The 72089-nt window shown below is 38.5% G+C and overlaps 2 protein-coding genes and 1 pseudogene across 2 annotated transcripts; 1 reads left to right on the top strand and 2 right to left on the bottom strand.

Moving 5' to 3' along the window:
- Positions 1-32587: 32587 nt before the first annotated feature.
- LOC130876380 (receptor-binding cancer antigen expressed on SiSo cells-like) lies at positions 32588-33217 on the top strand (annotated as a pseudogene).
- A 6451-nt stretch (positions 33218-39668) lies between these two features.
- LOC130876379 (submaxillary gland androgen-regulated protein 3B-like) lies at positions 39669-44035 on the bottom strand. Its single transcript, XM_057772892.1, has 2 exons — positions 43982-44035; positions 39669-40067 (listed from the first exon to the last, which is right to left on the bottom strand). The coding sequence occupies exons 1-2, from the start codon at positions 44033-44035 to the stop codon at positions 39669-39671; spliced, it is 453 nt and encodes a 150-aa protein (XP_057628875.1).
- A 15079-nt stretch (positions 44036-59114) lies between these two features.
- Positions 59115-60293, bottom strand: Cabs1 (calcium binding protein, spermatid associated 1). The gene has a single exon (XM_057771054.1). The coding sequence runs from the start codon at positions 60291-60293 to the stop codon at positions 59115-59117; it is 1179 nt and encodes a 392-aa protein (XP_057627037.1).
- Between the last annotated feature and the right edge of the window lie 11796 nt (positions 60294-72089).

The raw sequence follows: 72089 nt of genomic DNA, 5'->3' as shown, positions 1-72089 counted from the left end.
GAGTGATAAACTTTTAGATTTGTATGCTATTAATAATAAGCATATCTACCCAATAGTTGATTTTGGTTAATGACTCCTCTGTCTGTCTCTCTCTTTATTGAATATTCTACTAATATAAGTCGTAACTTTGGGGAGAATTATTTATACTGGGTCTTTCGGAGTACAAGAATATTGGTGATAACTCCATTATCCTCAGTGTATGATTTTAAAGGTTTCCATGGAAATCATCAGCAGAACACCGTGCAGGGAAGCCATGGGAGGACGTAGAGGTTTATGGCTCCCACAAGTGTCACAGTTTTCTCACTCCACTGGCTATTTTGGAACATGACCACATGTCACTGCAAGAAAGAAGGAAATCGGCTTTTTTCTGACAACACGGCTTTATATTATTATTTTTTGACCAACATTTCCCTCACTTTAGGAATTTACTAAGGTTTTGGAAGTTATTTTAAAATTACTGTAGGGTGAAAAGGGTTAAGGAAAAACACCCTGAGCCTGACTTGACCCCAGGACCATTGCTTAAAATTGTGCAAATCCCTGAGCTTGCCCAAGAATCAGGCTGCCTAATTCCACCAATCCCTGAGCAAACAATCCTATTAATTCCCGAGGTTTCTGAGCTGGAAATGCCACCAATCCATGGGCAAGAAATCCCATTAAATTCCTGAGCTTGTCCCAGAATCTGACTACAAAAACCCACCAATTTTAAGTCACCCTGGAAATGAACCCCAAAGAAACTCTGTATAAACTCTGTACCTGTTCAATTTGCTGCTCTCCCTCCCTCCCTCCCCCTCCTCCCCCTCCTCCTCCTCCTCCTCCTCTTCTTTCTTTCTTTCTTTCTTTCTTTCTTTCTTTCTTTCTTTCTTTCTTTCTTTCTTCCTTCCTTCCTTCCTTCCTTCCTTCCTTCCTTCCTTCCTTCCTTCCTTCCTTCCTTCCTTTCTTTCTTTCTTTCTTTCTTTCTTTCTTTCTTTTTGAGACAGGGTTTCCCTATAGCTTTGGAGCCTGTCCTGAAACTAGTTCTTTTAGACCAGGCTGGCATCGAACTCACAGAGATCCACTCGCCTCTCCCTCCTGAGTGCTGGGATTTAAGGCTTGTGCCACCACTGCCCGGCCAATTTGCTGCTGTTTCTCACCTGAGGCAACCACCTTCCTGGATACTTCTTTCCTAATAAATCTGAATGAGGTTTGTTGGTTGCTGTGACATTTTTACGGAAGGGAGCATAGCTTTACCAGCTTTCATTGGATCAGCAGAGAAGGACAGGACTGTAATACTTCTGCTGGGGAATTTTTTCCCTAGATGAGCAGAGTTGTTCTACTCCAGGGAACCTTAGCAGAGTGGTAAACACTTCTCCAGAGAAGAGCCAAGCAGAGCTGTAACAACTTCTCTGGGAAACCCTCCTTTGCCAGAGCAGAGTTGTTACACTTGCACTGGGGAACCCTCTCCCTGGAGCAGTGCTATAAGCTGCTTCATTTATGTTGACTTTGTGGTATTCCATGGCTCCCAACTGCGAGGATACCTTTCTATCCAAGGTGCAACACTTACTATTTTTAGTAAATATTTCTTTAAGTATTTCTTTAATATATATTTGCAAATAATTTTCTGGACAGTTAAAGATTTCATAAGCACACTATCAAATGCAGTTGTGATCATTGGTCACATGAGAGACATCTTGCTAGCTGTTACTACATCTGTAACTGGTGGTGATGGCTGACATCACAGTAGACACAGCCTCAATGCTGCCATGGTGAAGTGAGAATTACAAAGCAGCAATGAAATCAGGAAACTAGAAAAGTCTAAGAGAAACGTAGTTGAGATTAGTCTTCATTTTTGAAAAGACTCAGCAAAGTCCTGTGTGCTTGGGTGATGTAATGAGACACTGAAATGGGCAAACATGATTTGCTCTTCATCCTGAAATTTCATTCCATCTCACAGTAAAGTTTTATTTTTATTTTCACATATTTATTTAATTTGTTCTCTTAAGATAATGATTGTTTTATAATTTTTTTTCTGAGTATCCCGTGACACGGAGAATGGAATCTTCACTATAGGAGATGGCAGTGATGAACAGTCCATGGGCTTGCAGATACTGAGTTCTTCCTCAGTAGTGTTTGTCCACTTGGGCTGGGGACAGAAGGACGTAGATAGTTGGAGTTTCTTGTACTATGAAAATTAATTTGAGTATGCTACACATTTTAGACTTTGTGCAAAGAATTCCAGTACCAAATTTGGATCAGCTTGAGTGAAGTTGTAAGCCTGTTTTTAATGAGGTGCTCATACTTAAGTTACTTCGTTCCATTTAGCCTCACTTAAGAAAAAAAATATATGTATTGTAAAATGGTTGATGCATCTAATGGATTCATATCTGTCTAGAAATCTATGTATTCTGTTTTTATTTTTTACTTTTTGCATTTTTGTTTTCTGATCACCTTCAAACATAGAACAGGCTTCCAGTAGTTGGTAGTTACTGTTATCAAATGCCACATTCAATTTGTGAATTTAGTGTCACTTAGTATTTACTAAGTGCTGTCTTTAGTGCATATTTCTGAGCACTTAGCTTATAGGCAGAAAATTGAAGCAAGTAATCTACAATTAGTAATGAGTAAATCAAGAGCACAGGATTAAGTAAGGTTAAAGGGGGTGTTTAATAATGGGATCAGGAGGACAATTTAGAAAGATAGAGAAGAGGGTTCTAAAGTCCCAGATTTGACATGAAAGATGTTTAAAGGCTGGCTATTTGCAAATACTGGAGCAGTGTAGAGGATCACGATAAAGTAGTCCCATGCTTGCTCAGAATTGAGTATAATAAAGGGTTCTTTATTTAGGGATAGACTCACATATCAACAGTCCTCTGCATGAGTGGGGAATAGGAACTAAATCCAGCAGGAGAGAGAGAGAGAGAGAGAGAGAGAGAGAGAGAGAGAGAGAGAGAGAGAGAGAGAACACTTCTACATCTGTTTTTATAGTACCCAAGACCATGCTAAAAGTGGTACAGCATCTCAAAGTCCATTGACCGAAAGAGTTCCCCTATCACCTCCCCCTTTTGTTTAAATAAGAGAGTTTTAAACCCGATACAAAACTATATATACAATAAGAATTAGAATATACAATAAAAATTAAAATTACAATCAGCATAAACAATATCAAGCTAGAAACATATGCCAAATGTTTTAATAATTATTCTATCCTAAGGAGTCTAACTCTTATATTAAAAATGGCTAAGTCATAAGAGGAAAGCAACTATGCCTATCTAGTCTTCAACCCCATTGAAGACCTGCGAAGGGAAATAATATTGCTTGAGTAAATAGTAAGTGCAACCAAGCAACTTCCAAATGTGCAATAAATGACAGAGACAATTGACTACCTGGGAAATCACTCGAAGTCTCATTTGCAGTGTTGGAACAACCAACATTGGTTAAGACCTGGAGTAACTGACAGACCATTTTCAGGGGCAGGAAAATTTTCAAAACCATCTTGCCCTCTCTTGGCAAGGTTTGGCAGTCTTTTTACTTGTATCCTGCTCGTCCTGTCCAGACATCATGCATTTTGTCAGTGGTCAAGGCATGGACAGTTCTTTGCCCAAAGGCCAGTTTTGCCAAGGAGAAAACAAGCTCCAAGTGGAGTGTCTTTGGTGCTCAGCATTCTCTGGGGAATAGATTGGTGTTGCTAGGAGTAATCATGTTTCATGTCAACAAAACCCTAAGTTATTTAAATGCCATATTTTACAGCTCTTTGAAGTGGTTGAAGATTACATATCTATGCGGAATACATTCTCAACGTATCTAAAAGAATGTAATTAGTCTAACTATAAGTATGACAAACATGAATGACTATAATTCTTAGTACCTATATAGCTTAAAGAGTAAGGCTTCATATTAGAATAGTAAACAATACTTAAACAACTGTGCAGTAAATGAGCACAATGACCTCAATATGTAAACAATGTATAAGTATCTTGAGCAGTCATAGAAATGTATATTGCAAGATGAAAACTATATCCTAAAATTCTATTAATATGCAAAATATCTTAAGCAGAGGTAGAAGCATGCATGTGTGCAATATGACAAATAACTGCCTAGGTATACAAATATTGTAGATGAAAATTATAACATATTCAATATGATTTGAGTTTGTGTCAATATACAAGAATCTATACTAATGTAAATTGCTTATAAATAATAGCTCACAAGTATTCACTCTATTACTTACTATTATTATTAGTGTGAGTAAGCTCACACTAATTTATTGTCCCACCCAATTTCCCTTTTGTTTCAAAGGATCCTAGTGCCTATATAATTTCTTCCAACCCCCTACCGTATACCAATTATAATCAACCCCTAAATTATGTCCCTAACCCTGAGGACAAACTTTGTTGGGAGAGGGGATATTGTCTTCTAGAATTACTTCCAGCTGTCATGGGGGCAATGTTCTTTCTATGGGATCCTGTGAAAGTAAAATGATGGTTAAGTTCTGGTATAATTGCAAATAGTCTCCGAGTGTTTGGTAGGGTTTTTTGAGGTTCCTATTTGAAGTTCTGGCCAGAACGTTATAAAAATTTGCACTATTTTAGCTAGCCATGTTGGAGCCTTCTTGAGCAGCTGGTACCCCAAAAGCAGGTCTTATAGTAGCACTATCAGCATCATGATGTCATATCAACCAGGTGGAGTCATTTTTGTGGGGCCCCATCTTTTTCCTGGAAACTTTAAAGATTACTGCAGGAAAATTTATTATTATTTATTATTATTATTATAGAAAATATAAACATTATACAGACATATATTCAATAGAGATCAAAATAGGTATGAAGAAGACAAGTAAATTTTTTTTTCTAAATTCTTTCTTCTTTCTGTCCCATACCATGGCTTCTGACATAAGACAGAAACTCTAAATTTTTATTTTAACAACATGCTTGGATTTAGAGAAGGACAGAGCCATTGTCCAACTCCAAAGCCAGCTTTGATTTTTAAGTGAATCATGACTATTATTCTAGCTAGTATTCAATATTCTCACCCTCAGATGACTTGTTCTCACGAGTGATAATTCTCTGCTTGGTATCCTATCTGGATAATTATCTTTTTCTCTCTAGGCATCTAGATGTCCACGATCTCTTGACTTTCTGAAGATGAGTATTTTCCTGCAAAGACAAAGACAAGAACAGAACCTTACCCCAACCCTTATGAGTTTTTTTTTATTTTTTTAACCACCTGTATGGTTGTCACCTCTGTGCATGAGCCATTATTTCTCTTTCTCAAGAGACTTTTCTTTTTTCAACCAAACCTTTCTTAATTTTGATGGTATCCATAACTTTTCTTCTACTGTTGAAACAAGAGCAAAACCCCTTTCCCAACACAGCACATTTCCTAGTTTCCATTGTGAGGTCAACACATCCTTGAAATACACTGGCTGATTTAATTCGGAAGATTTTTCTATTAGCCAATGTCTCTCTGCTGTTGTTGTTCCTTTCTCATTAGTGTTAATAAAATTCAAGGTTAATAAAGCATTATGTAATCTAATTCAGGGGGTATTTTCCATCCCATTCTGTTTGTTTAACATATTCCTATATGGTTCGATTTGATCTTTCTACAACTGTGTCACCTGTAGGGTTGTTTGGTATACCTGTAATATGCTTATATTTATTTGCATCAGTATAGAATGTTTGGGCTCCAGTTATTGGTGTGTCTCGTACAATGTGGGGAAGGATCTGAGTCGTTCTGTTTATAAGGTTAATTCAGTCACTTATAGGGTAATTGCTATTACTCTCTCCTAAAAAATTAGCACAAGCTTTTGCCAAGGTTCATTGTCTCTCAGTATTTGAATATGAGTATTTTCCTGCAAAGACAAGAACAGTACTTTGCCCCAAACTTTATGAGGTTTCCTTACTATCTGTATGATTGTCCCCTCTGTGGTTGAGCTGTCATTTCTCTTTCTCAAGAAGTTTCTCTTTTTCAAACAGAATCTTTATTAATTTTGATGGTATCTATAGCTCTTCTTCCCTTGTGGAAACAAGAGTGAAACCCCTTTCCCAACGTAGCACATCTGGTTTCCATTCTGAGATTAAGACATCCTTGAAATACACCAGCTGATTTAATTCAGAAGTTTTTTTTTTTTCTTATTATCCAATGTCTCCTCTCGGTATGCTGTGAATATGTTTTATTTCATTGGTCAATGAAGAATCTGTTTTCAGTTAATGGTTTAACAGAGTAAAAGCAGGTGGGAAATCTGAACAGAGATTGAGAGAGAGAGAGAGAGAGAGTAGGCAGAGTCAAGGAAACACCATGTAGCTGCTGAAGGAGACAGATGACTAGAACCTTACTAGTAATCCACAAGCCTTGTGGTAAAATACAACATAATAGGAATGGGTTAATTTAAGGAATAAGCATTATCCAGGAATATGTCTGTCTTTGGCCAAGCAGTGTTGTAATTAATATATTTTCTGTGTGATTACTTCAAGTCTGGGAGACTGTGAAATGAACAAGCAGTCTGCCTACAGTGCAGCCATACAGTGTGGCTGGTTCCAGTCATGCTGAAGGTGATACAACTCTGAAACTGGGGATTAGGGGTAAAACATGGGAGCTGACACAGAGGATGTGATTGGAGCAGATGCAGGAAGAGGACAAGGGGAAGTTGCTGATAAGGAGAACTTGTTCTAGATGGTGATTGTGACTTAGGTGAGGAAATAAAAGTGCTAAATTATCATTAAAGAAGAATTATCAAATGACAACAAAACCAGACTCCAGATTTTGCTTAAGAAAACAAGCAAAATATCCCAGACACTCAATGAATTGGATACCAAATAATTAAAAAATATCTATCACTATTATTTTAATTGACACATAGTAATTATATTTGCCTTCCTTGTTGCCTCTAAATTTGTAACTTTTAGTGACTTCTACATCACTGAAAATGATCTATACAATGCCATTACTTCTTAGTACTTCTGCTTTTCTTACTTTTAATATATGGACTTAAAATCCAACATTATTTTGTTATCAAAAATACTCCCAATAACAATCCCTTAGATATTGTTATTTCCAACAACTACATTGCCACATGGTGTCAACTTGAAATATTAAACTCTGATTATTCCAGCCTATTTTATTATTAAATCACTAGAAATTGAATATCTCAGAAACTGGTAAATTTCTTTAGATACAGTCAGAGACGTAGCTGAAGTCTTGATCAGATGTGTAGGAGAGACAAATGGGATTCAAAATGATAATGTCCTGCAGCTTCCAGAGAGGAAGAAACACAACACTTCCTTTATCTTGATTTCAGCATTGGGAACATAAACAGAACCATTGTGTGATATGGCAGAGACATATGACCTATAGAATTATGAGATATAGCAAGTCTCGTAAGGGGCTGAGTTTGTGATAATATAGTATGATATTGTATGAAAAATGACACAGAAATTAAATGGGGATTTCAACCTTAACACATTCAAATGTAGACTTTAAAATATTATGAAATCTTATGCCCTGAGCCTTATTGGGCCTTTCCCTGCTCACTAAATGATAGCCGAGATGGGGAAGGATAGAGAGGGAGAAAAAGGAAAGATTGATGGAGCTAGCAGGAGACCTGGCACTAGGGAAATTCCCAGCAATCCACAAGGGTGACCCTAGTTAAAACCCTAAGCAATAGTGGAGAGGGTACCAGAATTGGCCTTCCCCTGTAATCAGATTGATGGATATTTTGATTTTAATCAAGAACCTTCATCCAGCAACTAATGGAAGCAGGTGCAGAGATCCACAGTTAAGGACTGGGGAAAGCTCTTAGAGTCCAGTTGAAGAGAGGGAGGACAATAATATGAGCAAAGCCAACAAGACCATGGTGGGGATACCGCAGAAACACCTGTCCTGACCTATGGGGAGCTCACTGACTCTGGGATGACACTGGGGGAACCTGCATAGGATCAAACTAGGCCCTCTGAATATTGGTGACAAATGGGTGGCTGGGGCAGTTTGTGGGGCCACTGACATTGGGACCAGGACTTATTTTCTTGAACTGGCTTTTTGAAGCCCATTCTCTTTGGAGGGATACCTTGTTCAGCCAAGATATAGGAGGAAGGCCTTGGTTCTAACTAAAAATGATATGCCAGAATTTGTTGACTTCCTGTGGGAGGCCTTACCTTCTCTGAGGAGTGAATGGGCATGAAATGGGGTGAAGGCAAGGGGAGCAGGATGAGGGGAGGGAGTGGGAGCTAGGATTGGTATGTAAAATGAGAAAAGATTGTTTGCTCTCCTCATAATTAATGCTAAAAATCACATCCCTTAATGATCCCCACCTCTGTACCAAATATCTGCAGTCTTAGGATTCTACTGCTTACAAAATTTCTACTGTTTTAGATTTTCATGTATGAACCCTTGAGTTGTCCTTCTATAAGAAGCAATATTCTTGCTAATATTCTTTAGTTCTTCAAGCTCTTAAAAATGGAGAGGTTGTCAGTGATTGTCTTGTATACACACCCAGTCACCATAACTGGATCTCTTATTTCACCTTGTAATTATTATTACTATTTTTCAGGAATGACTCAATCCTTAATATTTCTTTAGTTGAATCTGGGACATTCGAAGTCACTGTTCTCATGAATATTGAGCTCTGACTTCATTAGGACAGGTATAGCTGTCATTATGTATCTCTTAGCTACAAGAACAGCCCATGCAGACATCATGGTAAATTCTCAAACAGCTGTCTGTGGAATTAGAGAATATGGAGCTCATATAGAGAATTTTTGATTCTTACGTGTTTGGTTTTATGGCAATGTGAGGTCAGTTTTCTACGTTCTGTTCTTTAGTCAAGAATTTTCATGCTGCAATGAATCCATTTGCTTTGTACTTATAAAAAATTCTTTTCCTTAAAATTTCAAATAATGGAAACAATAGAAAGTGGAACATTTCTCAACCATTATTTTATTACTAGTGTCTGAAGTCATCTATCATCACTTTATTTTGTTGGAAATTACTTTGTAACATAAATTTCCAATATATGCTTCCTAACTCATTTTGATTTTCTTAGAAGATGCTTCTTCTTCAGAACTGAAAGTTTATGGGAAAGTTTGTTATAAGTACAATCATCTCCTGGTGACCTTGTGGGAATGGTTCTAGGGCCTTCGTGCATGCAGTCGTTTGTGGATGTTCAAGTACTCCATTTAAAATGATGTACAGTTTGCATTTAACTTATATAGTCTTCTTCCACACATTGAATCATCTCCAGATAATTTTTATTATAATATGAATGCTCTATGAATATAGTTGGTATGGGTTATTCAAGGAATAATGGCAGAAAAGAACATGATCTCTACTATACACACACACACACTCACACACACATATTACTATTTTCCTCGCAAGTTTGGTTGAATCCATTGATGCAGAATCCACCTGGGGTTAAATATAATGATGACAAGTACCCATGAATTTGTAAGAACATGCTGTGTGGAGTAATACTTTTAATGCATACTAACATGTTCTGTGATTTGTAATTATTTGACAATGACACTCAAGAGGACATCTAATTTATTCATCTTTCTGTAGTAAGAGCTGTGGGCTGTGTTCCCGCCGCCCCAGCTCATGGTTGCCTGGCTAGCTTATGCCCCAAAATAATGACACACAAACTCTATTCTTTTAAACACTGCTTGGCCCATTTCTATTCATTTGTGTAGCACCCCAAGGTGTGCTTACCGGGAAGATTCTAGCCTACGTCCATCCTGGGTCGGAGCTTTATTGTGTCTGCCGGGGAGAGGGGAGCATGGCATCTGCTCCAGAGAGCAGAGCTGTCGAGTCTGAGCTCACTTCCTCTTCCTCCCAGCATTCTGTTCTGTTTACTCCACCCACCTATGTTTTAACCTATGAGGGCCAAGCAGTTTCTTTATTACTTAACCAATGAAATCAACAGATTGATATATGACACTCCCACATCATCTTTCTTCACGATTCTATGTTACAAACTCAAGTATTTAACTTCCCCTAATATCACTTTGCCTCATGGTACAAGGTTAGATTTCTGGAATGATTCCCTTTATTCAAGTAACACAGTAGATGGCATGGTAATCACTTGTGTTGGTGGAGGTTTCTGTCCTGCCCAGTCCCATAATAAATACACAGAAACTATATTATTTGCAATACTGTTTGTCCAATAAGATAATCATACTTCCTGCTTCCTCCTATATCCTAAACTAACACATCTCCATTAATCTGTGTATCGCTACGTGACTGTGGCTTACTGGCAAGGTTCTGTCACGTCTGTCTCTGGCAGTGGCTATGTGGTTTCTCTTTGACTCCACCTTCTTTCTCCCAGCATTCTAACTCTGCCTAGCTCTATTCTGCTAAGCTACTGGATGAAACTTCAACCAATAAAAGTAACACATATACAGAAGGACTTCCCACATCATACTCTGATGACAATAGATGCTTTGTAATGTTGCTCAGCTGGTGTGGAAAGTCCTTCTGTGTATGTGTTGCTTTTATTGATTAACAAATAAAAAGTCTTTTGGCCAGTGGATTAACAGAGTAAAGCCAGGTGGGAAATCCAGAGATGTAGAGAGAGAGTAGGCAGAGTTGAGCAGAAGCCATGTAGCCACCAGAGGAGAAAGACGCAAGCTGCCAGCTGGAACCTGCTGTTAGGCCATGAACCTCGTAGTAAAATATAAAATAATAGAAATGTTAATTAGAGATGTGAGAGCTAGAAAGAAGCTAGAGCTAATAGACCAAGCAGTGATTTAACTAATACAGTTTCTGTGTGGTATTTTCGGGAATCTGGGCAGCTGGGAATGAATGAACGAACAGCCTCTGATAACACTCAGCTGGGAATGAATGAACGAACAGCCTCCGATAACACTCAGCTGGGAATGAATGAATGAACAGCCTCCGATAACACTCAGCTCTTTATTTTCATTTTGTATAATGCTTGGGAAGGGGTTGTTTCTTAAGCCTTAAAGATTATTTATTCCAGAATTTCACAGTTCTGTGGAATATTTTTTCATCCTGACTGAAAAATGGAAAGAAATCTTTGCCACAAATCCCAGAAATCATTAATGGGATCTGGGACAGAAGCAGTAGTTGAGATATCGGCACTGGGTGTTGTACTTGCTTGTGTTGTCGAAGGAGGTGATGTGGAGCTACTGCCAGTGGGTGTTGTACTTGCTTGTGTTGTCGGAGGAGGTGATGTGGAGCTACTGCCAGTGGGTGTTGTACTTGCTTGTGTTGTCGTCGGAGGTGATGTGGAGCTACTGCCAGTGGGTGTTGTACTTGCTTGTGTTGTTGGAGGAGGTGATGTGGAGCTACCGCCAGTGGGTGTTGTATTTGCTTGTGTTGTCGGAGGAGGTGAAGTGGAGCTACTGGCAGTGGGTGTTGTACTTGCTTGTGTTGTCGGAGGAGGTGAAGTGGAGCTACTGCCACTGGGTGTTGTTGTAATTGCTTCTGTTGGTGTTGGAGGTGGAGTGGGAGGAGGATTGGTTGGAGGTTGTGGAGGTCTTGGTTTGGGAGGTGGATTTGGACCAAAGGGGGGAGGAGGGCGTGGGTGAAAAACTGGAAAATAAGGGCCAAATCCTGGACCATGAGGAGGATGGGGACGTTTATGAAATCCTGGACCATAGGGAGAAGAGAATGGTCCCCGATATCTTGAACCATAGAAAGGTGGAGGAGGTGGTGGTTGTCCTCTTGGACCATGTCCTCCTCTGTGGCCTCTGTGACATTCAGTAGACTGTGGGAGAAAGAAAGTAAACAATATTAAATTAGATATTTCAAAGACAATTATCAACACATACACTTTCTGGGCTAAATAGAATTTTAAGATGGCCCCTAAAAATTCCACTCTCCAAAGACATTTTCTGGCATGATTTTATCAGATATCTTCTCCTAAAATGAGTTCTGTAATTCCAGAGGTAGAAGAGACTAGACATTTCATGCTTTAGCACACAGCCTATTAAAGTATAATAATGATTCCCTGTATTGGAGAGTATCATATGGCAATTAGTCTATATTAGATCAGATTGTTCTCCAGTTAATGGCCAGCAAGAAAGCAGGGATTGATCTAATGGTATTTTCTAGTATCCAGGTATTTAGCCATATTTACCCTGAACTCAATATACATATTTAAGAGTTAGAGGCTAGGATTTGAGAGAGAATACATGATATTTGTTTTTCTGAGCATGGGTAACTATTTTCTACAGTTTCTAGTTGGTGTGGGAAGTCCTTCTGTATATGTGTTGTTATGTGTTGCTTTTATTGGTTAATAAATAAAGAATCTGTCTTGGCCTGTGATAGGGTAGAGTAGAGCTAGAAAGGGAAAACTAAACTGAATGCTGGGAGTAAGAAGGTGGATTCAAGGAGACGCCATGTAGCTGCCAGAGGGGAAAGATGTGAGCTGTCAGCTGGAACCTTGCTGGTAGGCCATGAACCTCATGGTAAAATATAAAATAATAGAAATGGGTTAATTATAAATGTAAGAGCTAGCTAGCAATACGTGTAAGTGATTGACAAAGAAGTGATTTAATTAATATAGTTTCTGAGTATTTATTTCGGGGCTGAGCAGCCAGGAACAAACAAGCTGCCTCCTACAACATCTAGTTCCACCCATTTTCCTGAAATTTTCACATTTTATTTTCCTTTTAAGTTGGAAAATAAGCATTAAGGGAGAATGTTGGGGATCTAATAGAATAAAGAAGAAGGGATACTACTGCTAAAAAGGGTCCAGTGTGAGAAAGGGGCAACAGGGACCTGGGTAGTGGGAAATACCACATGGACACCAGTTCCTTTATGTTAAATAAAAATATTAATACACAAAGTTGAGGCCAATCATTATTTCCACAAAGGGATGAAAATATGTGAAGTATGAAAAGCATGACCTTGAGATGAAGAATGGAGTGTAAATTCAGGGTTCTTCTTCTGTCTTGTGTGACACTTGAGAATACAAAGCCAAGTGTAAACTATGTTATGAAGAACAGGCTTTTAAAGTCCTTGTTTGTGGTTATTTATTATGGCAATAGAGAACTGTTACCTGTTCCCAATAAAAAGTCCTGAAAGTTAATCAAAGGAAATGTTTTCCTCTTTGTTCTGATCATACAGGTCCTTGAAGAAAGCTTAGATGGTACTGAATGGAAAGAAAATATCATGAACAAAAATCTTAAGCTTGGCTGTTAGTATTAAAGTATTGACCTGGTCACTGAAATAAGTCCCAAATGGAAGTAGTTCCCCTATAGGATTGGGAAATTTCTGTCTCATTCATGAGCTTAGGGTCACTCTGGTTTTAATTCCAATAAATTGCAAAACGTTGAGTGTTTAGTTTTTGACATATGTTGATGTAGTAGTGGTGGGAGGTACAGATATGTTTAGTAACTCTATAGAATGGGTAGCTATAATACAAGGTGTCAAAAAAACCCCAAACAAACAGAAGAAGACTAGTAGTCTCTGTAGTGTAACGGTTGTGGTTGGAGTCCTGCCTCTGTCATGTACAAACTGTGTGACTCCATAGGACATTTGAAACCACTCTGTTTCCACTTTTTGAAAATGACATTTATATATGTTTTCACATCCTTGCATTTGCCAAATTAGTTGTGAGATTTTTTTATTCAGTCCTAAGGCCCTTTTTGTAAAGTCATTTACTACGAATGATTTAATATTGCCTAGAATGTCTAGGCAGTACTTTTCTTGCTATAACACTGGTTTAATACTAAGTATTATTATTTGTTATATCAACACCCAGTTCAGTAACTTTTCTAAGGACATGGATATGTAGAAAGTCAGCTGTAAGGTCAGGTCATAAAGAGCTGCCTGTAAGCTGCCACGTTCAGAACGGAACCCTGGTCTACCCAAAGAAAAACATATAAGCATCCTCCTGAATATTAACCTTCATCAGGCGATGAAAGAAGACAGAGGCAGAGACCAACATTGGAGCACTTGACTGAAGTCTCACGATCCAAAGGAGGAGCAGAAGGAGAGAGAGCATGAGCAAGGAACTCAGGACCGCGAGGGGTGCACCCACACACTGAGGCAATGGGGATGTTCTATCGGGAACTCACCAAGGCCAGCTGGCCGGGGTCTGAAAAAGCATGGGACAAAACCGGACTCGCTGAACATAGCGGACAATGAGGACTACTGAGAACTGAAGAACAATGGCAATGGGTTTTTGATCCTATTGCACATAATGGCATTGTGGGAGCCTAGATAGTTTGGATGCTCACCTTAATAGACCTGGATGGAGGTGGGTGGTCCTTGGACCTCCCACAGGGCAGGGAAACCTGATTGCTCTTTGGGCTGAGGAGGGAGGAAGACTTGATTGGGGGGGGGGGAAATGGGAGGTGGTGGCGGGGAAGAGGCAGAAATCTTTAATAATTAAATAAATAATAAAATAAAATAAAATGTTAAACCACAAAAAAATAAATAAAGAGCTGCCTGTGCAGTTGCTGGAGTGTGCGAAGAGATTGAATTTATCTGCATAAAAATATCTGCAGAAGGTCTGATAATTGAGTAGGGCAATCATCAGCTTTCTGTAACTACTAAATTAAACCAGGATTTCAAAGTGGAATTTAAAGTATTAGAGTGGCATTTCATCAGTAATTTTCAGCTTCTACATATTTGTAAATGTAACTAAATAATATTAAGTTTGAAGTAAAAGTTAATAAGAGAATATAGCGGTAGGGTTTAGTGATACTTACTAGGAAACATCCGCCAAGAATCCAAAGGCCCAAGACCAAATACATTGGTTTCATCTTTTGGTAGCTTCTGCAAATAAGCACAATGACTGATTAGCGTTACTTTTAAAAATGAAATGATATTTTTTATGACTTGTCTTAACACATATATGTAGTGCAGTGTATCTTTAAATAACATTCTTATCCTTATCTTAGACTTAGTATTTGTGCAGTCATATGGTCAGCTCCTAGCGTCTGACTGCATAACGATGGAGCTAGTTTTCACATGTGACTTGTGAGCCGATGCTGGAGAGAATCCAGATAATTGTCCATGAAGACTTTGGGTAACAGAAGCTTTCAAAAGTAAAGCTTTTGGCTTTGCAGTAATCATCTCGAAATGAACATTTATTCCATGTACATTTTGTTCTATATAACAGTCCTCTGTAGACTCGTGTTTGATATTACTCCCACTTATACTTGGTCATAAGCATTAAACTTAAGTTTTCATGACACCCAGAAGATAAGTAAAAAGTCTTCCTATTAGATGCAATCGAAGGGCAAAGCATCTTTTAGTATATATATATATATATATATATATATATATATATATATATATCTTACATATAACATTAATGTAAGTCATGTTAGTCCACAATAAATGCTCACAAATCCGGTTTCTAACATTCAACTACGTTTCACCAACAACTGGGACAGAATAGAATATTGTTCTTTAGCTTTATTTTCTTTTCAGTTTCTTAAGATTTGTGATAAATTTCCGGGGTCAGATTGCCTGAGTTCTTCCTTCATACCACTGTGCACAGTGGCCTGTCAGCTCCCACAATCAACTCTGGTAATAGTGTAAATGTGGCAGCCGTACAGTGCAAACCCTGAAAGAATCTCAGGAAGAATTATTCACTGGCTTTTATGAGTGTATGTGACATATTGTTTTTCCTAGGATTTATTTTTTTGTGAAGCCTAAAACACAAGAAAAATGAATTGTAAATGTACATGTTAAAATAATTCTCTTCCAGAGTCCATCTGAGAGTAGCTCATCATTATGAATGTTTTAAAACCATAAGGTACAAGGAGAAGAAAGGAAATTGTGGACTTTGGTGGACTCATTGTCCCATGTGATCAATATACATACTTTACTGTTATTTGTAAAATTCAAAACGTAATACTTTTTATGACTTATGGTTTCTTGTAGGCACTTATTCTTGCAGTGGTAAGAGAAGAATATCTACAAACAGCCCATTAAAATGCTCTCTGTAGCCAGGCAAAATTTAATGTCAAGGTAAAAGACTCTGTATTTCCAAGAGCTTACCTTGGAGAAGCTTCTTCTTAGCTGATTAGTCTTCTGTCCACGAGGTTATTTCTGAGTGGTAGAAGATGAAGGACAAGTTCCCAGAACTCTCAGCTCTTATATATGTTGTAGTGTAATTTCATTGGCAGTAAAAGAAACTCAAGTAGGAAGATGAAACAACTTTGGTTGATGCTTTACAGACAGGAAGCATCCGTGCCAATTTGGCAGTGTATTTCTGTCTTCTTTTCATTTCCAAATGTTCTCAGTCTCTCAGTGTGTGTGTATTCTTCAGGAATCTGTGCAGTGAGTCACATGTGCGTTTGTATCAGGAAAGAAAGTGGGACCTGTGGTGCACACTCTCTTCTTATTTTGAAGAAAAAAAAGCACGGGTCTAGGAAATTGCCTTTACAAAAGAGATAAAAGGTATGTGTAGTGGGGGATGGGGAGCATGGAGCCAAACCAAACCAAAATCAAACAACCCAAAGAAGACAAAACATTCTAATTATTTTAGTAGGTCAGCTTTTATTATGTGTTAGTCTCATATTTTCTACTTCATCTTAAAAATAAATGTTATGTGATAAGTACAAATACATAAAAATGAATTCTCATGTTATCTTGAGAGAATGAGAATTAAAAATCACTGTTGAATAGATGTTTTGCCAACTAGTAGGTACACACATATGTACACACATACACATGCACACACAAACACATTTTCACAGCATATCATGCTAATAACATCAGTACCTTCTAAAATAAATGACTGGTCTGCTTAGATAATCTGTGTTTCATGGTTAAGCTTTAATCTGAAATAATGAAGTTATATTATAATTTTGAACTTGCAAGTTTCTACACTTCTGGTCTCATTCATTTTATCTCACACTTACACATAATTAACTTAGAAGAATTTTCATTTAGTGCCGGGGAATGTTCCTAGGACATTGTATTTGGCACTGGACTTAATGCTTTTTGTTTGTTTATTGTTGTTTTGTTTTTTACAGTTAAGGCTGAACATCCTCTATAGTCTTGGTGCTCCTTGAACTAACAATGCCTTCTGAATGCGCATGATGTATGTTTATGCCACCAAACCAAGTTGGGCAAAGTATTTTGAAGAATTTAAAAACAAACTAACAAGCAAAAATTAAAATGCAATTGATAAGCACACATTAATGGCTGTAACAACCACCTGTGATCTGTAGAGTGAAACCTATAGACCTTTCTACCTAAAGAAATGAGTTAAACAGTATTCAAATTGGCAATTCATCTATAGGAGAACTATTATAAAGGTTCTTTTGATTCAGTTTTTATAGACTGCAGTGTCACATAAGGAACAAAGACAGAGAGAAGCCTCCTTTCATGGTGAGTTAGTAGCTCATATTATCCTATTCAAGTTGATATTTTAAAGTTTGAAATGTTCTAAATTGTACCATATTGGAAAGGATTGTAAGGATCAGTCATAAACGCACAAGAGTAGAATATACTTCAGGAATATACAGAGGTGGTGGGTGCCCACAAATCTGTGCTGCAACCAGTCTCTAGGCTTATGAAGGACCTACCTTACCCACACCAAACTCACAGGCCTCTCCTATGCCACATCCAATCTCTCCTCCAAGCCGGATTTGAACTAGGAGACACATCCTGTATTTCTGGCCCACTTCCACTGTCTACCTGATTTCAGCCTAAGCCATTCCTAACCTCTAGGCAAAACCCACTTGTCTATTATCTCTTCTACTCCAACATCTCTTTCTGTATGACATTTAGAATGAACAAAAAGTCCACATGCCCAGATATCCGGGCAAAAATGCAAGCATAAGAAAATCAAGCCATCATCTTCACTGTAAAAGCTATCAGTCTTGTAGAAATGCATGCCAATGATGATTACTTAAAAGAACTCTAGGGCACAGAATTTATATGGAGAATCATAAGCTTCATCAAAGGTTTCAAGGTGTTTAAAAAGATACAAAGGAACCCATAGAAGCCCAAGATATCACAAATGTAAGACTGATGAAAAGGACAAAGACAATTCAGTATGCCCAAGAATATTATAGGTATGTCTTGAGGTAGATTGATTCCTATTTTTTTCTTTTAGGGATTGCTGTATTAATTTCCATAGTGACTGCAGGTGAGGAAATAGAAGTGATAAATGATCATTAAAGAAGAATTATCAAATGACAACAAAACCAGGCTCTAGATGTGACTTAAGAGAGCAAGCAAAATATCTTAGGATAACAAATAATTAAAAAATATCTTTTGCTATTTTAAATCACATATAGTAAAAATATATGCCTTCCTTTTTGCCTCTACATTTGTCACTTTTCATCACTTCCACATCACTGAAAATGATCTATACAATGCGATTGCTCTTAGTACCTTTGTTTGTCTTACTTTCGGCATATGGACTTAGAATCCAACATTGATTTCTTATCAGAAATATTCCTATAGCAATCTCTTAGATATTTTCATTTCCAACAACTGCAGGCTTCAAGGTGTCAACTTGAAATATTAAACTCTTTTACACTAGTCTTTTTTTAAAATTAAGTTTCTAAAAATTGAAAATCTCAAAATCTGGTAAATTTGTATGACTACAGTCAGAGGTGTGGCTGAAGTTTTGATCAGATGTGTAGGAGAGACAAATGTGCTTCAATATGATGATGCCCTACAGCTTCCAGATAGAAAAGAACAGGAAATTACCCTTATCTTGATTTCAGTCTTGGGAACTCAAGCAGAAACAATGTATACTTTGGAAGAGATATCTGACCTATAGAATTACGAGAAAGAGCAAAACTTGTGATGGGCTAAGATTGTGACAATATACTATGATAGTATATGAAAATAACACAGAAATTAAAAGGGGATTTCAAACTAGCATATCCAAATACAGAATTTAGAATACTCAGAATCCTTGTTCCCTGAGGATTATTGGATCTTTCCCTGCTCAATAAAGAAAATGATTGTTTACATGGTTGCTTAAGAAAGTATTTTCAGTTGATTCTAGTTTCTTATTTTCATATCCCAGACTTAGCACTTAGTTTAACAGTTTTTGTTTTCTTGGGGGGGGATATGAGACTATGCCCTATATATAACCACTTCTCTCTTTGCCTCTTGATCATATTAAAGACAAAAGCAACTGTCTCCCACCCTGAGTCTTGATAGAATTTACACTTCTCTTTCTTGAGACAGGGTCTTCCTATGTTTTTGACGAGCCTTAAATGTGTGATCTTTCTGACTTATCTTCCCCCAAACATGGATTATATGCATGTTGTACCATGCCTGCCTAACCTCTACTCTTGCTATTATTATTCAATTCCAAAAAGCAAATCCCTTATATATTCTCCACCACATACCAATATCAGCATTCTTAGGATTCTACTGCATACAAAAGTTCTTACTGTTTCAGAGCTTAAAGATCCCTTGCTTTCAACCATATTTCTATTAAAAAAAATGACATCCTTGCTAACAATCTTTAGTTCTTCCCCAAAATGTATAGTAATTGTTGTTGTAATAAGAGCGGCAGGGCTTGCGTCCCCGGCACCCAGCCGCCCGCATGGCTAGCTTATGCCCCGAAATAATTATACGGAAACTGTATTCTTTTAATCACTGCCTGGCCCATTAGTTTTAGCCTCTTATTGGCTAGCTCTTACATATTGATCTAACCCATTTTTAATATCTTGTGTAGTACCACGAGCTGGCTTACCAGGAAAGATCTTAACCTGCGTCTGTCTGGAGTGGGAGAATCATGGCGACTCCCGCCTTCGCCGCCACAAGTAATGGAGAGGTTGTCAGTGATTACCTTGTGCACACACCCAGTTACCATAACTGGATCTCTTCCTGCACCTTATTTTGTTTTCAGGAATGACTCAATGCTTAGGTTCATTTATGTGTATCTGGGGCATTCAAAGTCATTCGTCTCATGAAGATTAAGCTCTGGCTTCATTAGTGCAGGTGTAACTGTCATTAGCTGTCTCTTAGCTACTAGAACAGCCAATGAAGACATCATGGTAAATTATCAAACAGCTGTCTGTGGAATTAGTGTACGGAGCTTATGTAGAGAATTTTTGATTCTTATATGTTTGGTTTTATGGCAATGTGAGGTCACTTTCTTAAGTCAAAAATACTTTAGTCAAAAACAAAAATTCATGTTGCAATGAATTCATTTGCTTTGTAGTCTTAATAAAGTATTTTTCTTTACATTTTCAAATAATAGAGACAACAGAAAGTAGAAAATTTCCTAGGCCTTCCTTTATTATTAGTGTCTGAAACCATCTCTCATCACTTTATTACTTTGAAACATAAAATTCAAATATATGCTTCCTGTCCCATTTTGATTTTCTTATTTTGTTTCTTCTTCAGAATTGAATGTTTATGTGAAAGTTTGATTATAAGTACACTTGTCTCCTGGTAACCTCTAGAGAATGATGCTAATACTTTTGTGCATGCTGCAATTTGTGGATGTTCATGTACTCCATTTGAAATGATTCACGGATTGCATTTAATTTATGTAGTCTTCCTCCACACATTAAATCATCTCCAGCTTGACTATAATTTGCATGATAATGTTAATACTGTGTGAATATAGTTGGCATGGGTTATTGAAGGAATAAGGGCAGTAAGGAACACACTCAATACACATAGAATGTGGTTTTTTTTTGAGTATTTTCCATGCAAGGTTTTTTGACCACATGGATGTAGAATTAACGTGGGGTCAAATATAATGATGGCAAATACTCATGAATTTTCAGGAACATACTGTGTGGAGGAATACTTTTAATATATACTTATATTTCTCTGATTTGTAATTATTTGACAATGACACTCAAGTGGACATCGTATCTATCCATTTAGCATCACGTTTCTATGTTACAAGATCAAGAATTGTATTCCCCCAATGATCACTTTGCTTCCTGGTACAAGGTTGGGTTTCTGGATGGATTACTTTTATTCAAGTGGTACTGTAGATGGCATGATAATCACTCTGATGACAATAGTAGATGCTTTGTAATGTTCTTTATTTTCATTCCATAAAATGCTTGGGAAGGGGTTGTTTCTTAAGTCTTTAAAGATTATTTATCCCAAAATTTTGCAGTTCTCTGGAATATAACATCCTGACTCCCAAAGAGAATTTAATCTTTGCCACCAACTCAGAAAATCATCAGTGGAATTTGATGCAATATACAGAGATATTAGCACTGATGTTGTATTGGGTGTTGGGGGTTCCTGGTCTGAGTTAATGAAGATGACTGACTAGGTCTCTTCCTCTTCATGTGGTAGCCTTTAGCCAGCCAGCTGGACCTTTTTCTATGCATGTACTAAATTATCCAGGTTTCCAGAGGATCTAACTGGTTGTTTCCAGTCTCACCAATGAATTAGAAACTCAAGCAAACAGTCAACTTTGTCTATCAGGGAGAAAACCTCAGTTCAAAAGAGGGAAACTATTACAGACATCAAGAGGTGGATAGGAATAGTGAGGGCTGCATTCTAGGTGATAGGAAAAGTTTGGTCAGCATGGCACATAGCGACAACAACAAAATTACAAATATGTGAGACACTGTCTTTAGCTGCCTTCTTTACAACTCTGAAACCTGGACAATGAAATGCTCCTCAAAATAGTGGTTGAAAATGTCTGAGATGGCATGTCTCAGGAGGATTCGAGGCATCACACGAAGAGAAAGACTGTGCAACAATGACATTAAGAAACATCTCCAACTATAGAAGAAAGTAAACTATAGGATACGGCAATGGTGCTTGAGATACTTCGGCCATGTTATGAGAATGAATGATAACAGATACCTGAAGACAGCACTGCTTGGAGGAATGCATGGGATAAGGCAAACAGGAAGGCCCAAAACATGCTGGATAGACAGCATAAAGGAAGACTGTGGAACCCTGGGTATGACAATAATGCAAGCATCTAGGACTGCCTGGGATAGGAACAACTGGAGAACCGCCATAAACGGAATGCCCATGCATGCTTACGTATTGCCAGGGCATTGATGATGATGATGATGATGATGATGTATTAGGGCAGGAGGTGGAGTGGGAGGAGGATTGGTTGGAGTTCAGGTTTGTGGAGGTCTTAGTTTGGAAGGTATAATTACTGTAAGTGGAGGAGGCTCTATGATTATTTCTTTTGGAACAGAGGGATTATGGGGAGCAGTATCAATTTCTTAACCTCTGGCAAATCCTGGACCAAAGATAGGGAAAAGAGAAAGCAGAGCTCTTCGAGTTTCATGTTGTCTTCTGGGGCCTCTGTGATACTCACCAGACTGTGGGATAAATTAAATAAACAATTTTAAATTAGATATTTCAAAGAAAATTATCAGATCATAAACTTTCTAGCCTAGGTAGAATTTTCAGATGGTTGCTAAAAGTCCCACTCTTCAAAGATATTTGCTGGTTTGGTTTTATCAGATATCTTCTTCTAAAATAAGTTCTATAATTATGGAGGCAGAAGGGGCTAAAGTTTAATGCAGCAGCAAATAGACTATTGGCTTATAAAAAAGATTCTTGATATTGGAGAGAATCATATGGGAATTAGGCTATATTAGATCAGAGTGACCTCAGGCTCATGGCCAGCAGGAAAGCATAGAATCATCTCATGGCCATTTTCTAGTGCCCTGGTCTTTATAAATATATACCCTGAACTCAGAGCACATATTTAACAGTGAGATGCTAGGATTTTAGAGAGAACACATGGTATTTGTTTTCTTGGGCACAGTGAATGTGCTTACTGTATTTTCTACTCCACACATTTTTTTAAAATTTTTAATATTTTATTTTCCTTTTAAGTTGTAAAATAAGTTTTAATGGAGAATTTTGTGAATATAATAGAGTAAAGAAGAAGGAATAATACGGATTAAAAAGGGTGCAATTTGGAAAAGGGATAACTGGGACCTGGGTATTTTGAAAAAGACATCTCACTGGAACATAAAAAACCCACTTGGAAACTTGTTACTTTATGTGAATTGAGAATATTACTAAACAAATTTGAGTTCATGCAATACTTCAATAAAGGGATGGACATCTTTGAACTGTTAAAGGATGACCTTGAGATGATGGGGTGTCCTTCAGGGCTCCTCTTCTGCCTGTGCTGCACTTGAGAAGAGAACGTAACTAAGCAAGTACAGACTGTACTATAATAAACAAACTTTAAAGTCCTAGTTTCTGGCTAGTTACTATGCTGCTATAGAGAACTGTTACATGTTTCTAAGTCAAAAATCCTGAAAGTCAATAAAGAAAATATATTTTTCTTTGTTCTGAGCATACAGGTCCTTGATGAAAGATTAGATGTTAATGAAGGGAAAGAAAATACCATGAACAAAAAAATTTTTTTTCTTTCTGGGCATGGTTTTACTGTAGCTTTGCAGTCTTTCCTGGAACTCGCTCTGTAGACTGGACTGGCCTTAAACTCACAAAGATCCATCTGCCTCTGCCTCCTGAGTACTGGGATTAAAAGCATGTACCACTTCGCTGTTAGTAGACATGGTCACTGAAATCAATCCAAATGGAAGCAGTTACCCTCAGGAGTGGGAAGTGTCTGTCAATTCAAGAACATAGGGTCGTTCTAGGGTTTAATTCCAGTAAATTACAAAACCTGTTATAGAGTATTTAGTTTGTGACATATGTTAGTGTGAAAGCAGTGGGAGGTATACACATGTTTATTGTGACCATAGAATATTGTGACTACCATGCAAAGAGGTCAAAGGGAAGAAGACTAGTAGTCTCTGTAGTGTAAAGTCTGTGGCTGGCCTACCACCTCTGTCATGTACAGACCATGTAACTTTACAGTGTCATTGAAACAATTCTGTTTTCACCCTTGGAAAATGACATTCATATATATTTCCAGATCCTGGCATCTGCCAGATTAATTGTGAGATATTGTTAGCCATGCCTAAGGACTGTTTCCATAAAGTCATTTATTATGATTTAATGTTGCCTAGAATGTCTAGGTAGTGTTTGCCTTGGTACAGTCATTGTTAAATAGTAAATACTACTATTGGCTATGCTAAAGGACAGTTTATTGACTTTTCTAAGGACAAGAATATGTTGATCATCAGCTTTAAGTTAGCTCAAGAAGAGTTACCTGTGTAGTTTCTGGAGTATTGGAGCAGAAGGGATTTATCTGTTTAATAAAATCTGCATAAGGTCTGAGATTCTAATATGGCAATCATAGACTTTCTGTGACCATTAAATTAAACCACAATTTCAAAGTAGAATTTAAAGTACTAGAGTGGCGTTTCATCAGTAATTTGTAGTTCCTATACATTAGGAAAGGCAGATAAGTAATATTAATCCGAAGTAAACATTAACAAGAGAATATAGCAGTAGTGTTTATTGAGACTTACTAGAAAACATCTTCCAAGAACCCAAAGGACCAAGAACAAATACAGTTGTTTCATCTTTTATTCACTCCTGAAAGTAAGTACAATGACCAGCTACCATTCCCTTTAAAAATGAAATGGTTTGTTTGAAACTTGTCTCAACACATGGTGTATATGTATAGCAGTGTAACTTAAAATAATTTTCCTACCCTTATCTTGGACTCAGTATTAGAGCAGTCATATGGTCAACTCCTAACATTTGACTGTATAATGATGGAGCTAGTCTTAACATTTGACTTGTGTGTTGTGGAATTCTCCTCTGTGTGCTGTGATTACCATTAATGAATAAAGAAACTGCTTTGGACCTATAGCAGGGCAGAACTTAATTAGGCAGGGAAAAACTAAACCTAATGCTGGGAGAAAGGAGGCAGAGTCAGGGAGAAGCCATGGAACCACTGCTGGAGACAGGTTGAAACCTTGCAGGTAGTCCACGAGCCTCGTGGTAAAGTATAAAATAATGAAGATGGGCTAATTCTAGATGTAGTAATTTAATTAATACAGTTTTTGTGTGGTTATTTTGAAAGCCTGGGCAGCCGGGAAATGAACAGCAGCCTCCTTACTACACTTGTAAGCTGATGCTGGAGAGAATCCAGATATTTGTCCATGAAGACTCTGAACAACAGAAGCTTTCCAAAGTAAAGCTTTGATTTAATGGTAATCATCTTGAAGTGGACATTTATTCCACGTACATTTTGTTCTATAATAACAGCCTCTGTATATATGGTCATATGACACTGAGAAGATAAGAAGTCTTCCTATTAGATGCAATTGAAGGGCAAAGTATCCTTTAGCATACAGCTTGTGTTTAACATTGAACTAAATGGTGCTAGTCCACAAGTGTCCACAAATCTGTTTTCTAATATCCAGCTATGCTCCATCAATTACTAGGACAGAGGACAACAGCATTGTTTAGCTTTATTTTATTTTGAGTGCCATAAAGTTTGTGATCAATTTCCAGGGTCAGATTGCCTGGGTTCTTCCTTCATACCACTGCACTCAGTAGCCTGTCAGCTCCCAGTCAACTCTGGAATAGTGTAAATGTGGCAGCCAAACAGTGCAAACCCTGAAAGAATCTCAGGAACAATTATTCACTGGATTTTATGAGCATATGTGACTTATTGTTTTTTTCTAAGATATATTTTATGTTAAGCTTAAAAATAAGAAAAATAACTGTAAATATATATGTTAGAATAATTCTCTTCCAGAGTCCCTCTGAGAGTAGCCCATCATTATAAATGTTAAGGAACCACAAGGTACAAGGAACAGAAAGGGAATTGTGGACTTTGATGCACTCATTGTCCCAAGTGATCAAGTAAATACCTTACCGATATTTGTGAAAATTTCCAAAAGGTGATAGATTTCATGACTTTTGATTTCTTGTAGGCATGTTCTCTTGCAGTGATGAAAATTAATATCCTATAAACAGTCCATTAAAATGCTCTCTCTAAAACAAGGCAAAATTTAATGTCAGGTTAAAGGGCTTCGTATTTTCAGGTGCCTACCTTGGAGAAGCTTCTTCTTAGCTGATTAGTCCAGGAGGACTCTGACCAGTTATTTCTGTGGAAGATGAAGGACAAAGGCCCAGAACTCTCAGTTCTTATATAATGTTGCAGTATAATTTTATTGGCAGTAAAAAAAACTCAAGTAGGAAGATGAAGCAACTTTGGTTGAAACTTAATAGACAGGAAGCATCCGGGCCAGTTTGGCAGTGTGATACTACCTTCTTTTCATTTTCAAATCCACTGTGTCTTTCAGTGTGAGCAGCTTCCTCAGTAAGCTGTGCAATGAATCACATTGTGCTTTCTTTTCAAGACAAGAAAGTAGGACCTGTGGTGCCCACTGTCTAATTATTTGGGGAGAAAAAAGCACGAATTGTTTGTTAAGATATATTTTCTTTTAAATTTACAAGTTTTTTTTCTGTTTAATTCAAAAGTTTTATATAGGTTTACTTTAAAAAAATAAAAAAAATTAAATGAATGAAACAAAGACACCTTGTCAAAGTTCAGGTCTTCCTCAACAGCCAAATGGAAGCACTCTTCAGTTGTGCGTACCCATTGATAGAGTAAGGAAAAATATGAATAGGAGCCATGAAGTTTCATAAAACAAGTTTATATAAGTGAAGGATTCTTTCTGGGTCTAGTAAATTGTCTTTACAAAAATGAAAGAAAGAAAAAAGGTGAACAAAATTTAGAACAAAGCAAAAAGCAAAACTAAACTGTTGCAAGGGAGAGGGCCTTCTTGTTCTTCCTGGCCACCCGGCTAACTTAGCCCAAAAATAACCACACAGGAATTGTATTAATTAAAGCACTGCTTGGCCCTTTATCTCTAGTCTCTTATTGGCTAACTCTCATATCTTGATTTAACCCATTTCTTCTAATCTGTATATTGCCACGTGGCAGTGGCTTACTGGCAAATATTCAACATGTCTGATTCTGGGAGCTCCATGGCAGCTCTCTCTTTCTCTGCCTTTCTTCCTCCCAGCATTCAGTTCTGTCTTCCCTGCCTACCTAAGTTCTGCCTCTATCAGGCCAAGGCAGTTTCTTTATTCATCAACCAATCTAAGCAACACATAGAAGGATCTCCTACACCACTAAACAATCAAAAGAGTGTTGTAGGAGACTGCTTGTTTGTTTTCAGGCTGTTTAACTCTGAAATAACCACACAGAATCTGTACTAATTAAATCACTGCTGGGCCTATTGGCTCTAGTTTCTTATCAGCTAGCTCTTACGTCTTAATTTAACCCATTTCTATTAATCTTTGTATCACCATGTGGCTGTGGCTTACAGGATAAAGTTCCGTCTGGCATCCTGCATCTCTCTCAGGTAGAGCTAGATGGCTTCTCCTGACTCCATCTTCTTTTTTTTTTTTTTTGCCATAAAACATTTATTGAGGGAGAGAGGGAGAGAGGGAGGGAGAGAGAGAGAGAGAGAGAGAGAGAGAGAGAGAGAGAGAGAGAGAGAAATGAGGAGAGAGGCAAAGCCCCGTGTGTACACCGGGAGAGAACAGAAGGAGAGAGAGAGAGAGATGGCGGCGGAGGTCAGAGGTAAAAAAAGGAGTGGGCGTGGCTAGAGCGGGACCGAAAGAATAACATTTCCACATCTTGTTTTTAATAAAAAAAGCAAATTAGACTGACTCCACCTTCTTTCTCCCAGCATTCAGTTTAGTTTCCCCACCTAGCTCTGTTCTGCCCTGCTATAGGTCCAAAGTAGTTTCTTTATTAATAAATAGTAATCACAGCATGCAGAGGGGAATCCCACATCAAAAGAGGACAAAAATTATTATTATTCTTTTAGGTCATCTCACATGTGGTGCTTCATCTTCAAAAATGCTATTTGGGAAGTACAAATATTTAAAAAAATGAATTCTCAAGTTATCCTGTGAGAATTTAGTAACAAAAATGAGAATGAAAATTAAAAATCACAGTTGAATTGAGTTTGCCAAAATACACACACACACACACACACACACACACACACACACACACACACACACAGAGTAGCATGTTAATAGCATCTATACTTTCTGAAAGAAATGATTTCTTATCTTATATAATTTGTATTGCATTTTTAACTTTTAAATTGAAATAATGAAGTTGTACTAGAATTTTGAACTTGTAAGTTTCTACACATCTGGTGACATGCATTTTATCTCAAAATTTTATAACATTGACTTGATAGAACAATTTTTGATTAGTGCTGGGAAATGATTCCAGAACATTGTATTTGGCTTTGGACTTAATGCTTTTTGTTTGTTGTTGTCTTAATTTTTTTTCAGTTCTTGAACTAAAAATACTTTCTGAGTGACCATGATTGTAGGTTTGCGCCACCAAACCAAGATGAACAAAGGATTTTCAGGGTTTTAAAAACAAACGACAAACAAAAAATTATAATGCACCTAATAAGCACACATTAAAATGCTGGAACTAGTAAAAAGTATTCAAATGAGCAATTTATCCATAAGAGAACTATTATGGAGGTTCTTTTGCTCATTTTTCATAGGCAGTGGTGACACATAAGGGGCAATGGCATAGGGAAGCCTCCTTTCAGGCTGAGTTTGCTGTCATTGTAGCTCATATTATCATGTTCATGTTAGCATTTCAGAAAATTTGAAATGTTTTAAATTTTACCACATTGGAAAGAATAATAAAGATCAATTTTTCATCAGTTATGAACTTCTAAGAGTAGACTTTAGGAATATACATGAATGGTGGGGTGCCCACAAATCTCTGCTGCAACCAATCTCTAGGCTTCTGCAAGGACCTACCTTACCTACATCATCTCATAGGCCCATCCTAGGCCATATTCAACCTGTCTTCCAAACCAGATTTGAACGGGGACACACATCGTTTATTTCCAGCATACTCACCATGTCTACTGTCTTTCAGCCTAAGCCATTCCTAACCTCTAGGCCAAACTTGATGTACATCATCTCTTCTACCCCAACATGCTCTTTCCACATGACATTTAAAATTCACGAAATAGTGAATTTTGCCCAGATCTCATGGTAAAAAATGCAAACATTATGAAAAACCAAGCCAGTATCTCCTCTGTCAAACCTATCAATCTTATAGAAATGTATGGCAATGATAATTATCTAGATGAACTCCAGGACACAGAATTTAAGTGTAGGGTCATAAACATCATCAAAGGTTTCAAAGATACCTTTGTTTAAAACGATACAAAGGGACAGCTCAGTGAAATAAAGAACAAAGAACTTAAAGAGAGAAAAGCTCAGAGAAGCCCAAGCATTCACAAACGTAAGGCTGATGAAAAGGACAAAGACAATTCAGTACTTGAGGGAAGCATTCAATAAAGTGATAGAGACATTGAAGAGGACTCAAGCTGAAATGAAGATGGAACTGAAAAACCCAACAATCCAATGAAAGAACTCAAGCTCTACACCAAATAAACAAAGAATACACACACACACACACTTTTTTTTTAATCACAGAAAAGGAATATATCAGAAATGTATGACACCATTAAAAGAGCAAACTTCAGAATTGTAGGCAGAAACATGGGAGAAGAATCCCATAATATTTTCATAGACCATATCTTCAGCCAGATCAAAGAAGAAAACTTCCCCAAACTAAAGAAAGTCACACCCATACAGAGTACTTACTTGCCTGACTCCTCGCCGAGGAACTATGGACAGCTGGTAGGTTTTAGGGATTGAAAGTCTTTTTCTTTAAGGACATAGCCTCTGGTAGATTGGCCATGATACAGGGAAAAAGCCCAAACTATGGAGTATAGAGGCAGTACAAAAAAGATGTAGTAGGTTCTTTAAAAAAGAAAAAGAGGATATGAATTTCTGGAGATAGAAAGGAGAGGGTGAGTTTAGAAGTGTTTATGGAGACTGGTGGGAAATGAACCTTGTCATCACTGACAGTACAGACCAGGGGCATCACCACAGCCTCTTCCACAGCACAGGCCACAGACATCAACATGGCTTCAGGTAGCCAGCACAAAACATGGACAACTGCATGGATTTCCATGGCAATATGGGCCACGGACATCAACATGGCCTCTGGCTGCAGCAGGATGCAGGACCCAGACATGATTCTGGTGGAAGCACAAGGCAGAGATATATACATGGCAGTAGACCATTTACATTGACAAGGATTCCAGGTGTAACTCAGGCTTTGGACAGTGACATCGTTCAGTTTCTCTCCGCTCTGTTCCTCCATCCTTCCCATGCCTCCATCAAATATCCTTTGGTCGCAGTGGCATTGGAAACTGTAGCATGTCACTCAGTGTATTTTTTTTGCCTGCATAGCTCTACATGCAAATACATACTGTCACACAAGCAATTTGTTTGGCTCAAGTCCTCTTGTTTCTGAAAAACTATAAATACCAGATTTCTTCTATTGCAGCCATATTTCAGGTTTTTATCTTCCTTGCTGATGACATGCTCCTAGATCTGGTTCTGCAGCACTGGCTTCTTTTTGTGACCCAGGAGCTTGTAGATGGAGTAGGTGTTGGGTTGACCTACTGTAGAGTTAAAAGTGCCAAGGAAAAATACCTGATCCTGACATGACCCCAGGCCTAGGGCTTGAAATCCCACCAATCCCTGAGCATGAAATCCCATCAATCCCTTGAGCTTGCCCCAGAATCAGACCATAATCACCCCTCCCCCAATTTCAACCACCCAGGAAAGTTCCAAGGCTTTCACCCCCAAACCCTAGATAAGCTCTGTATTCTGTTCAGCTTGTTGCTGCTTCTCACCTGAGCAGAGGTGACAGCCACCCTCCTGGATTTTTTCTTCCCAATAAATCTCTTGAGTGAGGTTCCTAGTACCATGAGATACTTTCACTGGAGAGGAGTCCAGCTGGAACAACTTTCATTGTAGGCAGAGCGGAGCCTCTCGACTTTTAGAGTACCTTTCCATCTGGCCAACAATGCTAACACCTACTCAGCACTGAACTGGGCTGGGTTGACAGCCTACTTGTCAGGTGATCTCGCCAGCATGCTCTTCTGAGCAGGTGTTGGTTATAGTTTTACTATCTTTTCTTAAATGATTTGAACATCTTTAAACCATTTTCCTTATAAACTTTAAGGAGAAGTTTTTTATCCTACCTGGGGCAATTGTTCTCCTATTTGTTTGATCTATTTGTGTTTCTCTAGGTGTGTTTCCCTCATAAGTAAACTTTTATCTGTCGTTCTCTTTTTTTCCTGATGTTTTTCTCTCTCTAGTTCTGCTTTCCTCTCTTTCCCATTCTTTTCTTCTGTTTTCTCCTTTGCTTTAGAAATTGTTTTACAGAGGACACTTGTTCAACTATGTTTATAAGACATTATTCATACTGGCCAGAACCTTGAAACAATCTAGACGCCCTTTAACTAAGGAATGGGTAAGCAAAATGTGGTATATTACACAATGGAGTATTACCCAGCTGTAAAAAAAAAAAACAAAAAAAACCAATGGCCTAATGAAATCTGCCAGCAAATAAATGGAACTAGAAAACATCATGAATTAGGTAACTCAGACCCAGAAAGACAACTATGGTATGTAATCACTATTGATATGAGTAGTAAAATATAGGATAACCAACTGACAATCCACTGCCCCAGAGAGGATAGATAACCAAGAGAGCCCAAAGAGGGATGAATGGATTTCCCTGGGAAGGAGAAATAGAGAAGTTCTCTAGGGTAAACTGTGGGTGGTGGTGGTGGGGAGGCAACGGGGAATGAGAACTTGAGGGACCTGGATGAACAGTATGGTTGAAGGAGGAAGGTTGGGGTCAGAATAGAGGGGGAGGGTAAGGAAAGAGATATTTTGATGGGGGCACCATTTTACCTTTAGGGAGAAACCTTGGTGACAGGGAAATCCCAAGAAATCCACAAGGATGACCCCAGCTAAACCTCCTAGCAATAGAGGAGAGGGTACTTGACCTGGGCATCTACTGTAATCATATTGGTGACTACCATAATTGTCATCAGAAAGCCTTCATCCAGTAACTGATGGAAGCAGATGCAGAGATCCACAGCCAGGAACTGATCATAATTCCAGGAGTCCTGTTAAAGAAAGGGGAAGGGACCGTCTGAGCCAGTGGGGTCAAACTCATAATGGGGGAACCCAAACAGACAGCTGGTCTGAGCTATGGACCTGGACCAACATATAAGGAGCCTCCAGAACCAACCTAAGACCTCTGCCTGTGTGTTGTATATCTTAGTTGTATAGCTTAGTCTGTTTGTAAGACTCATAGCAGTGAGATCAGGAACTGTGTCTGGCTTTTGGGAACCTGTTCCCCATGTTGAATTACCTGGTACACCTTTGATGCAGGAGGAGGAGCTTGGTCCTTCCTCAACTTGTGCCAAGTTTTGTTCAAGCCTCTGAGAGGCCTGCCCCTTTCTAATGAAGCTGGAGGAGTGGATGGGATGGGGAGTAGATTAGAGGCAGAGGTGGGGAGGGCAGACTGCAGGAGAAGGAGGTAGGGGAAACTGTGTTTGATATGTAAAATAAATGAAAAAAATTTTAATTAAATAAAAGAAGAGATTGTTTTACACATAGGCATACAGGAGAGCTTATGTTGCAAAGACAACTATGCTCTGAGTGTTTGTAATGATGAAGACAATGTTACTTGTGTTAATATTGAATAAAAAAATCTCAGGATTAAAAAAAACCACAATTCCTTAAAAACTACAGGAGAAGAGAGAAGGGGTGGCCATGGTAGCTGCACCACAGCAAAGGTGGCTATGACAGAGCCTGTTCCCTGGCTTTGAGTGAGCAAAGCCAGGACTGAGCTGCTCTAGAGTGAGCTGAAGGCAGCAGCAACAGTGTGAGCATGGGCCTCCTGGAGCCCCTGCCAGGCAGGCAGGGAGGGGGAGGGAAGGGTTTTGTTCTTACCGTGGCCATCACTCAGACTTAGCTATGTAATGTTTGCACCTGCCTAGCAACCATGTTCTCATTCCTAAAGAGATTAACATGCAGATCCAACAGAGGAAAAAATATTAAGTGGATACCAAATGACTTTGCCCACCACAGCTGATTATTCATCCGTCCATGGAGGAGTGGACCTCCTGAGATGAAGACACACCCACAAGTGTAAAGAATGAAGGAGGCAATGGGCATGTAAAAAACTCTTTGGAACAACTGGAACCTCTTTCAGCGACAGGACACCAACTCTAAGGACAGCTCAGAAAACTGTCATTAAGAAGAGAGAACCTTGAAGTTAGGTATCCTGAATGGTAGTACAGGTTTTTCCAGTAGATAGAGGCTACACAGGATATGCTTTTCATCATCAATCTTCAGGATTAGGTGACTTAGATTCCTGCAAGCAATCATCAATACATGGGAAGAGGAAGAAGGTGAAGCCTGGCAAGCAGAAGTTCTGAGGCAGCAGAATATTGCAGACAGAGACAAGAGAGCAGCAGAACAGGAAAGACAGAACAGGAGGAGGAAACTCAGTGTCTGATGAAGAAGGGAAAGAAAATCTGTGTGAAATTCCTAACACAAGCTTGCCTGCCACATCCCAGAGCAGTAGGAGAAGTCTTGGCCCACAGTCTACACAATAAGCATTTGTATTGCTTGGAGATAATATTCAGAATATAAACACAGTGCTTGATATTAAGGTGTTTCCTGAGCCATCCAGGACACCAGGGTTCTCCCACAATACCGTGAACTGTTAGCAATCCAGGCTCAAGACATAAGAATAATTAAACAATTATTTTCTTCAGCATGTAACAAATATAATACCACTGTTTTCTGTGAGGAAATTATTTCAAGTATAATATACCAGACCAGTCCCTTTCAAGCTAGTGTTTCTAGCTGAATAAATTGGGTGGAAAACAAAAACAAAGACTGCATATCTCCATGGGGAAGAATGCAAGCATTCATATTCATCACTCTGTACAAAACTCAAGTCCAAGTGGATCAAAGACTTCAACACAAAACCAGATACACTGAGTCTGATAGAGGAGAATGCAGGGACTAGCCTTGAATGCTTTGGCAGAGGAGACAACTTCATAAACAGAACAAAAATAGCTTAGGCATTGAGAGGGACAATTAATAATGGTACCTCTTGAAACTGAAAGGCTTTTTCTGTAAGCAAAGGACATTGTCTTTCACACTTTTTCATATATTAATATGGCCTTTTTTTAAAAAAAATTTACCCTGTTAACTCTTTCTTATCCCTCCCCCTCTTCCACTGTTCCCTTTATTCTTCCTAGATAGTCTCTTCTCTATTTCATGTCTCTTTTTTCCTAGAGTCTTAAAACGTTTAATTAGGGATTCTTATAGGAACATGGGTGGGAGGCATGAACAACTTGTCAGTGACTGTATCACTGAAGGAAATAATTCTCCATCTCTATCAACCATTAAGTTCTTATAGATCTTAAGGAAGAGGTGGCACCTACTAAGTTCCTCCTTCTTCTGTGACAGAATGTTTTTAGGCCCAAGTTTTCCTGTCTCTTTCAGGTAATATGTTCTGAGAATTCAAGAATGCACAACCACATAATTAAGAAATATTAATTTTTATCACATTGATTAAAAATATTTTGATGATGTGCCTCCTGGAATTGACCACAACAGCTTTCTCATAAGTCTTTGCACCTAATGAACTATCTTTGGCTTTCTTTGCTCAATATTGCTTCGAGTTTTACATGTTTACCTATAATTTTCTTTTTTAAAGACAAATTTAGAAATTTATTTTGTATACCCAATAAATCTTATTATTTTTAAAAATTCACATTATATGTTATTCAGAAACTTAACTTGAGCAATTAGCATAAGTTATTATACTGTTTGGGGTTTATGTGCATTTAGTATTATTAAAATGAAAAGAACTAAAACCAAATAATAGACCAATGTAAATTGTTTTTTTAAAAGCTGGATTCACACGCTGTTCTTGTTTCGTAAGCACTCTGTGAGAATAGTTAATTTTTGATGAATTAAGAAGGTTAAGGGCATAGGCATATAGCCAGGTAGAGAATCAATTAGTAAGAAAACCCAGGAGGTTATACATTTCTCAAAAGGGACCTTAAGATAATTGAGTATCAACTGTAAGTAGGGAGAGATAGTGTAGACATTTAACACTTCTTATTTTTCCTAATGTTTAATTTGATTGGCACTCCAGTCTGTCCTCTAATTGTTTATTGACAATGAAGTTAAAATTGCTATTGATATAATTTTCTTTTTAAAGTTACTTGTAGTCATCTTGAGTTAATTGTATTTTTCTGTCTATGTTAATTGAACTGCTGATGAATACAGAATGACTAATGTATCCCTATTCCTCTATTTCTCATTCTTAGAACTGAAGGAATTTTGTTAAATCATTTGAGTAAATATTTTGGAAGTACAGGGAATTAGAACCTATGGCCTTGCATATGCTTGGGAAGTGTTTTATCATTGATTGATGGAGGAAGGTCATTGGTTAAAAAATAAAGAAACTGCTTGGCCCTCATAGGTTAGAACATAGGTGGGTGGGGTAAACAGAACAGAATGCTGGGAGGAAGAGGAAGTGAGCTCAGACTCAATAGCTCTCCTCTCTGGGGCAGATGTGATGAAGCTCCAACCCAGGATGGATGTAGGCTAGAATCTTCCCAGTAAGCGCACCTTGGGGTGTTACATAGATTATTAGAAATGGGATAAATTAATATGTGAAAATTAGTCAAGAAGAGGCTAGATATAATGGGCCAGGCAGTGTTTTAAAAGAATACAGTTTGTGTGTTGTTATTTCGGGGCATAAGCTAGCTAGATGGCCGGGAGCTGGGTGGCAGGAACGCAGCCCGCAGCTCCCCACAACAATTGATTCCATACACAACATTATTAAATACATATTGATTGCTCTAAAATACCTTCAGATAAAATGACCCATAAATGAAATATTGCAAAGTTTTATTTAAGTAGTCCTTTGAAAACATCACTTTAGGTGAAATAATAGTGTTTGAGATAGTCATATCCTATGACTTTTAGGCCATAGGCCCTTTTAGATTATAAAATCTTTGGGGGCAAGACCTATTTATATTTCCTCATTGTAGCTATTACCATAATGATAATTTTATATACAACCAACTCTCCACATCTGCAGATTCTGTCTCCACAGGGTCTGCAGTTGTGGAGTGTAAGTATTTAGACAAAGACTTTCTTGTCTTTATCTTCTGCAGAACAGCACAGGAATGCTCACAGTTCATATTCTGTGTTCCATTTAAAGAATGATGTAACCCGAGAGCTTCCCCCCTGGGAACTAGCTTTCATATTATCACAGGATGCCATGAAAGCAAACAACAGTCTTATCCAACTGTGATGTTTATGAACTGCAAAAATGATTACCATGGCGTTGAAACTCTAAGGGTGCAATAGTGCTACACATACCTTGTTAACCAAGAGCTGTCTAGTTGAACGTAAGGCCCACTCAACAAGAGGGCAATCATGCCTGGAATTAGAAACCTAGTCAACTACCCAAGGCTAGAGAAGTCAGAATCTTGGAGGAGAACCTATAACCACATTAGTAAACCACAGTATTTCCAAATTGCATTCTTAATATTTATTTTTCTACCCACAGAAAAGTACAGTTCTTACTCCTCATTGAAGAAATTTTCATTTCAAATGATGGAGAGTATTACAGGAAATCAAAACAAATCCAAATGAAGATATCGTGTGTTTCCCAGTCCCATTTGAGACATATGCAGCATGACTCCTATACCTAAGACTCTGGGATCATTGCAGAAAGGATGAAATATTCTAAGAACCCGAGGAACAGGAAGTTTTCTGTAAGATTGGGTCTTTTAGAAATATCAAAGAAGCAATACTCATGAGGTCTCATCAACATGACTGTCTAAACAAGACCTGGGAAAGGTTGACATCAATAGTCATATTACAGTCAAAGCCTCATGAAGCCTCAGTCCTAGACAAAAAAACTACAGAGGCCGGATGGTTGTGGCGCACGCCTTTAATCCCAGCACTCGGGAGGCAGAGGCAGGCAGATCTCTGGGAGTTTGAGGCCAGCCTAGTCTACAAGAGCTAGTTCCAGGCCAGGCTCCAAAGCTACAGAGAAACCCTGTCTCGAAAAACCAAAAAAAAAACAAAAACAAAAACAAAACAAAAAAAAAACTACAGAGAAGTAAGTAAGATTGAGAGTTAGAGAAATAGTCTTTCCCAGGAAAGAACTTCCCAATTGGATACCAAATGGTCATTCTGAGATCATATGCATACAAATTACATCACACAGACTGGGGATGTTGTATTAATTACTTAGGAATACATGTAACGACACCTAATGAGAAAAGAAGCAAATTTCAAGAACTCATGAAAGGGCATATGGGAAGCTTTGTAGGAAGCAAAAGGAAGCATGAAAACAAGGTAATTATAATTGCACAAAATGAAAATTTGTTATAAAAATTTTATTACTCAGATGTTAATTTGCCTAATATTAATAAAATATTAAGAAATATGATAAATATATACACATATATATATGAAAAGCACACACAAAAATACACACACACTCATATATGTCATAGTTACATAGCATGCTGTCTTAAGTGTTGAATATCTCTTGAGTTTGGTATTGCTAGGAGGCCCTGTAATAAACTTTCCATGGACCCCCAAAAGAGCAAATGATTTATACAATTATATTTTCTATACATTATAATTGTTATATAAAATATAAATGATTAATATGTTTGTATAAACCTTAATTGTGTGTGCACATACAATTATTTATGTAAAAATAGTTAATGAAGAAAACGAGGCCGTGAATTTCAAATACTGGAATTTGCCAAATAAAAGGGTAATATGAGCTTCTTCCTTAAATAACAAATCTATGAACTGTCTCCTCTTCTCATTGATTGTGTCAGTGAAGCTCTTGTCACACAAGTACACATACTGATACTCATGTTTGTATGCATGCACACATCTACCTGTCAAATGCTTTTAAAACTCTTTTATTCCTATTTATTATGATTTGCTTTGCCTTATTGCACTTTGGTATATTGACCATCTTAGCTGTGAGGCCTAATCGGCTATAGTGTAACACCCATAGCATGAGACCTAAAATCTGTACTTGTTGGAATGCTGTCACTTGTATCAACAGGGAAAGTAATATCTGTTGCAGTTGGAGTTTTGTCACTTGTAGCAGTTGGAGTACTGTCATTTGTAGAAGTTGGGTACTGTTATTTGAAGCAGATGGGGTGATGTCACCTGAATTAACTGGGGTAGTGTCGTTCTTGGTAGCTGAGATGTTCTAGGCTGCCAAGTGTACATAGAAGCTTAAGGCTGAAGGGTCTTGACAGAATGATGGAATTGGGCATCTGTATCCTTACCGACAGAAGTAGTGGAAGCAGTTGTGATGGCAACCATAGTTAGAGGAGCAGCACAGGCTACCACATTTCAGAGGGTGGTTTGCAGTGTTGGTTATTTGGGTGGTTGGGGGGAGAGGAGGCAAAAGAAAAAAGGAGGGTGAGAGGGGTATTTACTATGTGAACCTAAGGATGAAAGACAATGTGTCCTGCTTGAAGGAGAAGAGGAATCCTGGGACAAGTAGTCAGTGGCTTTAGACTTCCCAGATACTTTTTGTCTCACTTGCTTCCCCACAGCTTTTAGATATTCATGAATTTCTATTTAGATAATTCAAATTTCTCTTCAGAGATGTGCATAGGTTTCAGAGAAAGAGTACAAACAGAACACAACAAAAATCAATAATATTCCAAAATACACTCCCATCTCATTTTGATTTTCTTAGAAAGTGCTCATCCTTCAGAATTAAAAGTTTGTATGACATCCCAGTTACAAGTACTATTGTCCCTTGGCAACCTTTGGGGACTAGTTCTAGGGGCTTTATGCACACTATAATTTGTGGATTTTCAATTTCTCCATTTTAAGTAATTTACAATTTGCATTTAGCTTATGTAGTTATCCTGCACATATTACATATTTTTTGATTGGTTATAATTCCCATGATATTGCCAGTGCTGTGTGAGCATAGTATTTACGGAGTTATTGGAGAAATAATGGCAGAAGAGAAAATTCGCAGTACACATATATGTTTTTGAATATTTTCTATAAAAGGCTGGGGTCAAAACCAATCATTCACTTTGTCTGGGGTCAAATATAATGATAGTTTAATACCAAGAAATTTTCAGCAACATGCTTTGTGAAAAAATTCTTTTAATATATACTAACATGTTCTGTTGGTGTGGGAGGTCCTTCGGTCTATGTGCTGCTTTTATTGGTTAATGAATAAAAAACTGCTTTAAGCAGGGAAAAACAGAACTAGGTGGGGAAAGCTAGGCTGTATGCTGGAAGAAACAAGGTTGGAGTCAGGGAGACACAATGAAGCCCAGCTGGAACTTTACCCAGTAAGCCACAGCCACGTGGTCATATACAGGTTAATAGAAATGGGTTAAATTCAGATGTAAGAGTTATTCAATAAGAAGCTAAAGTTAATGGGACAAGCAGTGATTTAATTAATCCAGTTTCTGTGTGATTATTTCGGGTCTAAGCTAGCCGGGCGGCTGGGAACCAACAAGTGGCCCTCCTCCAACATTCTGTGATTTGTAACTATTTGATGACACTCAAGAGCACATCTTATCTATTTATCCATCTTTATGATTCCATGCTACAAGCTCAGGTATTGTATTCCCCCAGTGATCATTTTGCCTCATGGTACAATGTTAAGTTTCTGGAAAATTACTTTTATTCAAGTAACACCTTATATGGTATGGCCATCGCTCTGATGTCAACAATAAATGCTTTGTAAAGTTGCTCAGCTCTTTATTTTCATTCTGTATAATGCTTGGGAAGGGGTTATGACTTAAGCCTTTAAAGATTATTTATCCCAAAATCGTACAGTGCTTTGGGGTATCTCAACCTAACTGCCAGAGGGCATTTAATCTTTGCCACAAATTCAGTAAATCATTAGTGAAATTTTAGGCAATAGGAGTAGGTAGAGAGATATTGGCACTAGATGTATTTTCTGGTATTGGGAGAGGAGTTTCAGTGAGAATAGGACCAGTTGGAGTTGGGGTTTGTGGAGGGCTTGTTATGGTAGGTGGGTTAGGACTAGAGGGAGGAGGAGGGGGTGGTCGGGCAGTTCCTGGACCAAAGGGAGGAGGAGGGGGTGGTCGGGCAGCTCCTGGGCCAAAGGGAGGAGGAGGGGGTGGTCGGGCAGCTCCTGGGCCAAAGGGAGGAGGAGGTGGTGGTCGGGCAAATCCTGGGCCAAAGGGAGGAGGAGGGGGTGGTCGGGCAAATCCTGGGCCGAAGGGAGGAGGAGGGGGTGGTCCTCTAGGATCATGTCGTCCTCTATGGCCTCTGTGACACTCACCAGTCTGTGGGAGAAAGGAATCAAGCACTTTTAAACTAGGTATTTCAGACAGTTATCAGCAAGTACACTTTCTGTGGTGGGTAGAATTTTTAACATGGCTCCTAAAAGTCCCACTCTCCAAAGACATTTGCTGCCTGATTTTATCAGCTATGTTTTTCTAAAACAAGTTCTATAATGCTGGAGGCAGAGGCAAATTGATTTATAATAAAGGTTCCCTGTACTGGCAAGAATCATATGGGAATTAGGCTATAATAGATCAGAGAGGTCTCTGGCTCATGGCCAGCAAGAAAGCAGCGAATCATCTCATGGCCGTTTTCTCGGTCCTGGTCTGTATCCATATTTACCCTGGCCTCAACACATGTATTTAAGAGTTAGAGGCTAGGATCTAAGAAAGAATAAATGGTATTGGTAATTTGGTTCTCTGAGCATGGGTTCCTGTTTTTTCCTACATTTTCTAGCTCCATTCATTTTTATGAAATTTTCATATTTTATTATATGAAAAAAGTAGGATTAATGCTGATAAAAAAGGGTCCAGTTTGAGAAAGGGGGAACAGGGAGCTCTGTGGTGGAGACATGTGTGGGGTGGGGAAAATCCATCCAAACAGAATGTGAAAATCCCACAAGAAAACCTGGTTACTTTATGTATAGAATTAGAACATCCCACAAGGAAAGCTGGTTACTTTATGTTAATAAAAACATTAATAAGCAAAGTTGAGCCCATTCAATACTGCAGTAAAGGGGACAGCATTCTCTGAACTGTGAGAAGGATACCTTGAGATGAAGAATGGGGCACACATTCAGGGCTCCTCTCCTGCCTGGTGTGGCACTGGAGAAGAGATCATAACTAAGCTATGTGTAGACAATGCTATAAGCAGGTTTTTATAGTTTAGTTTGTGGTTATTTATTATGCAACAATTGAGTGTTTCTAAATCAAAAATTCTGCAAGTCAGTCAAATAAAACGTGTCCCTCTTTGTTCTGTGCATACAGGTCCTTGAGGAAAGATTAGATGTTAATGAAGGGAAAGAAAATACCATGAACAAAGTACTTAAGCTTTGATGTTAGTAGACCTGGTTACTGAAATCAATCCCAAATGAAAGTAGTTGCCCTATAATTTTGGCAAATATCTGTCTGATAAAGGATTTAGGGATGGTTGAGGTTTTAATTTCAGTTATCTGCAAAACATGTTATAGATTTTGTACTTTTTGACATATGTTAATTTAGCATCGGTGGGAGGTACAGATATGTTTAATGTGACTCTATAGAATGGGTAGCTACAATACAAGGTAGTCAAAGAAGGCCAAAGGGAAGAAGACTAGCAGTCTCTGTAGTGTAAAAGCTGTGGTTGGAGTACAGACTGTGTTATTCCATAGCCTGTTTGAAACAACAACTCTTCTTCCACCTTTGGAAAATGACATTCTTAAATGTTTCCACATTCTAGAGTCTGCCAGATCAATTGTGCGATATTGTTAGTCATGTCTAAGGCCCTTTTCATAAAGTAATTTACTGTGAGCAATTTTATATAGCAATTAAAGAGAATGTCTAGGCAGTGCTTGCCTTGGTACAGCAAGTTTTGAAAAGTCTGTGCTATTATTTGCTATGATAGAACCTAGTTTAACAATGTTTTCATAAAGTATAGCATCATTAACCATAAAAATAGCTGAGAAGCATCGCAGGAAACAAATGCATTAGGAAGTTGGCGTGCTTAAGTTTTAGAGAGATGAAAGGTTAAGAATTGCTTCACTGTCAAGGCAGTCACAGAATGAGGTCAGAAGACTATAAAATATCAACCAGAGGGTAAGTGTGTGCTCCTAGTTCCACGGTGCTGATTCTAAGTCAAGATTGCTTAGAATTGACGGTTTGCTAGGTTACAGATTCATTTGCTTATCTGTTCAGGTCTTACTCTAATTTGTTCATCTGACACACTACCCTCACTATTCTAAATTTTAGGCATACCCCAAGAAACTGTCTCCTCAAGTTCAATTTCATGAACAATGGTAGATGACGTCATAGGCAGTGTATGGCAGATTCATGGTCTCCAGCACTGTAGTGTCATCCTCAAGTTTCTTTGGTCTGCCCTCTCCAGCTTTCTAGAGGCTTACACTATTCAAGTTGACACCAGCTTCCTTTTTCTCAGTTTTCTACCTCATCCAGAGTCTCCATATTTCCTGGAGATGCAGTGCCTCTTACTTCCCCAAGAGACTGCAGCAGGCAAAAATGAACTCCCTCCCCTGTCTAGGCTATGCAGCCATTAAAGTCACTAATGACATTAGAGAACAACTTTCCCATTCTTTTCCCAGGGCCTTGGTCTCTTTTCTTTTACTGACTGTTATGGTATGTCACTTCATTTAATTAGCAGAGTTCATTTAGACAACGACCACCACCTATTTCCAATCGTCTAATACCCTCCTCATAGCTTTGTACCTGTCCCCTGGATTTTGTTTGCTCAGTTCTCAACATCTCTCATCTCTTCTGTATCATTTTAAGTTTCTCATGTGAACACATCATTCTATTTTTTGGTCTCCCTTAACTAAAGTGTGCAAAGACATTCTACAGAAAATGAACATTGCCTCACATCATTCTCTACCTTGAAAAGTTTGTGCTAAAGCATCTACACTGTTGACTTTTACTCTTACCTCCTTACTCCAATGCAACTCTGTACTAAAGGACAGTCAGATTCGCCAAATTCACTCCTTTTGTTCTCCCCCTCAAGTTTCTGTTTGGCTCCTGCCCCAGCATGCCAGTATAACTCTTTTATTGCTGTTATTAATGAAATATAATGTATTAAGACACATCTATGTGATCACTGCTCTCTGTGCTTTTTGCAGTTCATTGAATCATGGCAGACATTAGATTACACGGGGTTCCATTTCATAGGCTGATCAGTCTGGGAGCAAGTTCAGGATTTCACTTTTAATTGCCAAGGAATAAATTCTAAGTGTGTGAAAATACAACACATTATTTTTATAGTTGATGCAATTAAAGAAAATTCCTGTGTCTCCTCAGGACATCCTGATATCAATATGAATATTATGTAGTGATAAACTTTCTTGGACATATCTGTCAGTTTCCTAATGTTTTAATCCACTCGCAATGGTTAGCTCCAATTTCATTTGTGTTTTAAGTTAGAGGGTTTAAAAATGATGAAAAGATTGTCCTAGGAAGAAAAACTATACTGTTATGGAACCTGGACTTGGAGATCATCTCTTTCATCGATGGTTCAAGACCAATACAGGGAAAACACAGATCCCTTGGATATAAGCTCATAGCTTAATCTGGCTAATCACAACCTCTTTGCCACATTATCTTTGAGTGTTAAATGAGGTAATATACACAAACTACTGAAAAGTACATGTAATAAATAAGATGTTTGGCTGTTTCTCTGCTCTTATGAAAAGATTATACCTTTCTAATTGAGGGCAGCAATTATTAAAAATCTTCATTTTCATGTAGCTCATGGACTTATCAAACACATGCTATTGCACTGAATTGCTGGTAGGATTGGAATGGTCGCTAAATTAGTTTTATTAGGAAAAGATTGTTTAGATAATCCAAACGTGAGTCTTTAAATAATAGCTCAGTTTTCTCTTGTATTCTGAGGACATGAATATGTTGAAGGTCAGCTTTAAGAGTTGGCCAAGGAGAGCTACCTGTACAGTTGCTGGAGTATGGGAACACATGGGATTTATCTGTAATAAATCTGTATAAGGTTATCGATCTGAGCATGCAATATGGCAGCCTTAAGGGACTACCAAATTAAACCAGAATTTAAAAGTAGAATTTAAAGTACTAGAGTAGTATCTCATCAGTAATGCCCAGCTCATATATTTTAAGAAAGGTAGATAAATAATGTAAAAATGTCTGATATAAAAGTTAAAATGAGAATATGAAGATACATGGTAGGGATTAAAGATACTTACCAGGAAACATGCTCCAAGAACCCAAAGGCCCAAGAACAAATATAGAGACTTCATCTTTTGGCAGCTCCTGAAAATAAGCACAATAGCTGATTAGCATTACTTCTAAAAACAAAATGACATTATTTGTGAATTATCTCAAAACATGGTGTATGTGCAATATATCTTCCTACCCTTATCTTGGGCTCAGTATTAGTGCAATAGTATGGTCAGCTCACAACCTTTGACTGTGTAATAATGCAACTAATTTTCACATTTGCCTTGTGAGCTGATGCTGGAAAGAATCCAGATATTTGTTCATGAAGACTGTGAGCAACAGAAGCTTTCCAAAGTAAAGCTTTTGCCTTAGCAGTAATTATATAGAAATGAACATTTTCATTTACATGTTTTGTTTTATAATTACAGGCTTCTGTAGACTTGTGTTTGATACATTACCACTTTAACTTGATCATATTTAATTTCTTATTTCATCTAGTAGATAAGGAAGAAGTCTTTCTGGTAGATGCTACCAAATATCAAAGCATCACTTAATATACAGACTAGCTTTACCACTCTGCAAAGTCATCTTGTCCTTAATGAATGTTTCAAATCTGCTTTCTAACATCTGACTATGTTCCATCAATATGTAGAACAGAAGAAAGTTCATTCTTTAACTCTATTTTACTTTTAATTCTTATAGTTTGTGATAAATATCCAGAGCCAGTTTGTTTGAGTTCTGCCTTCATACCACTGCACACAGTTGACCCGTCAACTCCCACAGTCAACTCTGTTAATAATGTAAATATGGCAGCCGAACCTTGAAACCTTGAAAGCAACTTAGGAACAAATTTTCACAAGATATCATGAGCATATGCGACACTTTGGTTTTTCTTAACATACATTTTATGTGAAGCTTAAAAAACAACTAAATTAATTGGAAATCTATGTGTTATGTCATTCTATTTCAGAGTACATATGAGAGTAGACCGTCATGAATGACAAAGAGCCATAAGTTACAGAGACAAGGAAGGGAATTGTGGACTTTGGTGGACTCACTGTTCCAAGAGATCAACATGGAATAATTTTCTGTTACTTGCAAAAATTTTCAAAACATAATACTATTTATGACTTACGATTTCTTGCCGGCACTTATTCTTGCAGTGATGAGAAAAGAATATACTAGAAGCAGAACATTATATTGCTATCTCTATAGCTCGGCAAAATTTAATGTTATGTTAAAGGGCTTAGTTCCAGGCGCCTACCTTGGAGAATTTTCTTCCTAGCTGATTAGTCTGCTTCCCAGGAGGTTATTTCTGAGCAATTGAAGATGAAGGACAAAGGCTCAGACTCTCAGCTCTCATATATGCTGTAGTGTGATTTCCTTGGCGGTAGAAGAAACACAGTGGAAGTTGAAACAACTTCTCGGTTGGTTGATGCTTTACAGACAGGAAGCATCCGTGCCAGTTTGGCAGTGTGGTTCTGTGTCCTTTTCCCTTCCAAATCCACTCTGTTTCGCAGTGTGTGAGGCTGACTCAGGAGCTGTGCAGTGAGTCACAGTGTGCTTTAGTTTCAGGACGAGAAAGTGGGACCCGTGGTGCACACTCTCCATTTTAAGAAAAAGAAAGGAATTGTTTATTCTGATCATGTTTTATTATGTATCAATCTCATTGTATTTTCTATTTCCCCTTAAAAATTAGGATGAGAATTAAAAATCACTTTTGAATAGATGTTGCATGGATACACACACACACACACACACACACACTCACTCAGGGTACCAGGCTAATAACATCCTGAATTTCTAAAGTAAATGGCTTATCTCTTTAGGTGATCTAGATTTCAATTTTAAATTTTAATTTGAAATAATGCAGTTGTGTCATAATTTGTGTCTACAGATCTGCTCTCATGCATTATTTCTCACATTTACAAAACAATGACTTAGTAGAGCAATTTTTGTTTAGTGCTGGTGATGGCTTGAAAGCATTGTGTTTCCCCCTAAACTTCGTGCTTTTCATTTGTTTCTTGTCATTTTCTTTTTTAAAAATTGTAACAGTGCACCATTAAGACTGTCTAGGTGGGCCTTGAACTAAGAATGCCTTCTGAGTGGCCATGATCACAAGTTTGTGCCACCGAACCAAACGAAGCTGAGCAAATGATTTTAGAGGATTAAACACACACTAAAAAATTCTTTTTTTTTTTTTTCTTTTTTTTTTTTTCGAGACAGGGTTTCTCTGTGGTTTTGGAGCCTATCCTGGAACTAGCTCTGTAGACCAGGCTGGTCTCGAACTCACAGAGATCCGCCTGCCTCTGCCTCCCGAGTGCTGGGATTAAAGGCGTGCGCCACCATCGCCCGGCCTAAAAAATTCTTAAATTTTATATTTTATCTCTCTTGCATATGTTTATCCTTAGATATTTAAATTCTTTTTTCCTTGTTTTTCCTCCTCCCTCAATTCTTCCAATATCCTCCCTACCTCTCTAGTCCCTTGACTTTATGTTCTTTCTTTTTAAAGCAAACAACCAAATGATCAAAACAACGATGAAAATAAGACCCCCCGACCCCCCTAAAAAAACCCAAACTGTAATATGGTCAAAATAAACAAACAAAAGACCTATCAGATGAAAAGAAAAACACGAAACAAAACAAAAAACCAAATAAAGCTAAGTAAGACAAAAAGCCTGCAAAATACCTTTAAGTTAGTTTTCTGTTGTCAAGCTACTTCTGGGGATTAGGGCTTCCCTGAAGTGTGGCTCATATACCCAGTGAGACATCATTGGAGAAAACTCATTTTTTCCCATCATGTATTAATTGCAGATAGCTTCTTGGTTAGGGATGGGAGCCCGTGTCTACTTCTCTTCTCAGTGTGTGGACATCATCAGGCTTGAACCTACACAAGCCTTGCATGTGTTGCCTGAGCTCATGTGTATATCAGACCTGTCATATCTGGAAGGCTCTGCTTTCATGGAGTCATCAATCCCCTCTGACTCTTACGGTCTCTGCTGTATGGATTTCTAAACCTTGATGGGAGTGCTCCGATGAAGATCTACCCCTTAGGACTGAGTGCTCCAAAGTCTCTCTCATTCTTCTCACATTGTCCAGTTGTGTGTCTCTGTTTTAGTTTAAATCTATTGCAAGATGGAGCTTCTCTGATGAGGTCTGAGTGAGGCCCTGGTCTGTTGGTACATCAGTATGTCATTAGGAGTCTTTTTATTGCTATGTTCCTTTGTCAGAATAATAGCAGTAGATTTTCCCCTAGGACCATGACCTGTGTAATCTCAGGTTCATGACCATTTTATCAGTGTCAGATATGGGTTGCATTTAATGATCTGGAACTGAATTCAGCAGCCAAGGGGCTCTCACACGCCCCTACATCTGCATATATAGTAGCCAAGACTACGCCCAAAGTAGGCCAGCATCCCAAAGGCCATTGGCTGAAGGCGTTCCTACAGCACCATGTGCCTTAAACCCAGTTGGAAAGTGTTTGGTTACTCCCCTAATATTTGTGCCACAATGACACCAATATATCTTGCAGACAAGTTTCTGTTACAGATTCCACTGTTTGTAGCTAGGAGATACTGATTGCTACTTTTTTTTCCCCCTAGCAGTCCACAAAGTATCTCCCAATGTCCTGAAAACTAGTCCATAGGGCTGGAACTTCTAGTTAGGCCCCAGTTGGAATTCTAGGTTTTTGATAACACATTGAAATGTTTTCTTACAGCAACAGGGCCCCATCATCAGGTTGTGGAGAGTAACCAGTAGCCTTGGAAATAGCCTATGACATTTGGCAGTTTCCGGAAGTCCCCCCAAAGATGGAACCAATCCTAGCCTTGGAGGTTTTACTTGACAGCACAAGATTTCCAGTTGGGCATTGTCTTTCTTATCATTTGGTGACTCCATTTAGATTGCTTTCATATGTGATGCATTTTAGGAAGCTTCTACACTGGTAGGTTTCCATATGGGTTTAAAATGTTCTTTCATTAGTCATTCCTCCACACATTCCCTACTTTCTTCTTCTCTTCCGTCCCCTTTCCTACTTAATTCTGTTAGTTCAGTTTCTCCTTTGTCTCTAGAGAACAATACATTTTATTTCCTCTGTCTTGGGAGATATTCTCCTCCTCCTTGTTTAAATTCTTTTTTCTTTCAGTTTAAATTCTTTAAAAGGCACTTGTATGGAAATATTTTAAGGAAAAGCTACAACAAGTTGTGTTTAAAAGTTTATGTGATATTTTCCATTTTAATGTGAGGAATTTAATAAAAATATGATGAAATGAAGCTTTTACTTACAGGGAAATTTTAAGAAGTATTTTTACTTAAAAGTTGAGTGAAAATTACAGCTTTGTAGTTTTGGTTAATCCATGCTTTGATACGTCTGCTTACTTCAGTGTTGGAACCCCTACATGCTCCATGTCTCCTGTTAACAGAAATAAGTGTCATACATCTAGTAGCATTACAGTATCTTGCAGAAACCAAGGGAACTTACAGTCAGGAAAAATTATTTTCCTTTAAAGCCTGGAGTTAACATGTATTATCTGGGTTGTGTGAATCTTATATAATATATTTTCTCACTGTGCCTCAGTCTCTTCTGGAAACCTGTCATTGAGTTTATTTCCTTCTCCCTGTAGTCCTTATTTCTTCTTTGATTCAGTATGTATGGATTACATAGTGGGTGTAAAATACAGAGTAGTTGCAGTTACATTGAATGTGATTCCTTAGAACTGAATAATTGTTTGGGATTCACAGATTTTGTATGAACATGCGTGATTTAATGATGGCTATAAATGATCGCTTTCCATGTTTGTGTTGATGGAGTGTCAGTGCCTTTCAAAATATTGTAGCAATGTAAGAAAGTAAAGAAAGTCCCATTACTGTTTTGAAAACCTTCATTCTTATTTGTTACTGAGCAGGGACAGGTCTGACACCACTGGGGATGATTCTGTGCCCAATCATCTTTCCTCTGACAATTCAGTCTGTTGCAGGATCAATATCTATTTGGATGCTAAGAGTTATTAGGCAAGTGCTTTAAGTCAGGTGTGATGTGCATTGTAATGGATCACTGCTTCTAAAGAAAGGACGATTAACACTGTCAAGACAGCTGATTTCTCATAGAGTTGTGGGTTGAAAAGTTTTAGAGCAGCCCAAACAAACAGAAGCATGTGCCTACTAAGACACAATGATCACTCAAGGTAATATTTAGTTAATTCATGGCTTTCAAAGGTTGGGCCAATATTTTTTTAGGAGAATACTTTAATAGAGCTGCTGTCTTTTGTCACGGGAAATTCAAGGGTCAGGAGAATCATGTTATTGCTAGGACAGATACTTATGCAGTAGGTGACAGTATTTTTCTAGTATACTTAAATTAGCAGACTTAGACCAACAATACAGTGACATTTGATATTTACTATCTGTTGCTCTGTTTCCCTGTGGTATAATACTTAATTCTGATAAAATACAAAAACAAAAACTATTATTTTTGATTAGGAAATTATACAAATGTGATTCCTTAGACTGTTCAGAATAGGAGATGCTTCCCTAAATATGTATCATGCCTTAGAGGTTATAGAGTGTTTTAAAAATCCCGTGGAACTATTGAGAGATCCCAGTGACTGGGCTGTGAAGGTCTGGCATTATAGGATGTGGGTAATGATAGAGCTTGCGGATTGGAGACACCCTCCACCTCTGGCTCCTGGAGCAGAGATGCTGCAGATCCCCACGCTGAAGAGTTCAAACCACTTTGCAAGGTCGCTGCAAATTTAGCGTGGAGTTTCTAAACAGCCAAAGTTAAGAGGATAATGAAAGCAGATAAAAAGAACCCTTATTAAAAGCATAATTATTGTAATTGTCGTAGCTTATGAGAACTCTGTTTCCTTCCTATGGAAAGGTAAAGTTGTATGCTGTTTTCAGCAGCACTGGGTAAATTTTCTGTAGAAGAAGCAATTGTTTCTGGCATTAATTGTTATTTTACCAGTTTGATGGGATGTAAGGGCAAAAATGAATACTGAAACTGTTGGCAATTTTGTGTTTGAACTGACAAATTTTAAAATCTAAGATATGCTCGGCAGTGGTGGTGCATGCTTTTAATCCCAGCACTCAGAATGCAGAAGAAGGCAGATCTCTGTGAGTTCGAGGCCAGCCTGGTCTACAAGGAGCTAGTTCCAGGACAGGCTCCAAAGCTACAGAGAAACCCTGTCTTGAAGACAAAAACAAAAACAAAGCAAAACAAAAATCTAAGATAGACAAGAGAGGAAGTTGTGTGAACCTTGGTAGACAGTGTTTAAGGAGTTAGGTATCTTCTGTTTGAAGAATTCTATACTGATACTACCTTGGTGCTATATCTGTGAATATAAGAATGCTGGGTATGTATTGCAATTAGAGTTTACAGATGGGTGGTGAGTTTATGTCTGTGGGATGAAAAAGTGTACACGTTATTAGGGAACTGAAGGGAAGAAAGGTCATTCAAGGTGCAGAGAAGGAGAAGCTGCTAAGAGGAGTGATAGAATTGACATCTTCACTTTGATTGTCGGAAGCAGTGGAAGCTGTTGTGATGGCAACCATAGTTGGTGGAGTAGAAGTGGTCGATTTGCAATGTTGGTTCTTTGGGTGGCTGGGGAGGAGAAGCACTTCAAAGTGAAAAGGAGGGCCAATGGGTGATCTCTGATGTGAACATAAATGCAAAGAACAGCAATTTCTGTTCTTAGGAGGGGATTTAGGTCTTCCATGAGAGAGACGGTTTCAGAGTGGGAGTCTGAGGACTTGAGGAAACGGGATCATGAGTACAGGAAGCTCCGGCCAAATGGTTTAGCTGCTTTAGATTTCCCAGACATTTTCTGGTTCACCTGCTTCATCACAGCTTTTGGGTTTTCACAGGATTTGGATTTAGATGGTTTCACATTCTCTTCAAAAATGCTGGGCTTCAGAGAGGGAACACAAACAGAAGAACAAAACACAAATCAATAATTGTTGTGGTAAGGATGGAAGACATAAACTGAAATCAGCCTTTAACTTTTGCTTGTAAAGTTATGTAACTCTTCTATCCTGGTTCCATGAGTAATTAATGAGATGTTATGCTTACCTCATATGACTTTGAATTATGATCTTTGGTGAAATAAAAAGCAATTAAATTGTATCTCTGCTGTTCTCAAATACTCATAGTCAGTACTGAAGTTTTCCTCAAAATTGGTGTATAATAAATTCTCAGTTGAAAACATTAATGTGATCAATCACTACAGAAATGTTTTGGATATTGTACCTCATAATTTCTTCCTATAGAACTAAATTACTAATGTAGTATGTTATAAAATATCTTGATGCCTTAGAGATATTTAATTTTTCCCATTTATTTCAAAATTTCAGTGTGTGTGCTCTGTGAGTGCCTCATTTTAGCAATATCATGGACCCCTATTTATTTATTTATTCAGTATTTTAACAGGGATTTTTTTGTTTTATTATTATTATTATTAAAAATTTCCACCTCCTCCCCTCCTCCCATTTCCCTTCCCCATCTCCCCACTTCCCCTCCCCCTCCCTCCCCAGTCCAAAGAGCAGTCAGGGTTCCCTGCCCTAACAGGGCTTTTTTTTTTATAAAAAGATTTTTATTTATTTATTTATTTTTAAATTTACTTTTTTTTTTTTTTGTTTTTGTTTTTGTTTTTCTCAAGACAGGGTTTCTCTGTGGTTTTTGGAGCCTGTCCTGGAACTAGCTCTTGTAGACCAGGCTGCTCTCGAACTCACAGAGATCCGCCTGCCTCTGCCTCCCAAGTGCTGGGATTAAAGGCGTGTGCCACCACCACCCGGCCTTATAAAAAGATTTTTGTGTTAGAACCTATTCCCTAATTCTTAACATTGAGGTTGGAGACTTGGGAATATAAATGGGACTGTCCACCTTCTCCATGAATCATTTCTTGTCTACTTCAATGCCATGCATTTCCATCATGCTAATGTCTTGTAGACTGGGATACGGTATTGAGAGAAGAAACACAATCATTAGTGATTGGTACTTTGAGATGTAGAACTAATACAGTGTTGTGTGTGTTCCCAGGCTAGAAGAGCTCACACTCAGGGAAGCTTTACTGAAAAATTCAGGAGTCACTCAGGCTTCGGGATGAACCGATTTTATTAGAAGTCTGGTTTCGCCTTATGACTATTTTGTTTCTCTTAGTTAAACAAGCTGCTTGTGTACTTAGTGATGAGGAACGGAAGAACAAGTATTCTCTGACTGCTAAGCTAGCATTTAAGGTCATGATGACAGGAAAATGGAATCAGAGCCTTCATCTGGTTGGAGAGTCCCCTAGGACAAGACAGAAAGAAATGTCAAATTCATTCTGTGCATAATGTTGACCAAAATAATTTATGCCTAATTGGCATACTTTCAGCCTATATACATTTATAATAGAAAATTAATTTATCAAGTTGTAAGAAAAATATCAAATTTAACTGAAATGAGCAAAAATCAAGAATTGTGCATAAAACAATAAGATGGGACATGACAAACAGAGGAAAGTTCTTGTTTTATTGTCTCAAATTCACATAGAGGATTGGAGCTAGTATTCTGTGGCTACTAGAGGATTACTCAAAAGAAGTTTCTTAAGTAAGAATCAGGGAATGTGAGGGCTGTGCTAATGCTGGCCTCCCTTCCTGTCACTCAAACTCCGTTTTTCCTGAGGTAGTCGTGCAAAGTTGATGACCATATGCAAAAGAAACACTAAATTCCACTTATAGCTGTAACTTAAAATTTTTAGTGTTAATCCATTCATTCCAGTGCTGCTCTCAATGAAAAAATATGGAAACACTAACAGCTATGTGGACTTTTTGGAAATTTAAAAAATGCACTGTTAAGTGTCAAACATACTGTATTTGTGTTTTCCAAATATAAGATAAGAAAATATAAACAATCATGAAAACAGATGTACTTTGAGGGATGATTTTGCCATCAGTCTTACATTATTATTTACAAGAAATTTTTAAAAATTTTTCCTTTGGGTCTGGAGAGATGACTCAGTGGTTAAGAGCATTGCCTGCTCTTCCAAAGGTCCTGAATTCAATTCCCGGCAACCACATGGTGGCTCACAACCATCTGTAATAAGGTCTGGTGCCCTCTTCTGGCCTGAAGACATACACACAGACAGAATATTGTATGCAAAATAAATAAATAAAATATAAAAATTTTTTTTCCTTTGGTGATCATCATGAGATTCTTTTAACCAGTGTACGAGCCAGCCATGATAAGATAAGTAGAAACAGAGCACCCAAAGGAAGTTCTTAACTTCCAACCATTATCACCTGCCAGAGTAGGACTCAGCCATCTCTAAGTTTAATGGAGGCCTTAGTCTCAGTAGTTTACACTGAAGCAATACCTGGGTGCAGGAAGAACCACAAACTGAGATTACCTGAGCACCACCCAAGAACAGGCCATTCAAAGGAAATGCCTAAGGTTTCAACCATTGTAGATATGATCACCTGCCAGCACACTCACCAGGACACTCCTAGGCAAATGTCAGCCAATCAGGGGTCCTCAACCTCAGACACCCCTCACCCCCACCTTTACTACTATAAAAACCCAACTCTAATTGAGCTTGGAGCTCTCCTTTCATTCCAGAACATTGGATATGCGGAGAGACTGTGTTTGCAAACTTGATTAAAATAAAGGCTCTTTGCTTTTACATATGGGACTTGGTCTCCTTGTTGCCTTTTGGGGGATTTCACACATCTGGGCATAACAACCAAACCAAATGCAAAAACTCCACAACTTTCCAGCTATAGTTTTCTAAAGCTTGTAATAAAAGTATGCAATCACACAAGATACTTCACTTATGAATCAGCCACCCTTTTTTTTTTGTTTCTGCCAGCATTTACTTAGTCAATTCTTTTCCGAAAGACAGAGCGTGTCAAAGACAATTCTAACCTCTTCATTAGAACAGCCTAACCGACAGCTATGAACTGTTAACAGTGACTTTATTCTATGGGGTATGTCTTGGTGATTCTGAGGGAAGGTTACTTGACCTACTAATTACAGAAGCCAGCTGAGTTGTCACATCTTGGCCATGATACCAAATCTATCAGAGGGTAACTTTTATAACTTTCAAAGTGAAGTGATTAATTTATTTTGTGAAAAAGTCAGATTTGAATGTCCTAAAAGTAACAACAAAAACCCTCAGTTAATGAATGATTCTATCTTCTGTGAAACAGTTGCAGTAGTAAAATATGAGACACACTTTGCTATTTCTTTACTTTTTCTTTGTAATAAAACAGAATGGAAACACCTAACTGCTAAAAACGAAGCAGAACCAGATTTCTTCTATAATTTAGAAATACCGATGTAATGTCATCAAGAACATTTTCATTGAAATAAAATATCAGTTCATGTCTTAAAAGCCCATATTAAAGCTTCCTGGCATTCCAGACAGCAAACGGGGTTCATCTCTACCAAAATTATTGCCATTTAACAAAGGTGAATGCCATTTATGGGTAACAACCTCTTGAAGCATGCCTCTCCATTATTAATTATAAAATTGCTGTATAAAAAAGATTTTACAGTACTCTTACAATTTACAAACTAGGTATCACCAGTCTAAAGAAGGCTGACTGTGAAGCCTCTGAACTTTGAAGCAATGACCATGACCACCTACCTAGTAGCCCTGTTTCCTGCTTGTCCATCTGTGTCAGCTTCCTCAGCCACCCCAGTCTGGAGGCTTCAGAGAGAGGACAGGACATGCTTGCAGTATGAAGGATTCCTTTTAACTTTTGTCTCTTCTATATTGCTAAGCAAAATATTTTTACAATTATTGTTTTCCCATTTGCCTTTGGGTTAGTCCAAACTAGTCCCATGACAACAAGGAAGTGGTTCAGTCTTCAAAAGTTGACACTTGTCTTTTTCTTTCTTTGTCAGTGAAGTTCATTATGAGTGTGCATCAGAAAAGCTGAGGCTTGTTGATAGTAATTAAATCTCTATACAATGGTCAATCCCTCTTTATCGCTGGAGACATTTCCTTAACATTTTACTACAAAACAGTAACTACTACAACCTCCTTACAAATCTTAGACCTAATGAGTATATAATATACTCTGGCATGTACAATAAATACATAACAATAAATAAATACAAAATAGCAATAAATAATAAACTCTGGCACGTACAAGGTAATGCCTAATGTGGATGGTGACGTATCAGGGACATGACAGTAGTAGCCTCTTTTGTGTGCATCTTTAGCTTCTGAAAGTAAAACAATTTTGGAGAATTCATTTTAAATGGTTATAAAATTATCTCAACCTTAACAACATTGGCATTCCAGGGCATTGGCTTTCTTTCTTGACAATAAAATGAAAAAAACTGATAGCAGCCATAGCAGTGGGTATGCCCAGTCCATGGGGACCCCAAAAGACCACCAGAAAGACCGCCTCACAGAAATGCAAAAGCAAGGCTTATTGTGTGCATGAGAGAAGCTGGCAGGGACCTCCTCAGCACAGGAGCTAGAGGAGGTACCCCACCCTGGTAGAGTGCATTATCTAAAGGCAAACCCCAGAAAAGTTACATTAGCAGAGTGTGGGGTGACGGGTTCAATCCTGATTGGCTCATGTCTAGGGACTTTTCAGAAATTTCATTTTCGAATCTTGCCTGTTGCTTGTCAAGTTTTCTTATCGGCTCCAGGTGGGGACATTCTGCGGTTATCTGTACTCTCCAGCTGGCTACCCTGTTACTTTTGCCCCTAGCCATTTCTGAGGGCTGGAATGTTTTACCGGAAAAAGCTTACACAAGGCATAAGATGGAGGCGGACGACAAAATGGGAGAACTTTGGTTCTTTACTCAGTACCCTCTTCACCACTTGATTCATAATTATCCCTTGTAATAAATTTTTATGTCTTCCTCACAGACATGTGCTAAGTATTAAATAATGCAAAACATGAGCCTTTGATAGTTTGACATTTGCTGTGATGTCAGCAAACTTTAATTTCACGGCAATGTCAATCATTAGTAGAAGCATTTTCCTGGAAGGTCTACTGGTGGATAATCAGATTTGCAATGCCTTTTGTTCAAGAAGGGCAAATCCACTTGGTATCAGTCCACACCGTAAAGAATTAGAGCATAGAGAAGGGTCACCATACTATCTATCTGAAAGGTGAGCTAGCCACAGTGTTTCCTTGACTGTCGGGCTTTTCAATTTATGCATAGCTTTGAAACACTTCTTAAAGCCCAGGTCACTAGGATTGGAACACGCTAGGCTAGTTCTAAACTGAGAGGAGGTCTCAGGTCTGTATGGATATTTTTATTTATTTTTTTCATTTTACATTTACCCCAGTATTCCCTTCCTCCCCTTCTCCTGCCCCTCTACCTCCTCCTTTCCAACCCCCATCCACTCCTCAGAGTGGGTGAAGCCTCCTTTGGGGAGTCGATAAAGTCTGGCATACAAAGTTGAGGCAGGACCAGTCATCCCCCGCCCCCCTGTATCAAGGCTGGGCAAGGAAACAGGCTCCAAAAGTCTGTTCAGGCACCAGGGATAAGTCTTGGCTCCACTGCTAGGGCCTGCCCGCCAATAGATCAAGCTGCACAAGTGTCACCCACATAGATATTTGGTCTATGAAATAACCAAAACATGGGAAAATCAAAGACCAGATAGTTTCAGGATCTAGCCTTTGAATCTGTTGGTGTCCACAATTCTAGCTTTCTCTTGCACCACGATATTTTAAATATGCTTAACTTCTGTTGGGGGAATTATTAATTTTTGTCTAGAATAAACTGTAGACTATCATTATAAGGTAGTTAGTGCATTAATAACAATGAAATTAGCTTAGTATGAAATGATCCAGGAGCTATATTTAACATTTTAACTTATCTATATACTGTGTGGGGTTAATTTTATATGTCAAGTTGTCTGTTGTTTTGCTCAGTACTAACCTATGTTATTATGATGATTTAAAAATATGATTATTGCTTACAATGAGTTTAACTAGGATGAGCTCCACAGAGTGGATGGGACTAAGGATGAAAGCAGTTTCTAGATGACTGTAGCACAGAACCCTGGCAGAGTTTATCTTTTGGCAAGCCCCATGAACTTCAGCCTCCATTCCGCAGGAACAGCTCTTACCTGGATTTCCAGTCAGTGTCTCGTCCTCTGCCTGCCTGTCTGTCTGTCTCTGCCCCCCCCCTCTCTCTGTATCCTAGTTGTTTCTCTAGGGAAATTACTTGAGCACAGAAATGTATGGGATGTAATCAAACTGCATTTTAAAATGTCACGTACTTGATCTTGGGATTAAGAAAACGTTATAGGAATGGAGGCAGATTGATTCCTATTTTCTTTAAAATGTAAAGATTTTATTATGACAACTTTGAATTTCCTGGGTATGAGAAATGAGATAAAGGAGGCTTCCCATACACTTTTCCTCTCTCAACCCCCTTTTTCCATGAATCATTGTTACATGACTACATGTATGTAACATACACATATATATTCCTAACTACAATTTGCTCAGTCTGTATAATGCTACTTGTACGCATGTTTACAGGGGTGGTAATTTTGTATTGGACCAATTGGTGTGCTCTTCCCTGGGGAATATTATTTCTCCTATTCTTAGCATTTCTTAGCTACCTGTGATTACTTGTAGAGGGTTGAGGCCATGTTGTGGGCAGGCTTTTCCTGTCCAATTTGGTGTGTCTTACTGTTGTCCTTGTTCAGCTCATGTTTTGGCAGTCATGCCATGTTTGTGATAATCTCCAGGCATTTCTCTTTGGGAAGTATTTATGTAACAAGGGTAATAGTCTTTCCGGTGTACAGTATAATGTAATTTTCTTCCAGTTATTTGCTTTTGAATTATGTATTACTCATATTTTGTATATAATTTTGATTATTCATTGTGTCATGTATGTTAATTTTTGTCTTTTGTTACTTGCTTAGATGAATTTATCATTCTTATTTGGGGAAATGAATTCTTTTAGGCTTTAGCATATCGTTTAATCAATATTCCAATTTATTTTTTTTCCAAGTACTTGATTGTTGAGAGATGAGCTGTGATATCCATGATCTGATACATCTCAAATGTTTGTATAATAACGTTTCTGGAATTAAACACAGTACCACACTTATCCTTGTCCAGAGTCTACTTAAACATCCTCTCTCATACATGATATTTGCTATTTACTCTGTGTTTCGGCGTGTTTTAATTTCTTCAGTTTTAAGAAAAGGAAATTATGGATCTTTATAGAATAAATGCTATTTCTGTTTTTTAAGCAAGACTTTTAATTTTTTCTGTATGCTCTTAAGAGTTTATACCAGAATATTAAACACATCACACATGGTAAACCAGTTGCTTCCAGAACGATTTATTGAGGAGAATCAGCACAATGACAACAGACTTATTTGGAAAGTCTGTATCAGAAGAAAAGATGAAGATACATGTCCTTGAATTGCTAGCCAACTGCCTAAGGAGAGTACGATATTCATTTATGATCTGAAAAAAAATTGACAAAAATTCAGGATATAAATCTTAACAGTAAGAACATTAAATCAACTCATGTTTATACATTATTTTTCAAATGAACACATATGTAAAACTAATATTTTGTTTTAGTTAGCATCAAATATGAACCAAGAAGTATGTCTGATTTCTTATGTTACACATGGGTGTTAAGTAATTACAAGGAAGCTTTAATTCTGACATTAGTGAGGGTTTCAAATATATATTTTAATAGAAGAGAATCATATTTGTGGTATTAAAAAGAAAAATTTTAGAAGAAAAGTTTCATAAAACTTTTTAATGTTTCAGTAATTTTTACATATTATGTGATTTCTTTGCCTTAATTTCACTAAATTATAACAGAATTTTCTAAAATGGTACCTAACATTCGATGTTTCAAGAGATGGGTTCTTCACCTCTGCCCCCTTCATATCATAATGTATGGAATATTTTACATTAAGGTAAGTTGTTACATTACAAGCCATGATACCCACAAAAGTATTGAGATTGTTGGTTTTAAAATTGTCCTTAAATATATTCTGCTACATGACCTCTGTCCATAAACATCTGTCTTTTCTAAGTCCAATAATACTTGCCTTAAATGCCCACATTGTTTTTCCTTTTCAAGATTTTTTCCTGTTAAGTAACTACTTAGACAATAAGACTGTCTTTTAATTCATTGTGTACTTCTACGTGGCCTCCCTTCTGCTGCTGCTTCTACATCATTAGCTCATCAGGATCTTCTTTCAGCAATTTGAAGACACCCGAGTCATGGGTAGAAGAGTCTTCCTTGTGTTGAGGGGTATCTACTATAGAGGTCACTGCAGGAAACTCCTCTGTGACCTTAGTTTCAGATTCCTCTGTATCATTTTCAGACAGGTCTTCTGTTGTGTTTGCAGTTAGCTCCTCCACCATGTTTGTAGTTCCTGAGGCAGGGACAATGAAGTCATACCTGGATTCAACGGCAGTTAGCAAAACTGAATGGGTCTCTGCTTCATTCCCAGTCTCTTTCTCCATCCAAGCATTGACTCCATCAGTCGATTCCTCATCAGTAAAAGTATCTTCTGAGTTATCTTTGGCTTTTTCAGCAGCGTTGGTGAGTTCAAAAACAGTGATAAATTTTTCCTCATCCGAATCAGTTAATTTTCTCACAGCTTTGGGGCTAGCCCCTGAAACAATCAGGTCAATTTCTGGTATGTTCTCTTCTGCAACGTTGGTTGTGTCTGGAGTGGTGGTGACCTCGTTCTCAGTAGAGGGAGGTAGCTCAGCCTCGGGACTCAAGGAGTCCATGACCTGGACAGCACCATCATCAGGATCATTGGAATTGATTGAGGAGCTACCATCAGTTTCTGTGTTTTCATCTGGAAGTGCGGAGGTGTCCTCCGATTTGGCAGTGCTGTCCTGCAGTGTGTCAGAGAGCTCGGTAGTAGGTAGGACTTCTTTGTCTCCTGTGTCAATGGTGGCTAAGAGGATGTCTTCTTTTGCCATGCTACTGGAGAGATCTATTAAAGAAACAGTACCAACTGGGGATGAGATGCTTCCCATTTTCCCTGGAATGAAATTTTCAGTAATTGACTCCTTAGCTTTGGAGATGGTAGTTTCAGTCGGAGTAGTAATTTCTTTCTCTGGAAGAGCTGTTGATTTCATGGTGGCCTCAAGATCATCTTCTAACTTGATTTTTTCCTTTGTAGGTGTGAGCTTGTTGGCTGTAGTAGAAAAATCACCATCTGGTGTGCACTCATTCACTGAAGTAATGTGGTCTCCTTCAGAGGTAATAGTAGTTTCTGATTTCGGAATGGTGTTGTCAGCCCCAAAGAAAATGGCTGCTTCTGTTGGTGTTTTACTGCTGTCTCTTGGAGGACGAGAATAAATTTTGGGTGATTCATTTTCAGCCATGAGGCACAGGAGCACCGAGTACTCTTACAGGTGTTTCCTCTGAGCTTACTGGCTTCCTGGGCAGGTGATCAGTACAGTGACTGAAGCACAGGTCATCATGGGGATTGTTACATCAGCCGCCCAGCTTATGACAAAGGCTCCCCTTGGAGGCTGTTTCTTGGCTGTGATTAGACATTTACTAGAATGACTATTAATATTAGAAGAAAAGATTATGGAATTATGCTTACAAAATAAAAATCCACACTAAATACTTCATTTTTAGAGAACCTAGGATTTACCATATTTCTGCTTACAGGCATATGCCTTCTGATAAGGTGCTGGTGTCGCTTGACACTGACACACACAAGCTTGGTAGGTACTTTGTGGCTTACCAGTAATGGAAGCTCTGGGTGCCTGGTCTATCAGCATCTGTGTGAGATCAACCATTTTACAAACAAGTGACAGTGTACTTTGGAAGGCAGAGCCACATTGTTGGGAACAGTGAGACCCCAGATCCTGAATTTCTTGTAATCCCCTGATCTGAGTGCCTATAGCTGCTCTGAGCACGAGACCTTCAGGAGTTCCTGATGGCCGGAGAGTGGTTTCTGGTGGGTTTGGCTGGGGCGTGGCTATCTCTATATAATCTGCCCCTGAACACAATAAAGGGGGCATTCTTGGGGAATTCAAGGATGACCCGTGTCGCTGTCTCTCTGTCTGTGTGTGTTGGTGTATTTTAACCTCCAGTCCCTTGCCCAAACCTCAGTAGCTGGGTTCAAGCGTACCGAGTGCAGATACATCTCTGAGATTCATGATGCTTAAATGTCTAAAATTGAAAAAACACTTTCATAGTGAAATAAAAATAGAGAAGATAATTGTGCAGCAAGACTTCAGTCAGTTTTTTTTTGAGAAATTACACTTTTAAGTAGGAATAATAACAATACTGTTAATAGACTGGAAAAACTTTTCATATTTTCTTCAGTTAACTTGAGAAACAGTAGGCCAAGTTTTGTAGATTTTGTTTTTTATGGATTCTCTCCTCCCCAAGTTATTTCAACCCCAGAAGACAGGAGTTTGTGACAGGAAGTTGGTTTCATCTATCTAAATTCATGAAGCAGCAAGAAGCAGAGTTGAAGTCACAGTAGCTGCTCTACAAGATATCCATTTCAGATGGAAGTTTCATAATAATAATATTTTTAGCAGGCAACCATTGCACAGCTGACTTGAAGGCTTAAATGATTACATTAAGGGGAAAGAAATTCTGTGTCAATGTTTAAAGCCAGTCTCTTACCCCATGAATCAGGTAATGAAATTTTTACTCATACACATCAATTGCACAGAAAGTTGGGAGCATCATGACTTGAGTGACAGTCTCCACCTCAGGTACAAAAACATTTCTTAACTATGGACACAGAGATCACAGCTTCCTTTTAGCTATGGAATGTCCCAGATATGATACCAGTCTTTGTAGACATACAAGAACAGATTTAAGGCACACAGTTAAAAAATCAAGAATAGTTTCTCCAGAAATGTTTTTGTACTTCAGAAGGTTGTCACTACTGATTTTTACAATAGTTCATTTTCCTTTTTCTTGCTTTGTTTGTTGATTGTTTGAGATGGAGTCTAGCTACGTAGCCTAGGTTGTTCTGGAATTTGGGATTCTCCTGCCTTGACTGTGTAATGTGAGGACTGTGGCTCACCTCACTATACCATTCCCCCAGTGTCTTTGCTGATCTAGGGAATGTCGTCAGTGTCACAGAAAAGGAAGTTTTAAGATAGGTCCAGGTTATTTCATTTTAGATAGAAATATTACAAATAAAGGAAGACACATAATAATTATCACATTGTATATGATAGGATATTTGTGTGTTGAACAGAATTAGAACCATGAAGAACATATTCTTTCATGAGCCTGTGATCTCCAGCAGGCTATGCCAGATGAAGAAAGAGTTCCATCTTCATTGACGGCAAATTCAAAATAGCATTTAATTTTCAGGGTTGTTTTTGTGGTCACATCAACCCTTTTATTATTAGTTTTACTGTGAGATAGAATCCCATTGAGTATAGATAGTCCTCTTATTTCTTCTGAAAGGCAAGTGTTCTTACCATCTCTGCTTTTCAAGCCCTTCATTTTTGAAAAATACACTTTATTTTATATACAATTCATTAAAGTTTTGATGTGGGAGTGATTTCTTTCTAATCTGTTGCTTTCATTGGTTAATTAATAAAGAAACTGCCTAGGCCCATTTGATAGGCCAACCCTTAGGTGGGTGGAGTAAACAGAACAGAATGCTGGGAGAAAGAAGCCGAGTCAGTGAGTTGCCATGATTCTCCTACTCCAGACAGAGGCAGGTTAAGATCTTTCCTGGTAAGCCAGCTCGTGGTGCTACACAGAATATTAAAAATGGGTTAGATCAATATGTAAGAGCTAGCCAATAAGAGGCTGGAACTAATGGGCCAGGCAGTGTTCAAAAGAATACAGTTTCCGTGTAATTATTTCAGGCATATGCTAGCCATGCGGACAGCTGGGTGCTGGGGACGCAGCCCTGCCACTCCATCAACAAAGTTTACAAAGTATGTGCTGAATTTTAAGTCTTGAAATAGACTGTCTCTTTCAGGGAATATAGTGTGAAGAACTGTATCCCTTTAAAGATCACTGCCAACTCAGATATTACCTGACTTAACAGACCTAATTACCACATGTAAATTTTACCTAATATGCATAGCAACCTCTTCATAGTCAGAATTCAGATCCTATTATTTGGTACACTTTATCCTTGCTTAGTAAGGTTTCCAAGTTACATCTACTGTCAAGTCTTATTTTGGCAGTGTTAACAAAACCTTGCTTGATTCATGTGTGTATTTCACTTGCTTCAAACTTGAGGAATTTGCCCCGGTGCTTATGCATTCTTCTAAGTAGTAACTTCTTCTGGATTATGGTAAAAGTCTTATATGAAAAATGGAATCTCTTAGTAAAAACAGGGATATTTTTAATAAGTTCACAGGAAGGCACATTTATGATTTTTTGGGATAACATACTTAGAAACCATAAACGCTGACATCATAGTGATGTTCATTGTTGAGACTTTATTTGTGCAGAGAGGGGTCAGGAAATGTGGCATGTACAATTTTCAAAGAATCAACTAGAAAACAACCGGACACCAGAGTTCCTGTTTAGAAAGATTTTATATATCTACATATTTCTGAGTTAGTAAATAAAAAAAGAGTTATTATTTCTCACATGACACTTTCTCTTTTTTCCTTTTTTATTGATTTTTATTGAGCTCTACATTTTTCTCTGCTCCCCTCCCTGCCTCTCCCCTTCCACTTCAACCCTCCTTCAAGATCCCCATGCTCCCAATTTATTCAGGAGATCTTGTCTTTTTCTAACTTTCTACTTCCCATGTAGATTAGATCTATGCATGTCTCTCTTTGTTACCATTGTCCTAAATGAGAGAGTAGACATTTTGGCTTAATAGAAGATAACTTTCAGAAAAAAGAATTAATATCATCTTACACCTGTCAGAATGGCTAAAATCAAAAACACCAAGGATAGCCTTTGCTGGAGAGGTTGTGGAGAAAGGGGTACCCTCATCCATTGCTGGTGGGACTGCAAACTTGTGCAACCACTTTGGAAATCAGTGTGGCGGTTTCTCAGAAAAATTGGGATCAACCTACCCCTGGACCCAGCAATAGCACTCTTGGGAATATACCCAAGAGATGCCCTAGCATATGACAAAAGCATTTGTCCAACTATGTTCATAGCAGCATTATTTGTAATAGCCAGAACCTGGAAGCAACCTAGATGCCCTTCAATAGAAGAATGGATGAAGAAAGTGTGGAATATATATACATTAGAGTACTACTCTGCGGTAAAAAACAATGACTTCTCGAATTTTGCATGCAAATGGATGGAAATAGAAAATACGATCCTGAGTGAGGTAACCCAGACCCAAAAAGAAGATCATGGGATGTACTCACTCATAATTGGTTTCTAGCCATGGATAGGGGCCACTGAGTCTATAATTTGTGATCCTAAAGAAGCTAAACAAGAGGGTAAACCCAAGGAAAAACATATAGATATCCTCCCAGCTATGGGAAATAGACAAGATTGATGGGCAAAAAATGGGAATCTTGGGGGGTGGGGTGGGATGGGGATGAGGGGAGATGGGGAGAGAAAAGTGTGAAGGAGAGGATGAGGGGAACTGGGGGAATCGGGGTGATTGGGGGTAAAGGAAGGTTGGATGGGGGAGCAGGGAAACTCATACCTTAGTTAAGGGAGCCACCTAAGGGTTGGCAAGAGACTTGAACCTGGAATGGCTACCAGAAGCCCAGGGCAATGTCCCCAGTTAGTTCATTGGGGCACCTGAGGATAGGGAACCTGAAATGAACCTATCCTATAATCATACTGATGAATATCTTGCATATCACCATAGAACCTTCATCTAGCAATGGATGGAGATAGAGACAGAGACCCACACTGGAGCACGGGACTGAGCTCCCAAGGTTATAATGAGGAGCAGAAGGAGAGAGAACATGAACAAGGAAGTCAGGACCATGAGGGGTGCACCCAACCACTGAGACAGTGGGGCCGATCTATTGGGAGCTCACCAAGGCCAGCTGGACTGCTACTGAAAAAAACATGAGATAAAACCGGACTCTCTTAATGTGGTGGACAATGAGAGCTGACGAGAGGCCAAGGAGAATGGCACAGGAACTTTCATCTGGCGATGGATCGAGAGAGAGACAGAGACCCAATTTGGATCAACCGTCTGAGCTCTTAAGGTCCAAATGAGGAGCAGAAGGAGGGAGAACATGAGCAAGGAAATCAGGACCACGAGGGGTGCACCCACCCACTGTGACAGTGGAACTGATCTATTGGGAGCTCTCCAAGGCCAGCTGGACTGGGACTGAATAAGCATGGGTTGAAACTGGACTCTCTGAACAAGGCGGACAATGAAGGCTGATGAGAAGCCAAGGACAATGACACTAGGTTTCGATCCTAATACATGAACTGGCTTTGTGGGAGCGTAGCCTGTTTGGATGCTCACCTTCCTGGACCTAGATAGAAGTGGGAGGACCTTGGTCTTCATGTAGAGCAGGGAATTTGGACTGCTCTTCAGTATCGAGAGGGAGGGGGAGTGGACTAGGGGGAGGAGAAGTGGAGTGGGGATAAGGGGAGGGGAGCGGGGGGAGGGGGCAATATGTGGGAGGAGGGGGAGGGAAATGGGAAATGGGGAGCAGTTGGAAATTTTAAGTAAAAAAGAATAAAAAAAAAAAGAAAAGAAAAGAAAAAAAAAGAAAAAAAATTCTTTATTTTTGTAGAAATCAGTGAAAAGTAGAACTAAACAAGAAGCACTAAGCCTTGAATCAGATATCATAATACATCGCTCCATTTTCAATATAGCTGAAAGCAGCTATATTGGAGGTGGTAGTTTTTGCTTCTAAGGATATAAATATCTTATAAGCAATAGGCACTTGGTATTTCCTAAGAAAGCTTTGACTATTTTTGATAGCATGACTAGCAGTATCCATTGTGATTCTGTGTCTGAAAAGAAAATGAGTGGTGATTACTTGCTAAGTCAGAGTTTTCAGAGAGAACTGCATAGTCATCATTAACATTTGTTGTATTTTCTCCAAAATATGCTTTATTAGAAAAATAGAAGGAAAATTCTGACTTCCATCAGATAGGAAATAAGCTACGAATATATGAGCTTTGTTACACTCACAGTCATCAGCATCTTGGAAGACAATGGCACCAGTATCAACGTTCTTGTTTTCCTCTCTAGGCGTCATAGATTACTAACTTTCTTTTGTTTGTACCTCTGAAGGTATTGCTTTAGATAGACCATATAAAGCATCAACTGTGGTATGTTATGCATGATATGCACTTGTCTTTTGGGATAGATCAGAATATGTTCATTTTAATAAGGACATTTTTGCTTTATTTGCTAACTCAAAGACATAATTATTTGAAACATGTTCACAATTACTAATCTCAGATATAATATCTATATAGTACAATATACTAGGTGTGGTTTATCCCAAGGGAAAAAATGTCATCTATGTTCATTGAAATCTATGTCGAAATGAAAGGGAAGAGAAATTATGCCCAGGGAGTCCAATATAAGGTCATTTTTAATCTCAAAGAAGCATAATTGTTAATGGAATAAGTGTAATCAATCTTTGTTTCAAGGATATCTGACCATACAGCTGGAGTATTAGTCAAAAAGTCACTTGTCATTTGGCCAGAGGTTTCAAGATACTCAGTAGATACATCAGGAATGTCACCACGCTTTCCAGAGCACTGCTGAGCTAGATACTCTATGATCCTATTATTGTCTTTACCAGCAGGAGAGACTCACCTTCACAACTGTGGTCAGTGGCAAGAATGAGCTTATCTTCCATAGTGTGCATTGTATTCATTGGAGAGAAAGAGAGGGAAGCCATGATGACGAAATCTTCAGAATCATCAAGAAAGAAAAATCCGGCATTATTCATGATACCAAATTCAGTCAAAGGAATACTTCTGTCCTGTGAATGTAGCATCTCTGGTATAATCTTTTTTCTCTCCATAGTATTGAGCCTGCATCATTATTTACAGAATTTCTGATGCTATTTGACAAGGAAAACATGAGCTCAAGGTAAGGATATTCAGCCTGTTTGAAGGTGGATGACTTGGCTATCTTGATTATCAGGTTCATTAATGAGATTTATGAACGCAATGATATCCGATAATTCAGGTTCTAATTCTGAGGCATCAGACAATGGTTTATCACCCATGATGACAAAATTCTTGATTAAGTCTTCAGGAATAAAGATGATGCTTTCAGTTGTTAGCAGTTTAGAACTTTTATTTTTCATAAAGCCAAGAGAGGAAAAGGGCATTTTCATGGGTAAATGAGAAGCTTTAGTGGAAGAGTCTGTGCTTGGCTGATCCAGGTTCAGAAAAGCAAGTGAATCTCGAGCCTGAAGCCGTGTTAGCTGTTCTGTTCTCCCTGTGGAATCAGGATAAAATGTTTCTCCTGGATTTTCAAGTCCTCCCTGTTGAGCAGAAGCGACTACAGGATTAAGAAGAACTGAAGTAGCTTTCATTGCATTTAACTCTTCTAAATTTACTGGAATATTGTCTGCAGAAATGGAAAATTTCTCTTCTACAACAGCCTTGTCATTATTGGAAAATGATCTACCCTCATTTCCCGAGGTGGCTCTTTCTTCTGCAGGTGGACTGGCAGCTGTCTGTTGGACGTGGTGACTTACAAACTCAGCAGCTTGATTTATCCCTCTTTTACTGTGAGTTGCTGCTTGGGTGGCTATATCAGATGAGAAGGCCGTGCTGTCAGGGTCACCGCTGTTGTCTCCATTTTCAGTGGTGTGTATGTCAGATACATTTATGATTTTCTCTGGAAAAAACATAAGACCCTCTAGAGGAAGAGCGGAGCCCTGGGAGAAGGGCTCAGCAGCACTTGGGTCCTCAATGACTTTCCAGTCCTGGTCAATGGAAGTCCAGTGTTCTTCTGTTGGTTCTGATACCTGTGACATCACTGCTGAATAAGATGTCCTGTCATTGCCACCAAGAGCAATAGCAGTTCTAGATATTTTCTGATTGGGGATTAACAGGAACTTTAGTCCTACGGGACGGACATCGTCTACAGTGGGAGCAAAGGTGCCACTGTTGTCATTGCCTTCCTTAGATTCCAAGGCAGAAGGGTAAGGAAAAAGGATGGTGGCATTTGGAGGCATTTTGGTGACATTAACCAGACTGAAAGAAGCTATTAAGGTTTTTTTCCTCCTATCCTTCACAGTTTTGTGAGGTTTTACATCACCTCTCATTGGAATACTGGAATCACTTCTTATGAACGCAGGCACAGTTTCTGGGGTCAAGGTGTAAATGATTGGGATATTTTCCTGCATCATTCTGTAAGTAGTGTCACTAGAGAGCTCAGCATGATTAGAATCACTATTAGTGTTTCTTGCAATCATTTTTCTTTGAACTTGAGGATTAAGTTTTCCAAGCTGATGTTTTGAGACCACATTTTCAGTATTTTCAAATCCTGGTTGGCCAGCTCTGGGTTGAAGAGTCTCTCTGAAAGTTTTAGTATCATATGCATCAGGGTTAGATGAATAATGTGTAGTAGCCAGCCTGTTTTCTTTAAGAGTATAACCATCTTCCATGGGTACAATATAAATGTAATAATTGACATTTTTTTCTTCAAATATATCACCCTCTTCTGATTTAATGCTTTCCTTATTTTGGAGATTGGCCTCATAGTTCAGTTTTGCATCTTCAACAACAGCATTTTCGGATTCGTATCTTGGCCTATTAAGTGTGTTTTCGGCATCATTTGAGGTTGCAGTTGTGCTTATATTTGATGCTCTTATGGTAGTCTTATTAGGAAGGTAGGTTTTCTGTGCCATAATAGATGCTGAGGAGAATTTCTTCACAGAGTTTCCTGGTGGAGGAAGATTGAAAGGGACAATGGAATCAGCATTAAACACAGCCTCTTCATCATTAATGTAGTTAATGTAATCAGTCTTAGTTTCAACTGTGTCTGACCATGGAGCTGGATTATTAGTCAAAAAGTCACTTGTTAGTGGGTCAGAGGTTGCATGATAACCAGTGGAGGCATCAGAAATGATTCCATGCTCTGCAGAGCTTTTTAGAGCGCGAGATACCTTGATCCTATTATTATCTTCTTCAGGCAGCAGAGACTGTCCTTCATAACTGCCGTCAGTGTCTTCCATAGTGTGCACTGTATTTATTGGAGAGAAAGGGAGAGAAGCCATGTCACCTAAATCTTCAGAATCATCAAGGAAGAAAAATCCATCATTAGTGATGACATCAAACTCAGCCAAAGGAATGCTGCTGTCCTGTGAATGTGTCATCTCTGACATATTTTCATTTTCCATAGTAGATGAGGAGTCCATATTATTATTTATAGAATCTCTGATAACATTTGCTGAAGCTTTATGGGGAAATCTTGATTTTAACATAAGGTGTTTCAAGCCTGTTTGAAATCTGACATCTTGGTTAGCCTGGTTATCAGGTTCGTTAACGAGATCCATGAACACAGTGGTACCTGAAGCTTCAGGTTCTAACTCTGAGGCATCAGACAATGGTTTATCACCCATGATGACAAAATTCTTGATTAAATCTTCAGGAATAAAGATGATGCTTTCAGTTGTTAGCAATTTAGAACTTTTATTTTCCATAAAGCCAGGAGGAGAAAAGGCCATTTTCATGGGAAAGTGAGAGCCTTTACTGGAAGAATCTGTCCTTATCTGACCCAGGTTCCCAAGAGGAAGTGAATCTCGAACCTGAACCTGTCTTAGCTGTTCTGTGCTTCCTGTGGAATCAGGATAAAATGTTTCTCCTGGATTTTCAAGTCCTTCCTGTTGAGCAGAAGCGACTACAGGACTAGGAAGGAGTGATGTAGCTTTCATTGCATTTAACTCTTCTGAATTTACTGGAATATTGTCTGCAGAAATGGAAAATTTCTCTTCTACAACAGCCTTGTCATTACTAGAAAATGGTCTACCCTCATTTCCCGAGGTGGCTCTTTCTTCTGCAGGTGGACTGGCAGCTGTCTGTTGGACATGGTGACTTACAAACTCAGCAGCTTGATTTATCCCTCTTTTACTGTGAGTTGCTGCTTGGGTGGCTATATCAGATGAGAAGGCCGTGCTGTCAGGGTCACCGCTGTTGTCTCCATATTCTGTGGTGTGTATGTCAGATACATTTATGATTTTCTCTGGAAAAAACGTAAGATCCTCCAGAGGAAGAACGGAGCCCTGGGAGAAGGGCTCAGCAGCGCTTGGGTCATCAATGACTTTCCAGTCCTGGTCAATGGAAGCCCAGTGTTCTTCTGTTGGTTCTGATACCTGTGACATCACTGCTGAATAAGATGTCCTGTCATTGCCACCAAGAGCAATAGCAGTTCTAGATATTTTCTGATTGGGGATTAACAGGGACTTTAGTCCTACGGGACGGACATCGTCTACAGTGGGAGCAAAGGTGCCACTGTTGTCATTGCCTTCCTTAGATTCCAAGGCAGAAGGGTAAGGAAAAAGGATGGTGGCATTTGGAGGCATTTTGGTGACATTAACCAGACTGAAAGAAGCTATTAAGGTTTCTTTGCTCCTATCCTTCATAGCATTGCCAGGATTTACATCCCTTCTAATTGGAATGCTAGAATCGCTTCTCATAAATTTAACATTTTCTGGGGTAAAGGTATAAATGCTTGGGATATTTTCCTTTATCGTCCTGTAAGTGCTATCACTAGAGAGTTCATCATGATTTGAGTCACCTTTCCTGTTTGTTGCAATCATTTTTCTCTGAACTTGAGGATTAAGTTTTCCAAGCTGATGTTTTGAGACCACATTTTCAGTATTTTCAAATCCTGCTTGATCACCTCTGGGTTGAAGAGTCTCTCTGAAAGTTTTAGTATCATACGCACCAGGGTTATTTGAATAATGTGTAGTTGCCAGCCCGTCTTCTTTAAGAATATAACCATCTTCCATGGGCACAACATAAATGTAATCTTTGATGTTTTCTTCCTCAGGTGTCTTGTCTTCCTCTGATTTAATGCTTTCTTTATTTTGGAGATTGTCCTCATAGTTCAGTTTTCTATCTTCATCAACAGAGTTTTCTGATTCGTATCTTGGGCTATTAAGTGTGTTTTCAGCATCATTTAAGACTGCCTTTGTGCTTATATTTGATGCTCTTATGGTAGTCTTATTAGGAAGATAAGTTTTCTGTGCCATAATAGATGCCAAAGAGAGTTTCTTCACAGAGTTCCTTGCTTGAGGAAGATTGAAAGGGACAAAGGAATCAGCATTAAACACAGTCTCTTCATCATTAATGACATCAATGTAATCAGTCTTTGTTTCCAATGTGTCTGACCATGAAGGTGGAGTATAAGCTAAACTTTCACTTGCTAGAGGGCCAGAGCTTTCATGATACCCAGCGAAGGCATCAGATATGACTCCAAGCTTTGCAGAGCTTTTCAGAGCTAGAGATCCTTTGAACTGATTACTAACTTCTCCAGGCAGCACATTACTGCTTCCAGTGTCAAGAATGATCGCATCTTCCATAGTGTGCATTGTATTTATTGGAGAAAAAGGGAGGGAAGCCATGTCAACTACATCTTCAGAATCATCAGCGAAGGAAAATCCATCATTAGTGATGACATCAAACTCAGCCAAAGGAATGCTGCTGTCCTGTGAATGTGTCATCTCTGACATATTTTCTCTCTTCATAGTAGATGATGACTCTGCATTATTTATAGAATCTCTGATAACATTTACTGAAGCTTTATGGGGAAATCTTGATTTTAACATAAGGTGTTTCAAGCCTATTTGAAATCTGACGTCTTTGTTATCCTGGTTATCAGGTTCATTAATGAGATCCATGAACACAGTGGTACCTGAAGCTTCAGGTTCTAACTCTGAGGCATCAGACAATGGTTTATCACCCATGATGACAAAATTCTTGATTAAATCTTCAGGAATAAAGATGATGCTTTCAGTTGTTAGCAATTTAGAACTTTTATTTTCCATAAAGCCAGGAGGGGAAAAGGCCATTTTCATGGGTAAGCGAGAACCTTTAGTGGAAGAGTCTATGCTCATCTGATCCAGGTTCCCAAGAGGAAGTGAATCTCGAGCCTGAACCTGGTTCAGCTTTTTTGTGCTCAGTGTGGAGCCAAGATAAAATTTTTCTCCTGGATTTTCAGGACCATTTCCTTTTTGTTGAGCAGAAGCAACTACGGGATTAGGAAGGAGTGAAGTAGCTTTTGTTGCATTTAACTCTTCTAAATTTAC

The sequence above is a fragment of the Chionomys nivalis genome, chromosome 6, assembly GCF_950005125.1.
Source record: "Chionomys nivalis chromosome 6, mChiNiv1.1, whole genome shotgun sequence".
NCBI classification, from domain to species: Eukaryota; Metazoa; Chordata; class Mammalia; order Rodentia; family Cricetidae; genus Chionomys; species Chionomys nivalis.
This window is presented reverse-complemented; position numbering and strand designations above follow the sequence as displayed.

Excerpts from the sequence above, each read along its gene's own strand:
- Cabs1 (XM_057771054.1), bottom strand. The coding sequence starts at position 60,293 with ATGGCTGAAAATGAATCACCCAAAATTTATTCTCGTCCTCCAAGAGAC.
- LOC130876379 (XM_057772892.1), bottom strand. The coding sequence starts at position 44,035 with ATGAAGTCTCTATATTTGTTCTTGGGCCTTTGGGTTCTTGGAGCATGT. Across the intron at positions 40,068-43,981 it reads TTCTTGGAGCATGTTTCCTG|ACTGGTGAGTGTCACAGAGG; the intron begins GTAAGTATCTTT and ends TTTCTCCCACAG.